The 70,225-nt window shown below is 36.1% G+C and overlaps 6 protein-coding genes across 23 annotated transcripts; 2 read left to right on the top strand and 4 right to left on the bottom strand.

The window, feature by feature from the left end:
* Positions 1-894: 894 nt before the first annotated feature.
* LOC101890357 (histone-lysine N-methyltransferase trr) lies at positions 895-10,023 on the bottom strand. The gene is made up of 7 exons (XM_005177903.4): positions 6,222-10,023; positions 4,775-6,160; positions 3,297-4,617; positions 2,626-3,227; positions 2,438-2,567; positions 1,560-1,742; positions 895-1,490 (listed from the first exon to the last, which is right to left on the bottom strand). The coding sequence occupies exons 1-7, from the start codon at positions 9,878-9,880 to the stop codon at positions 1,398-1,400; spliced, it is 7,374 nt and encodes a 2,457-aa protein (XP_005177960.2). The 5' UTR covers positions 9,881-10,023; the 3' UTR covers positions 895-1,397.
* Positions 10,024-13,686: 3,663 nt separating this feature from the next.
* On the bottom strand, positions 13,687-38,774 carry LOC101889911 (cAMP-dependent protein kinase type II regulatory subunit). Of its 13 annotated transcripts, none has more exons than XM_005177900.4 (10): positions 38,656-38,773; positions 37,431-37,730; positions 26,757-26,995; positions 22,133-22,317; positions 21,962-22,062; positions 20,838-20,933; positions 20,615-20,762; positions 20,475-20,550; positions 20,186-20,371; positions 13,687-17,266 (listed from the first exon to the last, which is right to left on the bottom strand). In XM_005177900.4, exons 3-10 carry the CDS (start codon positions 26,977-26,979, stop codon positions 17,136-17,138), a joined length of 1,146 nt encoding a protein of 381 aa, XP_005177957.1. In that variant the 5' UTR covers positions 26,980-26,995; positions 37,431-37,730; positions 38,656-38,773; the 3' UTR covers positions 13,687-17,135. The 13 variants fall into 13 exon arrangements, with proteins under 13 accessions (XP_005177957.1, XP_019890413.1, XP_019890415.1 ...); XM_020034854.2 differs by lacking the exon at positions 13,687-17,266 and adding an exon at positions 19,418-19,620 and having other exon boundaries at positions 38,656-38,774; XM_020034848.2 differs by lacking the exon at positions 13,687-17,266 and adding an exon at positions 19,681-19,891 and having other exon boundaries at positions 38,656-38,774.
* Positions 38,775-39,995: 1,221 nt separating this feature from the next.
* On the top strand, positions 39,996-44,485 carry LOC101889742 (palmitoyltransferase ZDHHC15). 2 transcript variants are annotated; one of them, XM_011291928.3, is made up of 7 exons: positions 39,996-40,555; positions 41,166-41,287; positions 41,353-41,459; positions 41,530-41,767; positions 41,826-41,961; positions 42,028-42,157; positions 43,250-44,485. In XM_011291928.3, exons 1-7 carry the CDS (start codon positions 40,423-40,425, stop codon positions 43,386-43,388), a joined length of 1,005 nt encoding a protein of 334 aa, XP_011290230.1. In that variant the 5' UTR covers positions 39,996-40,422; the 3' UTR covers positions 43,389-44,485. The 2 variants fall into 2 exon arrangements, with proteins under 2 accessions (XP_011290230.1, XP_011290229.1); XM_011291927.3 differs by lacking the exon at positions 43,250-44,485 and adding an exon at positions 42,539-43,161 and having other exon boundaries at positions 39,999-40,555.
* A 3,009-nt stretch (positions 44,486-47,494) lies between these two features.
* Positions 47,495-57,141, bottom strand: LOC101889224 (lysophospholipid acyltransferase 6). Of its 5 annotated transcripts, none has more exons than XM_011291926.3 (9): positions 56,988-57,141; positions 56,479-56,701; positions 50,284-50,507; positions 50,052-50,220; positions 49,827-49,991; positions 49,410-49,757; positions 49,135-49,335; positions 48,739-48,870; positions 47,495-48,673 (listed from the first exon to the last, which is right to left on the bottom strand). In XM_011291926.3, exons 2-9 carry the CDS (start codon positions 56,560-56,562, stop codon positions 47,996-47,998), a joined length of 2,001 nt encoding a protein of 666 aa, XP_011290228.1. In that variant the 5' UTR covers positions 56,563-56,701; positions 56,988-57,141; the 3' UTR covers positions 47,495-47,995. The 5 variants fall into 5 exon arrangements, with proteins under 5 accessions (XP_011290228.1, XP_019890406.1, XP_005177953.1 ...); XM_020034847.2 differs by having other exon boundaries at positions 56,992-57,112; XM_005177896.4 differs by having other exon boundaries at positions 56,941-57,095.
* A 2,486-nt stretch (positions 57,142-59,627) lies between these two features.
* On the top strand, positions 59,628-61,598 carry LOC101888871 (PIN2/TERF1-interacting telomerase inhibitor 1). Its single transcript, XM_005177893.4, has 2 exons — positions 59,628-59,816; positions 59,875-61,598. Exons 1-2 carry the CDS (start codon positions 59,744-59,746, stop codon positions 61,554-61,556), a joined length of 1,755 nt encoding a protein of 584 aa, XP_005177950.1. The 5' UTR covers positions 59,628-59,743; the 3' UTR covers positions 61,557-61,598.
* On the bottom strand, positions 61,578-63,979 carry LOC101889046 (DDB1- and CUL4-associated factor 11). Its single transcript, XM_005177894.4, has 6 exons — positions 63,635-63,979; positions 63,147-63,567; positions 62,533-63,078; positions 62,319-62,474; positions 62,097-62,203; positions 61,578-62,034 (listed from the first exon to the last, which is right to left on the bottom strand). The coding sequence occupies exons 1-6, from the start codon at positions 63,824-63,826 to the stop codon at positions 61,873-61,875; spliced, it is 1,584 nt and encodes a 527-aa protein (XP_005177951.1). The 5' UTR covers positions 63,827-63,979; the 3' UTR covers positions 61,578-61,872.
* Between the last annotated feature and the right edge of the window lie 6,246 nt (positions 63,980-70,225).

Here is a 70,225-nt window from a genome sequence, read left to right as displayed (position 1 = left end):
CACCTCATGTTAGGGTCATACAATTATACATAACATTTATTAGGCATGTGTTTTGGCGCTTCAAGCTATATTTAAACTAAGAAGTACCGGTGTACTGGGATATGCTACTTTGTACTACGTACTAGCGTTTTTTATGCATGAAAAAGGATTTTAAGCTTATGAAAATATGCTATAAAAGTGTCAAATGTAAAATATGAAAAAGTCTCTTTACACATGATGCTAACATGATCTGTAAACTGACATCAAATCTGAATAAACATCGAACATCCTTAGTACTTTTTGAGTTTTACTTTTTGAAATTGTTTAGCATTTCTGTTTTTATTACAAATATTTTCTGGTTAAAGCATTAAGTTGAGAAAACATAGAACAAGTTTTTTACTTTTTTACCGAACTTGAACTGAGTCAACCAAAAATGCCTTGTTTTTTACGATGAAGCCAGTTGATGACTAAGACTTGTAAAAACCGCTCTCTATGTACCTGCACCTTTAAGCCAGTAAAAAAGACTTCTTGTGTCCATATCACAAAGTAATTGAAATTTGGTTTGTGACCAGTTTGTTCATCAGTTGTTTTGATTGATTGTTTGTCCGTTTTTAAGGTCCGACAACTCTAATTCTATCTCCAAGCTCCCCATGAATATTCTTGCGATTCCGGTTCAACTTGGACACGAAATTTGTCAAAAACGTCAGACTTTCATACGAGCCTTAGGTCCTATAATACATAAACAACTCAATAAAACTTTCGTCCAAAAATCGGACCTAATATGTATCCAAAATCAGGAGTTTCGGCTCGCTGGGTCGCTGTGTATACATATACAAATTTTATAATGCATTCAGCGTAAAAGTAGGATTCGTTTTGGACAACTGAATTCAAAAGACATGTCATAATGAAAACAAATTTTGTTTGTACACGAATTTATTCTATATATTTATCAAATATAATAAAATATTCTTATTTTCTTCACTTAGCGTACATCAAATACCGGGATGAATCATTTAACAATAATAGTAATAATAAGGGCAATAATTAATTTATAGACGACGTTTTTTACATAATGTTACATTACTGCTATCATCTATAACACCAATGCATATTAGAATGCACTTCAACATAATCAATGGGGGAAACTGGTACCTATCGCAATTGTGCCACAAATACATACTTAGCACAATCAATGAGAAAACTTAAAGTTAAAAAAGTAAGATTAACGATAAAAGACTTAAAAACTACAATATGTTTGTCAATAATGCAGCAGTGAATGCTAACCTAAAGAAAAGTGAGTATACAATTTATTATCATACACTACCTCAAGTGAATTACCTTAAAACAAAAAATATTATCTAAGAATAAGAGCTCTTTTGCTACTCTGCGCTCTTTTGCGAGTGGCAGATTTTTCCCACTTAGTTCATCCATTTCCGACAATTGGGTGCCCCACACATACATGGTATTTTACTGCCATCGTCCTCAATGTCGAATTTGTAGTCGTACGAAAGCTAAATGGAAGAAGAATCAAAACTGAGTACATGTTACGAGTTTCTAAGCAGTCTCAATCAATAAATTACCTCTTCACTGCGATTTATTCTGCGCTTCGCGAAAATAATAATGCGTAACTCACGATCAACTTCCACAATTTCTGTAACGCAGTTTGGATTGCACGAATGGTTTATATAACGGGCCAGACCACCACACAGGGTCGCATCAACAACGCGATCTTCGTCCAAGCGAAACATGTATATGCCGCGGTTCTAAATAAATTAAATAAAATAAAATGGAAAAATTTAAAAGAAAAACATTCAGTTTTATTGGGGTTGGTTTTGTCCGGCTCAAAATGGCATGCTGTTAAATTATGGGATGAGGGTGTAAGGATGAAATATATGAATCAAAAACACTCTTTTAGGAGAATCGTCCCCATTCCAACAACTATTATGTTCTTTACTCAAAAACGACCCAACCAATTTATTTCTTCTATTAATTTACTTAGTTAGATATTTGGATATACTTTCTGCACAATTTTTCTACTTTTTACAAAAGTAGCGACAAATATAGTGAAATATGCCTTATCCAGAAACTACAAGAACGAAAAATTGGCAAAAATCAGCCAACAAAAAGCCGGTGATCATGCTACTACTTTCGTGTAGAAAAAGTAAGCGACAAAATTATGTGTGGTCTATTTTGGGCATCGACACGGAGTTTAAGTAAAAAACTGTACAAGTACTACAATATAGTACTATATTGCAGGTCTGAAACACAATTTTGTATACTCTCCAGAGTATTTATACATACATGAGCAGCTAACAACAACAACAACAATTCAAACTGCAAAATAATATAGCAAAGGAAGCAGCTCGAATATGAACACTGCCTTCAAGAGTGTAGAACTAGACTGACAGCGTCATAGCCTTTACAATATTTTTTGGGTGGTCCCTAGATGACAACTTACCCTTGCTTCGTATTGTTTTTCACGAATTTCCGATACTTCTGATCGTATAACCTCACCAATGTATTCGATTATCATTGTATGTTTTTCCATATCACGGGCAGCGTACAGACCCAATCCTGCTATTTTAGACCTGCAAGGGGCATGTTGAAATTTGACTCAATTTAAAGCGTTTGGTGTATTAGTCATACCTGGCCAAGTACACGTTATTGCGCCACTCCTGCTTCATCTTCTTGTACTGAGAACTTTTCGAATGGACAAATTGCTTGCTGTATGGACATGTAACCTCGCCCGCGGCAGTGGTTGATGGCAGGGCTGCCTGGTGACCTCCCAATGAACTGATAGAACTACATGTTCTCTGGGGATGATGTTTCTTCCAGCCCATTAATTGTCTAAGCTTTGGTTCTGTGCGAGCTGCTCCCGAGGGATTCAAGGCAAGTGGCAGGTCCAGCAAAGGATTGCGGCCATATTTGAAGCGATAGTTAGTTAAAGTCTCAACTCCGGGAAGACTTTCAATGATACGGACTATCGCTGGTTCTGTTAGACCAAACAGATCTTCCCCACTTACAAATTCCGGATAAAGCTTGACTAAGTTGTGAGATCTGCGCATCTCGGCAATCGAATGTAGAACATGTTGCCACACTGCTTTAGGCGAAACATCGCGCAATTCGACGTCAGATTCGGCCTGTTCTTGCACAAGAATTCGGAATTCGGGCTTTCCCTCAACTTCTGCAATGGAGCATATGTAGCGGCATCGTTTGTTCGGCCGGCGCATTGACCAATAGAAACGGATCTGTAAAGCGGGATATGTGCCATTTAAATAATATTACAAGGACAAAAACAAGCAACAATGTACACTTACAATCTTATAACCAATGGGGTAGATGCAGTTCTGGGTATGGAACGCTTCCAACTGATGCGGCAATAGTTGACCCACGTTCAAGAAAATTAGACTTCCTACACGCAGCAAGTTTACCATTTCGGAATGGTGCATTATGGCGGCGACCTGCCGATTTTCGTCGCGCTCAACAAATACTCGCCGGGGCACAGATAACGTTGGCAATTCCTTATCCTTGTCATTGCGCGAAGCATGTGCTTGACAATGGATCGTTTTGTTCTGATAGAATACACACTGATCGCGTATGGCACAAGGTAAATGGAACATGGCACCACATCGTGTCTTGTAGCACTTCACGGTGGCGCCTAATTGCTGGCAAGTGTTACAAGCTTGATTCAGTCCGATCTGTAGTGCCGTATTAAAGTTCATTAGGCCGCCACTGATGGTCTCGTACACATCTGTGGACCATAAAGCACAGTTTAAATGGACCCATTTGTCAACATCATAATTTAAGAGGCGTGATGGTCCATCAGCAACCCCATCGCCAATTTGCGAACACAACACACAGGAACGACGATCTTCAATGGGCTGCTGAATACCACCAGAGTCGGTTGTTGTTGTTACTTGAGATCCTGTTATCGACATTGTAATGTTCATTTTGAAAAGCATGTCACGAATATCTTTCTCAGACATACGTTTGACGGGTGTGGCAGGTTGAAAGCATTTCGCACTGTAGTAGCAATACGATATTTTGTTGACTTTTGCCTCCGATTCGGTGGTCGGTTTTGCGGCCTCCGCGACTTTATCCTTTTTCTCATCCAACATCTGTGAAACATCCGGCTTGATGTCCAGCAAATCTTCCATTAAATCGGCGTCGAAAGCTGGCCCCTCTTGAGACACTAAATCCGTTCCCAATGATGTGGTATTTAAATGCTTTTTTTGACTACTGAGCCGGAACTGTACGAAGCAAACCTTATTGCAGAAATATCTTGGCTGAGTTGGGTGCAATAACTTAGCATGTAGCGAGCTTTTTGTGTTATCGTTAGTGTTTTTCAGACACCGTCCCTTAATAGCACTGCCACATTGCCTACACATCTTTGAGCGACCATTTAATATGTCCTCGATGTGAAGGTTTCTTAGAGCCACTTCGCGATCACTGGACAACTGAGATAGAGGTGATTTGTCCTCGAACTCGGCATCACCACCATCGTCGACCACTTTATATGGTATCGGCGTGTTAATTTGCAAAAGATTTGCCAAATTCTTCAGCACGTCTAAGAGTCGTTCTGCCGATGAAGTCGGTAAGGACAAAATTACGTTTTGACTGTTTTCGTTATTTTTAAAACTAAAAGGAGAAAAAATAAAATGCAATATTCTGATTGGTAATTTTGCGAAATTTCAATGTTCCATCCATGGGTGCTCCCCTATGCATATGGAATGTATAATTAATACTAGCTGCTCTCTCATGCAATCAAGTTATATGTTCTAATACACATACTTACCCCATTCCTTTGTGGTCCATCTCTTCGGCAAAGTCTTTCATAAACATACCACCATCGGCATCATTCTCAAGTGGTTTCAATGGCGTCTTCTTCCGTTTGGTAATTAGGGCCATTGAGTTGACCAAAGGAATAACTGGAGACATGCGTCCCAGTCTCTGCTGGGAACTGCTCATTAGAATCAAGCCCGGAAAGGTTTCCTGAGGAAACTTGTTATTATTGCTAACGATTTCGGGCGTGTCTACAGCTCGTTCGCGATAGGCTTTCATCCAACTATTTAGTTTCTCCGGCTCCGACTTGTACGTAAAGGAAGAAAACTCCTGGTCATAATAATTATTTTGTATGGATGAAGAAGCGCTGGTGTCCTCGTTTGTTTTACGTCCACGGAATTTTTTCATATCATAAAAAGGCACTTTGTTAGGTATGTAAGCCGCACCAAATTCACCCTCCAATTCCTGCTCAAATAGATTACCGCGCTCACTTTGTCGACTTTCTTTTTGGGGTGAATTACTAGAACTGGAGCAATTCCGCCAACCGAACATATTGCACACCCCATAGTTTACATTTAGTTGGGGTTCCAAGACTTGCATTGGCGGCATCTGTCGTAAATGCATCATCAAATTTTCAATAAAGGAGTCATAGTCCTCCTCCAATTTGAGCGATTTTCGCGATCGCTTTTGTTTAGCAGCACTGGCACCAGTGGCTCCTGCTGAAGCATTAACTGTGGAGGAGGTGGAGCTGCCGCCGGCACTCGTTTCTTTGGCATTAGAGTTGGACAACTGTTTACGTTGTTTTTGTTGTTCACGTTTTCTCTTCTTACGGTTATCGCTGTCTTTTGTGACTGGACTCGAGCTTGTTGCCACCGATGTAGGACTATGAGATTGTGATTGCTGCTGAAGTAGTAATTGTTGTTTATTAATAACGTTTACAGGTGGTTGATATTCCCCTGTCGGAGTTGATGCTACTGAATTAGTGGGCGTCGTCGATATGGGACTTGGGGTGGTGTTTTGCTGATGGTTTGTATGATGCGGCTGTTGGGGCATTTGACTTGTGTGTTGATGATGTATTGTATACTGTTGTATAATTGAATTTGGATCCTCTTTTTCCACATTCGATGTCGAGGTGCCTACCTTTGTGCCGTCCTGATGCTGCACATTTTGAGTTTGGGCAAGAAATTGATTGCTAACTTGCTGTACTTGTTGTTGTTGCGCTTGTTGAGTTGGTCGATCCATAGGTTTTTGCTGTAGGCTACAATCTTCTTGATTCGGAGCCGATTTACTGTTTGGCTGCATCCCAGACAATAGTTGATGTGGTAGATTTGAACTTAGGCCCAATGGGTTTGCACTGGAAACTGTCGGCTGTGGGCATAAATTTGCACCAGCGCTGTGTCTGAAAATGCATTGGAAATTTAATTACATTATTTCTTTGTATTAGATATCGCTTTACTCACTTTTCCTTGTTGTCGGGTCCGCTTGTAAAAGTCCTAGATACCGATACGGATTGTTGCTGTTGTTGTTGATGATGATGCTGCTGCGGCATATCGCCTATCTTCTTTATGTCTGGCATATATTTTGTAATTTTCGTCGTTGTTGAACTCTGCGGTGCACTATGACTTGTTTTGAACGTAGTCTGATCAAACGATTGCTGGTGTCGTTGCGCTGGCTCACCACTGCCCTTACCTGTACTTTCGCCAGTTGATTGCAAAGAAAATATTTCTATGCTTTGCTCATTTGACGACTCTGGCAATGTGGGCTTCGACACAAACGAAGTCTCTTTCGAAATTAACGGTGACGATGTGAATTTAGACTTTTCTGGAGGGGTCTGAGACAAGGTCTTCGAAGTTGATATGATTAATGACGGGTTCGGAGCAGAGTTTGTGCTTGAGGAAGATGATTGTGATATTGTTGATACTGAAGATAGAACGACATGTGTCGACGAAACCTTTGTGTGATCATTTACAGATTTCTGAATGGGAGACTGGGCAGTTGATGTTGTCGTCATGGGCGATGATACGACTGTTGAATGCGTACTCGATTCACTAGCAGGAACCGGTGGTATTACAGGCCTCGCCAGCTGCGCCTCTAACGAACTGACAAGTCCCAAACTCGGGGCCCTAACATTTATAACTTTACGTCCTGGCAAGACCGTTGTTGGGGTTGCAGCCGAGTTAGATCGAGCATGTTGACTGTTGTTTTGGCAGTTTATGGGAGTGCTGTTGGTGTTTTGCAGCAATTGCTTCAACAGGACATTATTGCTTTCCTCACTTTTGGGCGCTTGTGGTGCCGAAATGATATGTGATTTTTGCTCGTGTTGGGATGCTGAAATTTTATGAGATTGTTGTTCGGATGATGTTGATGAAGTCGATGGTGTTGGTGGATGTTGCTGTTCACTCGTCGATAATGCATACGATGTTTGGGTTGCAGAGGGTTCGTTCGGCGGATCTTGTGTTGGGTTTTGTTGTTGCGTCTGATGTTGAATTTGTTGTTGTTGTTGTTGGTGTTGAATTTGTTGTTGCTGCTGCTTTTGGATTTGTTGCTGCATTTGATGCTTGTGCAGTAACTGATGTCTTGGCAACAGTTGTTGCCTCTGTTGTAGGTGTTGTTGCGACTGTGCAATCTGCTGGGTCTGAATCTGTTGTATTTGGACCTGCTGTTGTGTTTGATGCTGCTGTTGTATCTGAAGATGGATTTGATGTTGTTGTTGCGAAGTCTGTTGCTGCTGCTGCTGTTGTTGTGCTGACAATAGTTGGTGCTGAACAGAATGTTGATTGGTGGTAGTTTGATGGTGTTCCATCTCTACGGTCTTTTTCTTGTCGTCCTCGTGATCAGTTTTGGTTTTGGAAATCTGAACAAAACTGCCCCCGCTACTGCTGTACAAACCACCAGGTAGCACCTGGATAATTTTGCGGTTTTGGACAACATTTGTGTGAAGTTGTGTGGCCTGTACCTGTGTAGTATGTTGAGTATTTGTGCATTCCTGAGCACTAGTTACAGCATCACCATGTCCCACTGCATCTGCATCGCTTTTTGGGACGGCAGAAGAGTTTACGCTAATCGTTGGTGTCGATGAGCTGGAGACAGAGGCTGTCAAGCTTGGATTGATATTCAAGTTCATCCTTGTTGTTGCATTAGACTTGCTTGGATTATTTGCGGATGTAGTCACACAGAGAGTTGTTTTGGACCCAGCATTTGTGAATACCTGCTGGCCGCTTGAAGTTTTTGTCAGCATAAATGATATGTTTCGGGGAATACTGGTTGAAACCGTATTGCCCCCACCCGTTGTCGACGTGGAGTTAATACTTGAAGAGTTCACGTTTGCAAATTGCGACTTTGTTAGTATTAATTTCTGTTGGCCACTTGCTGCGTCAGCCATACTTAAGGACATGGTTGACAAATTTCCGGATGTTGTTACAAGCTGTGGTGAGTTCTGTCTAACTATGCTTATTGTAGGTCCAATATTTATTCTTTGTGTTGTTTGAGACGACTGCGTTTGAAGTTGATCCACTGTATCCACGTGACCGCCAGTAGTAGAGGATCTAAGGCCGCTAGATGTATGAACCACTTTTACTCCCACTGGCAGGAAATCGGCTGAAACAAAGGACGGGCCGCAGTTATCAGATCCGGCTGCAGAACTCTTCATAACTTGGGTTTTTTCCGTAACTAAAGTGGGTTGCTCTGTCGTGTTACCTGTTGCAGACAGCGTAGAAGATTGTGTGGGCAGAACTTCCTCAGAGTTCGAATTTGATGGTGAGGATTTCAAAATCGATCCCGGTGTCATCTCCTTTACAAGTGCGTGCTGTTGCTTTTTGTGTGGTGATGAAGATTGGCTCTGTAATACTGACGTTGATTGTTGTGGAATCTGCTGTAAATCAGTTTTATTGGATGTTATTGTGACAACACCTGACGACTGTTGCAACAATGTAGGCTTGTTCTGCTGTACTGTTTGAAATTGTAGGGGAATCTTTTTGCTTACCACCTTAGCTTGGACAATTTTCGCCGAGGAAACAGGCTTAATTTGAAGTTGTGATAATGACACGTAGGTGGTTTGACTTCCTTTTTGGCCCCGCTTAATATTCAAAAATTTGCTCAACTGTGCTTGAGGCGATTGCCCGGCACTAGTCTGTATGGTATGGATAACACTTTTAGAACTTTCTGATGAACTTTGAGGTGAGCTGAGTGGCTTAAGTAAAGGCACAGATATTGTTGTATTTCCAATGGATACTTTGGCTTCAGGCAATAATTTTTTCGAAGACACCACCAACGATTGGTTTTTTATGGTTGCACCCTGAAGACTTTTTATGTTCATGCTTTCCCCAGTGGGACCACCAACATTACTCACGGAGCATACCCGACTATATGTAAATGTGTTTTGGGGGCTATTAGATGTGCTTGAAACAGCTAGTAAAAGCTGTTCCGGCTTCTTATCCGTCCCTGAAAGCATTTGTATCTTGCCCGATGCCGATAGGTCGCAATTGGTAGTGATTAATTTCAAGTCAATGCCATCCCCAAAACTCTTTTTGGCTGCCTCTGCAATACCGATTTGCAACCGTTTTGGTGTCTGCTTGCCACTAATACCAGTTATATATGAGGAACTTGCTGTTCCTCCTGGGTCACCTTCTATATGTACAACCCGTTCCTCCACGCCCACATCATTATTTTCACTAAGTTTATTCGAGACTGGAGTTTGTTTGCGGATAAGTAACATTTCCTCACCACCGCCGCCAGACGTAGAGTACAATTTCGCACTGTTTTCCGCACCTCCACAACTCTCTTCACTGAAAGCACCAGCACTTGCGCTATCTTCGACTATTAATTGGTATTGCTGGTGCTGCGCGGTGACACTGTTGTCGCCGCTGATTATTTTCCTGGTTTTTAATTTCTTTGTTGTTGAATCTGGTCCAGATCCAATAGCTATAACACCGCCCGATGCCTGCTGTGGTACATTCGCAGATGTCGCCAGGATATTACTACTCCCACTCTTTTCCAATCGCATTTTCTTACTTTCATCATCGTGGCTTTCGTTAGAAGATCTCTTGATTGTATTCGATGCTGTTACCTTAAACGTTCCGCCATATTTATCAAAATCTGTCGTCGTGGGTTGATGCGACATTTTAATGTGAGGCTAAGCTTCAATTGTTCTATCTTTTATTTTATTTATTGTTTTAATTATTTTTTAACTATTTGTTTCTTTTTTCACTCTTAGCCAGAGATCAGAGCTAATACTCGCCACATCGCCGGCGATGTAACACCGTCTGTTGTCATTGGAGACGGCGGTGAACGCTATACTTATGACGGCGTTCTACAACAAACAGTAGATGCGTTCCGTTCTCTCTTCAACAATACAACAATCGTAACAACAACCACATACAAATTTGTTTTTGTACGTAGTACAAGTGTCAGAGTTAAGTGTCCAAAAATGTAAACAAAATAATTAATTTTCAATAAATTATTTTAATTTCAAAAATATAAATTTTGGGAATTTGGATTATTAAATTGAAATGCAGAAGAATAGTTCTTAAAATATTTAATTTTAATGCTTTCACATCATTCCCCTGAATGTATAGTTGTTAGCTATTGGTCCTAATCTCTCAACACTTCAAGCAATCGCTAGAAAATTGGGAAAAGGCAACATCCCTTTCAAGTTGAAACCAAACAGCACATATACATAAAGTATTCTACATTTTGCAATTTTAGGAAATATGAAATATGCGAATATATTATCTAACGTAGTGTCGATGTTTCTTAGCCATAAAAAAGTTTCCGAACCATCGCCTTTGCCGTTATCTTAAGTACAACGGCGTTTTTTTTTTCTATTATTAGGAAAAAAATATGTCCACATTGCGCTGCAGTGAAATTTTATATCAAAAAAGGGTATACCTATTGTATATCAACAAATGGAATTAAATCACAAAACATCATATCGAGTTTGACGCTAGTATTACTACAGAGTCAAGTCAGCAGGGACTTGCTGTTACCTGTAATAATTATACCATGCGTAGAGGCATGAAATCTACAGCTTAAATCCACAGGATTTTCAAACATCTAACTAAAAGGATTTTTATTTTAATTTATTCACAAGAGTATAAAAAGAGAGTCACATCTTAAAAAAATAGTTTGAAAAATAACTCATTTTAGGTTATCGATTCAAATATGACTTCCCCAATTAAACACTTTGCTAGGAGAAAAAGTGATTTTCAAGAAAAAAATGGCGTGGCAGCACTTTGTTAATAATTCGTTTTGTCAATTGAGAAACAATTAAAAGTTACGATTTATTTTAAATAAAAATATATAAAATGTGTATTTGGTAATGTTTTGAAATTTCCATAGAGGACCGTAAGTACGGAATTATTTCCACTTTCGGTCGGAATTTGATATTGTGACATGCCCAATAGCAAAATCAGAGCTGCTGATCTAGAAAAAATTAAAGTTGTCGTTTTTTGCCTCAGAAATGACAAAATGTCACACATTTCACTAAAGTAAAGGCATTGTCAGTCAGAAGGAGTTTTAAGTAAGTGCTGTTACTTTTATTATCCATGTAAATTTCTGTGTGTATATAAAAAATTGCCATTTCACATATGACTCATAATTGTTGCCATCACACACTTGCATATGTTTTTTTTTATTTTCTTTGTTTACGTAGCGATCATATTGTATTTTATAAAAACTTGAAATACTTTATGGACAAAATATTAGCGCAAACATTTTCGATTAAATTTAATTTTCCGATGAAAAGTGCTCTCTGTGATCGAATGAAATAATGAATACAAGAATTTGCATCAACGTTTGGGAACATTGATTTCTTGTACGTTTTCTTATACAGCACCAATCAGATGTTGCAATGATATGCATTATTCAGCAAATTTTAATAATTTTTCATTAAATTTCTTCCATTTCAAAATTGGTTTGACAATTCGGTGTCCCAGCAACTGTGTTGCTGCTACTACCAGTATTATTCTAAAATGTTATGTACCATACTCGATACTCGATATGTGCTACTTTTTACATATAGAAAATTACATATCTAAAAACATCTCGTGTGATGGAACCTTAATATAAGGAACAATACCGCGTAAACTCACAAATATGACACAATAACAAGGTGTTCTGCTATTTATAAAAAATAGATTTAATGTCAAATTTGGTTTACATTGTTTGTTCTGCGATTTCAATTACAATAATGCCTTTTTACATTAAACTGATTAAAATTGATAATAATGATTAATACAATAGTAGATTAGATTTACGAAATCCACCCGATCTCAAATGTCAATTCAATAGCGTATAAGTCAAATAATATCCATTGGATTTATGAATACGACTTGTGTGACGTATATGCAGAGAATTGACAATTTAAATCGAGTGGATTTAGTAATCTAAAGGTTCTCTAAGTTCGTCTGTTGAAATTAATATTCATACCATGCATAATAGACTGCAGGATACCAAAATTGTTTGCGTTTCGGGATGAAACCAAACAAAACCACTTGTTAGGGTTTGTCATCAGTCAATTTGAAGTTACAAGACCGTAAGTTCCGAGTTGTGTTTTTCTTCTTCTAATCATTGTACCATGGGCCTAGTATTATGTCCACCTGCCAAACCTGCTAACTACCAAATGTAATGTCAAAATGCATTATTGTGATTGAAATCACAGTACAAAATACGAACAAATATATTTACCATGCATATATACAATAATGGTGGCAATCAAACGATCAATCATGGTAGAAGAAAATAGGTAGACGCATCGACGCAGCTGCTGAGACAATGAAATGTCAAACCAATTTTGGAATTGAAAATGTTGAATGAAATTTTTTTTAAATTTGTAAAAAATGTTGAAAAAGGCAATTTATAATAACCTCCGAATGATGTCGTATAAGAAAACATATAAAAAGCTACTTATATTTGAAAATAAATTAAAAAAAATTTGACATATCAATGCTCCCAAGCGTTGATGCATCTACCTGTATTTTTCTACCATGCGATCAATGCTATGTGCATGTACGTTTACATGCAAAATCTCTCCGCGGTTAATCCTGATACTTGACCAGTCACAAACATTTTAAAGTACGTTTGGTTTCAGATTTTTTGCGCTTGGTCAATTACCAGGGTCATCCCGGGTAACGATTTTGTAGGCAAACGTACTTTTATTTTGATCATGCTTTATATATTGCTGCCTTATTTCCTTACCAAGGATCTGCCTTTTTCTTTCTTTTGATAATCAATATATTGAAGAAATATCTAGTTTTATACTAGGAATGAATACGAATTCCAATCCAAAATTAAGAAGGTAAATTCATTTCAAATAAGCATACCCATCTCGGCATTTCCTGTAATTTACCTCGTCAAATTTCACTGCATAAAAACTAGGTTTCCATCTCTGATTTATGTATTTACAATGGATTTATAAATACATATTTTGACAATGAAATGTTGTCAAACAAATAATTTTGAAAAAATTGTAAAAATATGACTGCATAACTTTACCCTTTTGATTCCACAATGGCGAATTCCTTCACCAAAAAAAGAAAATACATATATCTCAATTAATTTTGCCTTAATACACTTGTATATGGCCCCTCCTAATGCTCGACGTGCCATACAAAAATACTCACCTTCCATACTATGGTAGCATGTTCTGTATGCCAGTACACTCAAGTTCATATCTTCACGCTAACCAAATAAAATCAATATATGCTCTGTTCCAGAACCTGTAAGAATCTTATAGTTTTGCAATTTTTCTCGATATCATAAAGGAAAACTCGGTTATCATAGTAAAAAGATTAACATTCTTGCAGTTTTGGAAAAGACCAATAAATGTTTAAATATTATTGCAAACGCAACATGGCGTGCTCACCCCGATATGTCTTAGAAAATTTAGAACATTTACTACACCCCTTCTCAAAATGAAATCAGATCATGTTTTTTTTTTTTTTTTGTAAATTTTTATTCGTAATGAGAATCTACTTTTTCCACAATATTTCATTTTTCTTTTGCAGAGCCGATTATCTCACGATTTGTAGGTATTTAGGCGTTTCATTTCGAACTTGAACCCTTATATTTGAATTAAGTTGCATTGATGCATAGCTAGCTCTTACAAATCTAGTATTTTCTTTAATTTTATTTTTGAATTTCACATACAAGACAACAATTAAATTAACATTGTAATTTTAATCTTATGTAAAGGTATTGGTTAGTTGTTTTCTTTTATTTTTTGCTTACTCAATGTCACGAATTATGCATTTCCAAGACCTGTGATGACATAAAAACACATCAGCGAACAATTATGGGTGAAATTTGTGATCCGATCCAATATAATGTGTAGTTCTTCACAAACATTGCACGATCAGTATGCGGACACTTTTTCGAAACATGAAGTCTAGTTCGAAATTTAAACGTGGAAAAGTTCCCGCAAACTGGAATACATACATTGTTTACGTCCGAACTTCCTTAAATACATGGCATAGGTATATGTTTGTATTGTGTGTATCTTTCTGCTAGCTGCAATTTAAGAGTGTTTTGCGTGTGTGTGTATGTGTTAATGCTTTGTGTTTATTCCCACATAATATGTATGTATGAATGTAGTATGTATGTGTAGTATAATGAATTTATTTTTGATGGAGAAAATGTCCAGCACTTTCATGTTTTTGGTTGTTGTTTTAATTGATTTAAAATAGCTGCTTTCTTTTTCAGATATTTTATCTATTATGTGGAAGAAAGCGACTGAGACTTTCTTTTACACAATTTACAATTAATAAATTCCATTTATAGTTTTTCTCATACTTAAATTAAAAAAAAAATAACATGCACAAGTGTCAATGAATTTAGTTATTACACATTTTCTGTGTTCTGCCGTATAACACAAAGATTGGCTGGCTACAGCATGATTTCATGTAAGGTTGGTTAATGCAGGGATTGTACGTTATACCTATATGAAAGTGTGTTCAAATTATATTATAAAAGGTATATCGAAAAATTGCACCTCCGATCTCCGATCAAGTGATTGTTCTTCGAAGAACCACATCAGTTGGACTTCAGAAGTTGTACAATTTTATAATTATAGGTATATCACTATCTTTTCTAAGGGTAGGTATATTTAATAAGCTCGTGTCAGTGGAGTTAGGAATTTAAAAAAATAAAATAAAAAGAAAATATGTTTACATAAAAATGTTAGAATTTTCTACTAAAAGAACATCGTAAAACCTTCCAACCCCTGTTTTGATTTAGAAATTAAATGTATTGCTTTTATAGAGGGATTATTTAGATAATCATTTTCAATTATACTACTAATGATATATGCATGTATATAAATAGCTATTTTTAATGTTTTCCTTGAATTGATTGTGCTAACGTGTTTTTGGGTATATTTTTTTTTTTTTCTTTTAAAGATTTATGTTGTGTTCCCGTAATTATTTTTAAAGAAGATTAAATATGTATGTTTCACAATTGGTTTCGAAGTTTGTTTTTTACAAACATTTCCTTTTAATATTAACACAAAAATTGTTGTGTTTTATTAGTATAATAACTATTATTTTTGATTTTTTTGTTTGTTTTGTAATGGGGTTTATTCAATTTTTTAAAGTGAGCTTTTATGAATTTTTCATTGGTTTAAGTTTAAAGGGCCTATTAACATCTAACTACAATTTTCACAATGTCTTAAAACATTTATACATGACGTAGCTTCTTACTCGTTACTAAACAATTGCCAAAATTATTGTATTTTAAATCGACGAAACTGTTTCGAATTAACGCGGTTTTCGTAAAAACCAACTTAAATGAACTTCAACATATAAATGTTGGCTTCTTTGTGATTCTAAATGACAAAAGGTGATTATAAACGTATATGGCCTTGTTTTTACTGTTTTACTGCTTAGACAAACTAATGAATTTCTCTCCGGAAAGATATGGTAATTTGTGCCTAGATAAGGACAATGCGAAATTGTACTTATAAAAATAAGCTCAGTGTGTTGTTCCATTGTTCTATCATATTGAAAAAGGCTTTTCATATTCAATTTAAACGGGGCAAACACACCATAATTTGAAAATCATATTTTGTTGACCGCAATTGTAAATCGCATTTCTTAAGGACTGAAATAATAATAATAATATATACAGGATTGTTTCAATTCAAATTTAAAGGGTATATACAAGCTTTATTAGGTATTCCATTTAACGGTTAATACTTTGGAATCCAGACATACGTCGTGTTGTTGCTTCGACAAAGATATTTCATATGAACATTTTGCTATTATCTTTAAAAATGCCTGTCTAGTCGTTCCTATCTATATTTTTTTATTAATATTAGCAACTAGTTGTCACCCTTTTGCTTAGAAAAATTCTAAAGGATCAAAGCGAACGCAAACATTAATATTTGATTTGAAAGCACCTGACACCTGGTAGAAGTCGTACCATTAATTGGGGGCCTTTTTCATCGCTTGATCTATGAATTGTGGTTGTGTGTGTGTGTGTTTTTTTTTTTAATTTATGAACATTTAACTAAATATGACCTAAAAGGAAGTTTTTAAAACAAGTTCATGCCAATATTGGCATATTTGCTACGGCAGCAAACAGATAATAATACAATTATACAGATGAATAAATAGTTGGTGTCGAATTTCTCGAAGTATGATCTTAATGTATGTATAAGTATATCAGAATTCACCTAATCGATCCCTAATTAAGTTGACATTAAAAGTCGTACATATTCATGGGAATATGAAAAAGTTTTTGAAACTTGACTTGATCCAAAAGTCAAGGAACTATTCTATTATATAGATTTCATTTGAGCTTGGGACTTTTGGGATTTCGGGGTTTTTGATGGATTTGTGTTCAGAAAATCGTCCAAGGCGAATATGTTTATACTATGCAATAATTTTCCAAAATGTACTTCTTAAAATTACGTTGTTGTAGCCTTTAAATTCTTCTTATGCAGTATATTGCTAAAAAGGAGTTGCTTTTAATTGTGTTGCTTCGCCGCTCACGTTGTACATGTGTGTACGTTTGCCTCATCAATCGATTGGATATACGCTACTTCTTATTAAAGTATAATTATCATGAATTGTGCTTACAGTTACTGTTCGTCAGTTTTTGCTTTCCGCTTAAAGTTTTGTTTCTGTTTCTATTTCTGATTTTGTTTTTTTTTTTTTTTCTTCGTCTCTTTCACTTTTAATATATGGGCCTGTAGCGTATGTAGATAGTAGTTGGATGTTTTGGTGTGAATTTGCCTCTTTGTTATTTTGTTGTTGGTCTTAACACTGGACTTAAAAGGAATTTCTTTGGATACTTCCCAGGACTATCCAATGTTTGTGCAGTGTATTTGTGTTAAGTGTATGTTCTTGAACTGGGTTTGTAACTTTGCAGCATCAGACTTTTTATCGTGTGTCGGTAATGTTATTTTTACTGCCGAAGATTTTAATTAGCTGGGTCTCGTAATCGTCAATGTTTCGCTTCATCAATTCCATACATGGACCGAGCAAACGTTCGAACGCTTCAACTTCGAGGACTGTGGAGATATAAAAAAAAAACGAATTTAGGTCATTTAACATGTCCCAAAATGTCATACACACATAATATACGAGAATACATGCCGTCTAGTTAAAAATAAAGTTATGTACATGCAAACACATTCACACACATTTATTTACCACATAATCATGCAAAATGAGGCATACGTGTAAACGCTATGCTGTTTATCCTTAAAATAAATCAAAAACCAAAAAAAAAAACATGATATGATATATATAATCTATAAAAAGGTTGCGCCAGTACCATTTGTGTCTCGGTTTAACTATGAGTACCTTATTATTTAGGTTTAGACATAATTTTTGAACTTGTCTCTAAACTGGGCACAATCAACAACTTTGCAAAAAATATGCGTTGTAACAGATATATTTTCTAGAACGAACAAAGTGTTCTCCTTTTTTTGTTTTGTTCATGCAAGCAGTAACCTATTTTTTGTATAATTTCAACACGATGTACAATTTAGTAATTTTATACCTGACACCTCACTGTGTTCCTTTTAATGATCTTCACAGAATCACTTTCTGAATCAATTTATGCATATTCTTCCGTCTGTCTGTCCATGTATTTTTGTATACAAAGTACAGGTCGCAGTTATTGTCTGATTGAGATGAATTTTTTCACAAATCATTTGTTTGGCCCAAGGACGCCCCCTATTTGCTATTATTTGATATAGCTAGTGTCGTCCGACTTTATAAGTACTGTGCACCAAATGCGTAATATCGGTCCGAATAAAATAAATTTTAGCACGGCAAGGCTCAGTCCTGAAGTAGCTCCCATATATATTTTCGTTCAATTTAAATTTTATTGTGCGCCATATTTCCGATCGAGTTTAGCCCAAGCAAGCATTTAAAAATTGGTTAAAATCGGTTCAGATATAGCTATAGCTCTCATATATATGTTTTCATCAGATTTATTCGTACTATGCCCTCCCAAGCAGTGATATTTGGTGCCAGACATCAGGTACAGCTCCGTAATACTCCGCCAAATTGGATCGCGATCGGTTTAAATTTGGATATAGCTCTCATATATATCTCTACCCGATTTGACATTAATTGTGCACCATATGATTAATATTAGCGTAAATAGAAGGTTTTTCGTTCGATTTCAAGCATACTGTTAGGTATAGTATTAGCCCAAATCAAAAATCAAGTGTGTTACATTCCGGTTCAAATATAGCTATAGCTCAATTCCGATTTTATAACAAAGACACCCAAATCCGTATAATACACTCCATAACAAGGATTTCCAGTACAAGAGATCAGTTCAGATTTGAATATGTGTACCATATATATTTCCCTATAATTCGATGTTAATAATATATCAATTTGATTTTATATTTAAGTATTCTCAAAGTCATAACCTGCACTCCATGGCAACGATATTTGGTACGAGGGGTCGTATACAACATAAATTTACCTCAGACAAGTTTAGTGGAAATCGATTAAGATATAGTTTTTGTAGTTTGGTTTTAAACTATTTCAAATATATACACCGCTCTAAGGCGCAATTAATATTTTATATTGATTTTAATTTCATTTTCAGGAGTTTTCTATGTAACGAACCGTTTTGTGAAGAGCTCGTATTAACATTTTTCATATGTTTATGATCCCGCTTTGTACGTGTTTCTGTCGGATGTGTAAGTAGGTTAGTTGTCTATTCCAAATCCTAATGTACACAATTTTTATGATGACCATCGGGCACGGAACGTTATGGCGAACCACGCACAATTGCAGTGTTAACAATATTTGGCTCGTGTAATAGCTAGTAGACAACAATTGCTCATATTTACAATGATTGGAAAAATACACATGGCTTCCAAATATATGAAATAAAAAATTATGTAAAATAAACCTTCACCGACCGGTGGGACTTGTTAACACACAACTATTAGTTCTTCCACTATTCGTTTATCCAAGTCAGCCATACATCAAATATAAGACAGATGAAGTTTTTGTCACGATACACATTACCGGAGCAGCGCATGCTCTGATTCCGGGTTTAAGCGTGTTTTTTTTTTTTTTGTACAGAATGGGGGAAAGTCGTTGAATTTCATCTTACCATACCTTTAATTTTCGAGGTTCTCCTCTTTAGACCAGTTTTCGTATTCAAACCTAGTGTTTGTGTGTTGGTTTTTTTCTTTTCTTCCAAATTTATTGAGCAATTTCAAAAATAAACATGATCGTTTAGGAAATTTAGATATTCTTTAACTAGATACTCGATTTCAAAGTGTTTGTCTTGCCAGTTGCATTAATTGGCGTTCATATTCTCCCACCCGGGTTTTCAGTACATCCTTTAGAAACCCTAAAATTCGTTGGAACGCATCGGTTTCCAAAACTTTAATGGTAAAAGGCAACGATCGAAATATTATTTTTTCACTTTTTTTTTTAATTTGCTATCATAAAAACAAAAGGACAGATCTACTAAAAATTCTTGAAATACGAAACTACACAGAATGCAAGCGTTTATAAATGTAATTCTTCTAAGCCATTCAATTCCGTGAAATATGAACGCAAATCGTCGTCTAAATAACGGTATTCACTAATGGCGCGTTTAAGCAATTTCGTACATGGTCCCAAAAGACGTTCAAAACATTCAGTATCTAAAACTACGTAATGAACCAATGTTTTGGAAAAAAAAAATAAACAAACAAACATTTCGCGAAACGAGAAACAATGTATGAGTGGCAGTAATGTTGTTTCATGGAGAAAAGAAAAACGGTGTGTTAAAATCAAACAATGGGAACGAAACAAAAGAAAAAATAAAAATTATTAAAACAAGACATAATGTAAATAAGAACGAAATCAACAAAATCTATCAACTAAGGAAACGGGAGGCTATATGTTGCCATTCTCTCAGATCTACGGTAAATTGAAAGGCCCCAAATGACGACTGTACTTACATGCAACCTTAACATCATCGCTTGCAGCGTACACGGATGCTGCTCGTGGACGGTGCGTCACCAAGGCCAGCTCTCCAAAGTATGCACCCTTTCCCAATTTGGAAATTTCAATCTCAGAACCATCTTGATCCATTTTAATAACAACTGTTCCTTCTTCTATGAAATACATTCCATCGGCAACATCTCCTGGAAATCACAATGTATAAAGAAAAAATAATTGAGAAAGTTTTCTTGACACCCATCGAAATTGTACCACGGCATTGAGTTTGATTGATATCCTTATACATACCCTGCTTTATGATTCTGTCGTTTGTATTGAAGCGTTTGGTTACCAAAGCATCAGCTAAATTCATACGTTCATAGCTCTGTAAAAAACGCACCACAACAGATTACATGAAAGCGCACATCTTATTCAAAATATTAACAAACCTGCAGCGTCTTCAGCATTGGTACACTGTCCAGTAACGATTCATACATTTTTCTTTTCTTGAAGGCAGATTTAAGCAATATACGTCGGAAGGTTTGACGATCCATAGCCCACAGCAAACCTTCAGATTCGGCTTGTATAGTGGCAGCTCTGCACAAACACATAAAGGTATTCAAATATTTCATTATTAACAACGGTCAAACGATCAAGTTCTTTCCAACTCACCTGGGCATATTGTACAGGAGAGCCAATTCACCGAATATACCACTGTTAGTGTATGTGTGAACGTGATTGTCATTTACGATTACTTTGTAAACGCCCCTGCAAGGAAAGAAAATCTTAGAAAAATCTTCGACTAAGGCCCCATAATGATTGGACCAGCTTTTAAGTTTAGAATGGCCATTGATATGAATGCATGGAGCTATATGGTGTCAGTGAACAATGACCGCGCACATTTTTTATTTAAGAATATGCATGGATCTATATGGTGTCAGTGAACAATGACCGCGCACATTTTTTATTTAAGAATAAGAAGAACAAATGTTTCACAATGTTCTCATTGGCACTTGAAATTAACTTACAAGAATTAACGCGATCTTACGACACGAATCGTAATCCGTATTTAGTCACTTTATCCATTTTCTAGATTTTTAATTTTGTTTCTCGACGTTTGTGCGAATTGGAATCCGTAGATAAGAAGTATACTATGAATTGAAGTATTAGCACATTCGAATTCTTTTGGAATGTTCATAAAACGTCTATTTGAGTTTAAACCAAGTACGAACATGGCCTACTTTTGACAACATTTTGATTATACACTTAGTAATAGTTGACAGTAAACTTAATTGTCAGATGGTCTTACTGGCCGACCTTATATAGGCCATGTTTGTATTTATATGAATTCGACGCTATATAAGTTGGACCAGTAAGCCCATCAGACAACTGAGTTTACTGGATAGATTTTAAAAATTACCCTTGTAAATGTTGAAATTGTTAAACTTTGAAATTTTGTACGTTCGTTTCAATAGTGCGGTGAAAAAAGTAGACTGAGTAAGATCTTAAAAATATTAAAATTTGAAATTTTGGACGTTCCACGTATTCATATACATACATGCGTCGTGCATGCGTAATATATCCATTTTTAGGAATTCGTTGTTCAGAAGGGCTTTTAAAAATGTTTTTTTTTTTTCGATCAGAAAATGTTGTGTGTGGAATTATATAATTTAGGATCGAACAAGGAATAGATAGCGAATATCGTGCAATGTGAACTTAGCATTGCAGTGCATACTAGAAATTCCATTGTGCACATTTTATTTAAAAAGTAAACATTCATTCATTTATATACGTACGATTCAATAACGTAGAAATTGTCACCGTCATCTCCTTGACGAATGATATTTTCGCCAGGCGAAACCCTTCTCTCAAACATGGCATCTAAAACTTGGTTCATCTAAATTGGAAACAAATGACAAGCAATGTGAAATAATGGAACTTTGTAGTGGAAAGACATTATATCATACCTGTTCCTTTTCCAGGGAACGGAATAGCAAAACATTCTTGACGGACTCGATTAGGCGCGAACGCTGTTCATCTGATTTCGGGAACACAGCGGTTGCCCCCTCATCATCATCGGCGTCGTTTTCAGGATCATATGCCTCAGCAAAAACAGATTTGCGTCTGTTGGAAAAGCGTGGAACAACAGGTTCTGAAACCAAGCAAAGTAAAAAAGAAATTAAACCACAAAAAGTATTCAATAGTATATTGGGAAGTAGACTTTCGACGTGACTATATGTTCCTTACATACTTCCAATATTGCAAACAAATCTTCATAGTAATCAACCAAATGCATTTATATGCTAATTATTTCTGCTACACTGTGCTTTCATCAAATGTTACCGTATATATTTAAATCAAATCAATTTTACTTCAAGCCTTATCTCCTATTTCCATATAATTTATATAACATTGTGGAACATGGCTGCTTTATTATTTGCAACTTCATTTCATAAATTTGATTTTATACTGCAGTATGCAGCCCTTTAAGACCGAAGGCTGACTAGTATTGGGAATAAAATAAAGAAGGGCAAAACTGGGGAGAGGCCGACTGTATAATACCTTACACCACAATGTATATATTAACTAGTCCAAACTGTGACAACAACATGTTTAAATTGCAAATAAGTATAAAGTAAATAATACAAATTACGATCCTTATTGATGGTTTTACCGATTTCTACTAAATTTAATGAAAGTACCAGTTCTATGTTACCGCTCATAACAAATAGACCTATATAGTGAATAAAAAGGCTTAAATTCAAAAATCGGTTGAAACATTGGAATCGATTGGTCCAAATTTGTCAGACTTTATTTTACTTCTATATGCTGACAACTGTATGTCAATCATATGGTAAAGCCCGACATCATATCATTCTCCTTACAGTTTTCCCGACAAGCTTTAAACTATGAAATGTATTCTTCATTCATTCATGGAATTTGAGCGTACGACGTGCCACATTTCACATTCTGTGCGTAGACGTCAATTTAAATTGCTTGAATATTTCTCGTATACATCAACTTAAAAATTTACAGTTCATAGTTCAACCGTTACGAAGTTGTTTTCTTGCTTACCAGCTAAAAGTGATGCTGCAACTTGTGACGTCATGGTCCTTATTTGAATTTGGTTCTATTTGATTTTCACTGGAGACTTCATTGAATAGAAATATAATTTGGGACGAAGAGTTTTGAGGGCATCTTAAACAGCTATATACGAGGCGGTCTTTAGAAACCCCAGATAGTAATTTCATTTATTTTTTCTATATGTTTTGTTGGAACCAATAAGTATCACAACTAGCGGAAAAACTACAAATGTGTACTCCACAATAAATATATAAAAAACAAAACTATATAACACTTTCAAAGTTTTATTTATTGCCTATGGATACACAGCCGTTTACCCTCTACACATAGTACAACATTGGAAAACATTAGTAAACAAATGGCAATCAATTTTATTCTGAACGAATGAGGAGGAATACGACTACCAAGCAAGTTAACGATGTTGAATGATAACTGGTATCTGGTATGGAATACAATTTTGAATACATGTCATTTCATAATGGCCTTTTTACCCCTTCTTTTAATGACACTGTCCCATCCACGTGTGACACGAAATGCTTTTTCTTTTCCTAGGCAGATAGGGACATTGTATTATTGGAATGAAAATCTTATATTTAGACAAATTTGACAAAAACATTGTCTTATTTGGTCTGACGTAAGATATGGACTTTGTGTATTTGGGTAATATGGCACACGCTAAACACATTGACGAAACATTAATTGAAATGCCTAATTTTAAATGTTGAGTGCAAATAAAATGGCATGTTGAATGTAATGGGTTAGTTAGTAAACAATCGCTTTAAAATTTTTTGTAGGTTTTAAACATTAGGATTAACTTGTCACATCAATTTTTATATTCCAATGCCATAGATAGGTTTTTGAAGACCGTTAAAAATATCAAATTTTTGTTATGACAACGTCGATTAAGGGCGACGAATAAGTAATTGAATTATGGACAAACCAACTCAAGTCCTCAATTTAACATGCATCGAAATCGCCAAGTGATTGTGGGCCAATATTTATTTTTTTTTTGGAAAAAGTGGACGTTCGACGCAAAAATGGCAACCGTTCGTCGTTCTTATTTTACTGAAGCGGAACTTGAAAAGTGTAATAATTATTTCTCTATGCACTATGCATTACAGTAATTGCTGTGTTAAATACGCGAGTTGGTAATCATTTTTGTTCACTGAGTAGCCGCCTTAGCGTGCAACGGTCACATATAACACTAGACTAGATCACACCTCAATGTCAGACCATTCTGGTTTTGTCTTAAACTCAAATATTTTCACAATTTCTGTTGCCTGTGTAATAACGAACACACGAAAGTATGTCTTGTTCGTTGACCGAAGGCTTTTTTTCACAACCAATACAGCGCACTTTTGTCGGAGAAATGATCTCTCGGTCAGGAATGGCAAATGCTGACTAACGGAATTATTTGGTTTCTCTGCCATAGACCAACCAAATTTTGAAAAGAAAGGAAAAGTATAAATACCCACCTATGCTAAAAAAGGCAACCCCATTCTTCGTCAAGGGGCACACAACCTGTATAGTCATACTCACTCACACACATACACACAACACACATGTCATAGTGTTCATATTTATACTCGTAGATTCAACAAGTCACCATCAACTGCTTGTCGCATACACAAAAAATCAACTCAAACATCTCAAGCAATGCCACACATAATGGCTTCCGTTGGTATCTCATGGCAGGAACACACAGACACTACGCCAAGGACATTAGAGTGGCAACCTGTTACACAAAACATGAGCGTCCGGCATAGGGGTATTCCCAATCCCTCTACATACCAGCATCTAATTGGTGGATGTTCGTATCCCAAAGAGCATAAGGTCTGATACCACCCCCACGTACAGTCTGTCTGCAAATGTATTCCCGTGGAATCTATTAACAAATATTTAATACAAAATGACACGAGTGAACATCGACATCAATATAGTGTCTCAATAGACACCAGTTGTTTAGTTCTACATGCGTACATATATAGAACGTTTATGATTTGAACCCTTACAGCTGTGGGTTTCTAACATTTACAAAAGAGTTTCATTAAAAACATCTGACAAAAGCAAAATCAGAAAAGACTGTCACAGCAAAGGGTGTCACGAGGTATAGCCTAAATCAACGGGGATAACCGTTAGATCTGGTTACCGATTTATGAAAGACAACCAAAGGCCATAGAACAATGAGTTTCTAAAAAAATATTTCAAATAAAAGCATTTTTAATTGTCCAATACGTATTTACACATAAAACTATATTCTGTTCATTTTTGTGGTAAAGAATGGTTGTTAAACTATAAAATAGATTTTTTTCAATCTTTCAAACACTAATGTACACATTGTTGGTTGAAAGAAATCTCATATTAATCTGAACTCAAACACTCAGTGGGGGTCGAGAGAACAGTTCAAAGACTACTACTATTTCTACTCTTCCTCGGGATTGAAAAGGTTCGTTAATTAATGTACTATAAAATTTTTACTCTCGATAAATAGAGCTATTTCAAATCATTCAAAGCCGCCACTCGACTCTACGAAATATGAAACAGCCGTGTTCTCATCAAGCACATCAATCCTTACCTCTCCTCCCCTTCTATTCAACTAATTGGGTTATTTTTTTATCCATGATTTTTCTGTTATTATTTTTTTATTTATTTATTTATTTTTTTTTTTTTTGAAGTTATCTGTCCACACTTGGATGCACAGACGATTCATTGCATTCGAGAAAATTAAAAGAAATGTCTGTGTAGTCGATTTAAAGGTGTTTATGTGCTACCTGGTCCACCCTAACCAATGGCAAATCAGTTGAGGCGTGAAGCTCTGCCCACACAGCAGCATCATTTTATAGGCCACATAGGAGAACCCTGTAAGGTGCTGCAGAAAATTATGAGATGTGTCAGTGGTTTGTTTGCTTGCCTGCCTGTTCACAGGTCAAGCGGTGCACAGTTCGATGTTATCGTCATTGCCATTGTGATGTGTCCTACTAAAGTGTTTTTTATTATTAAATTATTTAGAGTGTGTGTGTGTGTGCGTGAGTTTGTGTATATGAGCGGTATATAAATAGCTGTGATATATAAAGCCTTTTGTGAAGTGTGCAGAGGGCAGCAGAGGTGGCGCGTGCCAGCCACCTCTGTGTTTCTTCATTAAAATCGTGTTTCGGGTGAAATGAAAAAGAATTTACTTCCGACTGGTGAGTATCACTGTCGGTAACGAGGACGGTGGGAGTGCGGTGCTTTTGTTTTAATATGTTTTCGTTGCACTTAAAAGCTAACGTTAATAAGGTGACCGTTATAAATAGAATCGGGTGGAATGGAGTGGTATGACGGTGTGGGGGCGGGGCAATCATTTCATAGTGTGCGCGAACTATGTATGTTTGTGAGCTAGCCAGCCAGCCAACCAACCCCAAATGTCGGTCGAATATTCCTTTCAAGGCTAACAAGCCAAGCTGACCCATTCGAGAAGAGAATTCAAGTAATCAATAATTGATTTATAAGGCAAATTATGATACTCACCGTCATCATCCTCCTGAGACATGACACTATCATCGACAGATCCACGGTCGTTATCTCGATTGAAAGCCGATTGTCGGCGTGTTTCCTGCAGTTTTGTGAAGTACTCGACGGCAAAGTCGACCACATCGCCAGGCTGTTCCAACAGATAGGCTATGGAGAATTCCAATAGAACTTCACGCAGTGCATCTGGTACCTGGATGCGTTGCTTTTGCTCGTTTGACATTTTTAAAGTCCGTTGTCTGAAATGAGAATTTAGTAAAAGAGAACAACGATAGTTGTAATATAAATTACATTTTTCTTCAAAATCTGTAGGATAAGAAGTAAGCTGTTAGTTGCTACTAATGGCTGCTAATTCCCCCGTCAATTTCCGGAATCAGTTTTTCGCACAGTTAATAGTTAATTATGTTTGCCGGAGGTCCTTGGATATTACGACTAAACATTTTGACTCTTTTTGGATTTTTTTCAAAACAATATATATCATTATCCTTTTGTACAATCTGGACAGTTAAGTACCATAATCGATGACTCTGTTTCAGATTCTGCAAGAATCTACTTGTTTAGGAATTTTTGTTTAGGAAGTTTTTAAAGTTTTTTTCCTACGGTTACTTAAAAATGTTATTTACTTTCTATTCGTATTTTACGTTTATGTATTGCATACGAGGATGTAGTCGAGTTCTGGGTACCACCCAATTTCTAAAGGACATTTTTAATCCGACTATATATAGAAACTGGAATTTCAGTATTTACCTAGAAAATTCCCAAACATTGTGACTTGTTATCCACAGGGACCCAAAATATCAAAGGGTTTGTACTTATTAAGGTGCTTCAGGTGAAATGAAACTATGGAACAAGCAAAACGGAACATTAGGTACAATGCATTTCCATTATAAATCCATTTAAAAGGTTCTGACTTTGTTTGGACAGACGAACACAATTTCTTTTGTTCAACAGAATTCAACACTATCGACGTCATGATATGTTAAGGTATGACCCTGATCCTGACAATGTGTTTCCACACAAAAAGATTTGTTTGAAAATAAAACTATTGAATCTTGGCAGTTGATGTGACACAAGCTTATGTACTCCGTCCAAGCCAGACCACCTTGGCCCATACAAATGCACCAATGAGGTTGTTGATACCTGTGTTAGTTAAAATGTTTACATTTTTGGTTCGTAGCTATTTTTGTTTTAATTTCAATGAGCCAAAAGTGAATTGAACGATTGATTCACATAGTTTTCTATTAATGTTTGTCCGTTTTGTTACATATTCTTCAAAATGCGACCAATAGGCACTCGCTCGAACAATTCCGATAAACCATTGGGACATTCGGTCAGGAAAATGTTTTTGCGATGACAGTCTTTAATGACTTTATTACTAAACTTCAGACTAAACCAAGGACAGACTCCAGACAAAAAAAAATGGTTTATGATTTGCCACCACTGTCCGAGAAACTCCAAATAACTTTCCGGAATCTATACAAGCCATTGGCTAGTAGAATTCCATGACAATTTTGCTGCTATCCATATTGGGAAGGATAATTCGGTTTTCTGTTCGCGCCAAAATGCCATTATTTTCGTAGTCGGAAAATCAGATTAAAACCTTTCAGACCTCATAATACTTTCAGACTTGGGCAGCTCCATTTAACTCAGCAGTCACATCGACAAAACATAATAAATCTCCAAATACTGAGCAAACACGATCACACAAACACACACCGACAACTGTAAGCAATAGCAGATGTTGGTCATGAAAAGTGACCTTCAATGTTTGGACGCAGTTCTCGTTGTTGCTGTTTTTTGTTGTTGTTACTTGAGAAGGTCTGTTACGTTTGTGACAGACTGTGCATACAGTCAGGGGCCAACTTGCCGATACGAAATATAAAGCCCAATCATAAATATGTGTGTCTGTGTTACCCCATATTTTGTAACAATTGTCTGAAATTTTTACTAGAAGTTGTCTTTTTTACCCAGAAGTAGAGGAATATTGACAGCTCCGAGCTGAGACTGTACTAAATGTTTCATGGTGAGCTGCTTCTCCTTGTGGTTACTCTTTTACAGCATACTAAATGTTTTTCGCATTAAATCTGGCATTACATACCAGGGAGAATAACAATAACTAAACGAAATATATTTATATATTAATAGGTACCACTTCTTATTTGGCGTAATCGTACATTTGTTCCTGACTGTATTTTCTCAGGGACACGTCCAAGCATACATGCACACATGTACATATGCATGTGCTTTCGGAGCAGCAGTTGGGGGCATATAAAGCGTAGCAAAAATAACGTCAACAACGCAACACGAAGCAAAGCAGAAAAAAACATTTATTGAAGCAACATCCATTCATCACTCCAAACCCCCTTCAATCGCCCCTAATGTGATGTAACTTGTTTTCGTCGGCATACTGATTACCAGCAAAGCAAAACAAGTGGAGTTTTTTGTTCGCAGAACTACGGCGATCATCGTTATTGGAGACATTTCTTTTTGGTGACGTCTTATAAGGTTGCAGTGCTTTTAAGTGGAAAGCGATAAAGTAGATCACAAAATGTCCATAGACACTTAATTCAAATTCGACATTGCGATATGCGACATACATTTTGATTGATTCTACTAATATTTTCGGTTTAAAATGGAACACGAGGCTGATATTTTTAAAGGTTGAAAACTTCATTATTGTGGGAAGTATCAAAACTTAGCCCGGCCTGACTTGACGCCTGTTTTGCTTGTATTGCTAGCTTAATTTACCCACTACGGCAAAAGATGTGACCAAACACCAAATTTAATGTATCCAACCAGTGCAAAGTCTTAGAGCACTCATCATTCAGCTACTTTTAAATGAACTTGTTTCAAAATAGGCTATACTTTTAAATGAAAATAGACTGATATAAAGTGAATTGCATATTGCTATAAATAGTACAAATCCCTTTTAACTAAGTACGTACGTACAATTCGCCGATAAAGAATACTTGCTCTTTCAAAATGAATGTTTGATATTATTTTATAATGATATTGTATTTTCAACACTTGTGCGCATACAGTTTCATACTAAAGAAAAAAATAATTCTAGATATTTGCACAAGTGCTAAATTAAGTTCGCTAAAATTACTGCAATAGATCTAAAATGTCTGAATGCTAATGGCCGACACATATTTGCGGCATTGGTAATCTAATGGGGTTTCCAATATACGTCACGTGCTTTGGCAATTCAATCGCCGATGTCACCTGAGAAACCTGCAAAACTTAGCTTTAGCTCTCTACACAAACCCAGAAAGGTAATAAATTCTGCACCATCATCAAATAGAATCGTAACCAATTCGTTTCTCAATTTTTGAAATAAGTCTAAAATAGTTGTAAAAAAAATAATCGCCTCCTTTTGCAAATAAAAATGCAATGTGCTATTAAAATGTATACTCATTGTAAATATTGGCATTACCCCACACGTACCATTTGGTTCGGTCTAAAAATGCAAGTCGTACAAGTGTCGATGCTGCTCAATTGAAAACAAAACCATTTTACATTTGCTTAGCTTATGAAACAAAATGTTTAATTTTAATACATTCATTGGAGTTAAGAAAATCTAAGAAACAAAAACTTTCCGAAACGATGAGTCAAATAAGAAAGCTTAGAACAATCTAGGAATTTGGCTGTCTACCGATTTCTGTATCTTTTCTTGAGCTTAAACACAAAAAGGTGAGATTTTTTGAGCGCCGTTTAAACAGAAAAAATGGATCCAGAATATTCACAATATTTGCTACATGCATGGAACTTTCTACTAGGTTAAAGCGAAAAAAGTAATATTTAACACGTTAGTGACCGTCCAAGCTGCATCGAAATTATAAATTTAAGTCTAATCTAATCTCACCCATTTGGCTGATGACGAGTTCCAAACATACTTTCGTTCATCCATATCTAAGGAAGTACCACAAAATATATATTTGGCAATAAAAGAACATAAAAATAAAAATTGTATTCGTGTGATTTACAACTGAAAATCCAGCGTCGCTGAAAATATCTTTCCCCTTCATTGTCTGGTTTGACACACCATGAACCTAGACACTGTAACGTACGTTTTTACTTTATACCATGTCCGTGTTTTCTTATTTTTTATTTATTAGCCAACGCGGCGATCAGGGAGTTTAGGCTTTGAAACTGTGCTGCCCTTACACATTACGTGGTAAGGTGAACGTATTTTTTTAAATTTTATAGAAATAACTCATAATTTTTTGGGGATATATACCCACCAACATATTTTTTTAATGACAAATGATCTCCCCATTATTATTTTTTACCTTTGACGGTCATATATGTATATTTGTTTTTTTATTCATAACGGGATAAAATGTCTTGAAACGGAGATTTCAATTGTCAAGTTAAAAGTAGTAGTAGATACCTTTTGTTGCATACATGTGAAAATATACGATTACATGCAACCCGGATACAACCCTGAATTTTTAAAATGTAACGAAGTTGAAGATACGAAGCCAACCTGACAAGGCGTACTAGTTTAAGCTCGTATAATTGATTTTAATAAACGTTTGTGAATTCTTAATTTAATATAAAAACGGTCGTTGTATTTCATTTGAGTATACGGAAACCAACAGACTTCAATCGATCACTTGACATTTTTCTCAGAAGTGGGATACGACAAGTCTTATTGGAAGAAGCGTCTACCAACAAGAAATATGGAGAATTTGCACAAATGCACGGTTAAGCAGTTGCAAGCGAAATGCAGAGAAATTGGTGTTTCTCAAAGTGGTAACAAAAAGCAATTGATCGAACGACTTGAAGTCAACAACGAAAGCGAGCTGCACGGATTCGCATCTCCTCATGATATGCAGGAGCGAATTTCGCATTTGGAAGATATGGTAACTGAATTGCGTTCATCTATGGAGCAACGTGGACAATCAGAATTTGAGCCGAACAACGCATCATCCCCTTTGAACACGTTTTCGACACCGGATGGTAATATGTCCCTGCAAGGCACACGGCCTAGCTTGCCAAACGTGGCAAACGTTGTGACAATATTACCGGAATCACGTTCGATTCCATCGTATGTTCAAACGAATACTTCTTTTGGTGCATTTCAGACTACGTCAACAATTCCAACGGTCCACACGTGTGCTTCTGCTGGTTTACCAACGTTTACACCTTCATTGCACGGACATGCTCAACTTCCACGAAATACAACGCAAAATGTAGCGACGTCATGCTACAACGTACCAACACATATAACGACACATTCGAATTTTACAACAGCAACACCGACAGGAGTGTTCACGCAGCCGAACAATGGATATGTTCAATCAACGCAGCCCTACAACGCATATCTACAACCGCCGATATTTGCAACAAGTGTCTATTCAGCGCCGCCGCAGTCAGAAATAGTTATGCAGCCTTCACAACGTTATGTTCAGCACAACCCCTTTGGGAACGTTAAGGAAATAATTCAACTTTTGCCAGAGTTTAATCCGTCATCTGAAGAATCGATTAATCCTTCACAATTCGTGCGACGTGTGGAATTATTGAAGACAGCTTATAACTGGGACGACGCATCAGTTATATTTGCAGTGCAACAGAAAATGGCTGGCCCAGCCAAGTATTGGGTTGACTCACTGCAAGAGGTATTTCTGTCTTGGCCTCAGTTTGTTAACAAATTTCTTTTAGATTTCCCTCAAAATGTAAATGCAGCCGATGTACACATTAGAATGGCACAGACAAAACGGCAGTTCGACGAAACGCCGCAGGAATATTATTACAGAATGTATGCTATTGGAAAACGGGGCAATATAAATGAATCATCCATAGCACGGCATATAGTCAACGGAATTAATGATCAAGGATTGAAGCAGAAAATATCTAACGAGTATATTACCTGTAATCAACTTTTGAGTGACATCAACGCATACTGTAGTTATAACGAGGTAAGAAGAGTGCTGAACCCGATATCGAATAAGACGAAACGTAGCAATGAAAATAGAACTGCCCCAGAAAGGAAAAGCGATGAAAGAGTGAATAAATTCAAATGTTTTAATTGTGGTAATACTGGTCACAAAGCCGTAGACTGCCCAGATCCACAGAAGAAGAATAGATGTACGATATGCAAACGGACTTCACACGGTGCAAGTGAATGTCCAACAAAAACCCTGAACACAAATGTCAACAATATAAGGGACAGCGTAAAGTCCAACGAAATACTATGTAAACGTGTCAAAGTAAAGGACAAGGAGTTTGAGGCATTTATTGATTCGGGAAGTGATCGGAGTCTGATCAGACGAAGTTTTGCAATGATAATTGGCGAAACGGAAAATTGCAGTATGGTTTTAAATGGCTTTGCTGGTGGCAAATACGAGTGCACAAAGGTGGTTAAAGTGCCAATTGACATTGATGAGACGAGTTACGACGTGAACCTTTATGTTGTGGAAAATTCTATGATCCCGAATGATGTTCTTTTAGGTCGAGATGTTTTATGCCAAAAAGGTCGACGCACCATTATTGAAGGAGATGAGTGTTGGATGCAAAACGTAAATGCGATTAGTATCAACGAAGGCTTAACATCTGAAGAGCATAAGAAGTTGCAGTTGAACATTCAAGAAAACCGACAATGTTTTTCAGAAAAGTCAAGCGAATTGGGTAAGTGTAACTTAGTGAAGATGGAAATCGAAGTTACTACTCCAGAACCAATACGATGCAAGCCATATCGACTAGCATTTGCCAAACGTCCTATTGTGGCAAATATTGTGAAAGACTTACTGGATAACGAAATCATAAGGAAATCGAATTCTCCGTATGCATCGGGAATTGTTTTGGTCGAGAAGAGAAATGGTGAACACCGTTTATGTATAGATTATAGACAGTTGAATCGAATAACCGTACGTATAGCGCATCCTATGCCTGTACTGGATGAACAGATTGCACAACTCGCCGGAAATCGTTATTTCACCACACTCGACTTACGTATGGGTTACCACCAAATTGAAGTAGAGGAAGAATCGAAAAAGTTCACAGCTTTCGTGACTTCAGATGGTCATTATGAATTCAACCGGATGCCATTTGGTTTGGTAAACGCACCTGCAGTTTTTCAGGCAACGATGAACCGAGTTATAAGCTTTATGAAACCAGGAGAAGTTTTAGCGTATCTGGATGACGTCATAATTCCCAGTAAAACAGTCGATGAAGGTCTGGACCGAATAAAAAGATTTTTGGATATCCTTAAGAAATGTGGTCTCACGTTACGATTGGCGAAATGTTCGTTCCTAGCCGAAAAGATTTCTTATTTGGGACACATAGTTACACGTGACGGAATTTTACCTGGAGAAGAAAAAGTAAAAGCGATTAGAAATTTTAAGGTACCAACGAATGTAACAGAAGTACGACGATTCCTTGGCCTAACTAACTTCTTCCGAAAATTTGTAAAGGATTATGCAGCCATTACGAAACCTCTTGCGATGTTGACACGAAAGAGCGAAGAGAATAAATTTCGTTGGGACGTACACCATGAAAACGCATTCAGAAGTTTAATCCAAATTTTGTGTAGTGAACCAGTTTTAGCAATCTACGATATGAAAGCAGATCACGAGGTGCACACGGACGCTAGCAGTCTCGGATTAGCAGGAGTGTTATTACAGTCCGATGGTAATGGTAATTGGCAACCAGTGTTTTATTTTAGCCGCCACTGTTCTGAAACGGAATCGAAATATCACAGTTACGAGCTGGAAGTTTTAGCTGTGGTTGAAACGGTGCAGCGTTTCCGTATATATTTACTTGGAAAGCCATTCCGAATCGTCACTGATTGTGCCGCAATTACTAATGTGAAGACAACGAAGGAATTACAACCTCGAGTAGCACGATGGCTGATGAAATTACTTGAATTTGATTGTGAGTATGTACACCGACAAGGGTCACGTATGGCTCACGTTGATGCTCTCAGCCGTTCACCGGATCAGCCACAGACGGAGATTGAACCAGCAGGGTTCATAATGAATATTGATAGCGATGATTGGATTCTCATGATGCAGCTAAACGACGACCACATAAAGAATATTATGAGAGTACTGCGAAATGAATTGAAATCTGAGCAAGAGAAACAGATAAAATCTGAATACTTATTGGAAAAACATCGACTATACCGGAAAACGAAAAATGGACTACGATTGGTCATACCGAAGGCTATACGATGGCGCATAGCTAAATACTGTCATGATGATATTGGCCATTACGGGTTGGAGAAAAGCCTCTCACGAGTCGAACAAACGTTTTGGTTCCCCCGCATGAGGAAATATATGAAGGAGTACATTGCAGCGTGTGTAGAGTGTTGCTACAACAAGGCAAAAGGTGGTAAACACGAAGGAGCTCTACATTTTAGTAATGTCGAACCGCTACCATTTAGGCAAGTACATATTGATCACTTGGGACCGTTTATAAGAAGCAAGCATGGTCATACACATATAGTGGCAATCGCCGATTCCTTTACGAAATTTGTGGTTATTAAAGCTGTAAGGAATACGAAGACATTGCCCGTCATCAACGTTTTAAATGAGGTTAGTGGATACTTTGGTTTACCTCGAAGAATAATTTCGGACCGTGGGACAGCTTTTACGTCAAAAATGTTTGAGGAATATTGCGATCGAAACAATATTCAACACATTAAGAATGCCGTTCGTACACCAAGAGCCAATGGACAAGTTGAGAGGGTCAATCAACTTATCCTGTCTTATTTACGAACTACCACTGAAGAACCGAAGGATTGGGACTCGGCACTTCACGTTTTACAATGGTCAATCAATTCAACCAAAAATTCGACAACAGGTTACAGTCCGAATGAGTTGATTTTCGATTACAAGCCCACCGACTTAATACAAAACCGATTGTTGGCAGCTGTACAAGATGATGTACAAAACGAAGAAATTTCCATCAACGAAAAACGTATCATGGCCGCAGAAAACATCAAAAGCGAACGAGAACGATGGAAGAAAAGATTTGACAGCAAGCATTCGAATCCGAAATTGTATGTGGAAGGTGACTTGATCCTTATACAGAATGAACCACCAGCGACAGGTGAATCCCGGAAGTTAGAACCTAAATACAAAGGTCCATACATAATAGCACGAGTATTGGGCAACGACAGGTACCTGATAGAGGACATTCCTGGAATAAACATCACGAATAGGAAATTCTGTTCCGTATTCAGTTCCGACAAGTTGAAGAAATGGTGTGAATGTTCCCCCGAATTGGATGTTTCAAGCGAAGATGAAGCCGAGGACGACTTCAGGTCAGGAAAGGCCGAGTTGTCAAGTTAAAAGTAGTAGTAGATACCTTTTGTTGCATACATGTGAAAATATACGATTACATGCAACCCGGATACAACCCTGAATTTTTAAAATGTAACGAAGTTGAAGATACGAAGCCAACCTGACAAGGCGTACTAGTTTAAGCTCGTATAATTGATTTTAATAAACGTTTGTGAATTCTTAATTTAATATAAAAACGGTCGTTGTATTTCATTTGAGTATACGGAAACCAACAGACTTCAATCGATCACTTGACACAATTTACAAAAAATCCCTTTTGAGCCATTAAAATTTGATCCCAACGAGCTATGCATTTTAAATAGTTAAATAGTATCTGCTTAAGGTTATCAACGATTTTTTTATAAAGCACATAGCCGGCTGAATACTAAACAAAAATGACAGAAGAACGACGACCCTCTAGAAATTCCCACATGGATTCCATGGCCGACAGTAGCGAGGGAGCAACAAAAAGCAACTCAAAATTAACTGAATTTTAACTCTACACCTCAGCTGTTGATTTGGGTCAGCCCGATGGCCAATTTACCAACTGTTTTATTTGGTTGATCGATTAGGAATATGTTTTATACGTGAGCGCAAACCGGCAGATCAACAGCATAGCAATAAGTGGCGCCCAACCAAATGTTCAATGTCGCACCATGTCATTTCGACATACAATCCATATTTATCCAGCAAAATTAAATCGAAGTTGTTCTAAAAAGAGTAGTGATTTCATTTGAATGCATTGACCGTTGATGCACTCCCTACAATTCTCACACAGTGGACCCTATAGTAAAAGAAGTATTTTAAACAAAGGTTACCTTTGGGTTCTAACATACAGAGGGCAACAAATGAAATCATACAACAACTTCCTATGTAAGCCCTTCCCAATGGTATTTATTTTTATACCCTCCAACTTTGAAAGCAGGGTATATTAAATTTGCCATTCCAGCAGAAATATAAAAATGGGTTAACACACTGGACTTGGAATAAAATAGTCATATCCGAATAACGGATATGACTTAAAGTAGAGAATTGAAATTTGGGATATTAGTTTGCTTTGTCTATGTTAGTCCATTGATTCCTATAGCACCCACATATTTTTGGGATCCCGGGTCCGCCCCCAAGAAAAAAATAGTTTCCCGGGATCAGGGTAAAAATACCTAGCTTTGGAAAAAATTTCGAAAAAATCGAAGAGTTTTTACTAAATTAGAGTTTAGCCTAGTTCTTTATTGAAAATGCGCTATTGGTGAAAACTTACTTCCGTCATGAGGAACATTTCCCAATTATCCCCTCACTACCACTTGTACGTTCAAGATACTAAACTCCTACCACCCACCCACACGTCCTAACAATCTAAGTAGACAACTTGAATGTGTAAACTCACCTGTTTAGATTGTATTTCTTCTAGTTATGCGCGAGTCTCGAAAAATAGCACCAACGAAGACCACTTTGTTGCCTTATTTTTTTTTCGTTTTCTTTTTAGGAATTCGTCAAGTTTGAAATATTATGTGTTTTATGTTTCTTCAATATCTGACGTTTCGCTGTTCCTTTTATTGAGAAGTAATTTTCTATCAATACATGCCCGGAGGAAAGAAACGCACAAACGTAACCACTATTCTTTTTACAAATTTGTCTTATTGCACCATCGATCAACGATTTAGGATTTATCACTTATCTGTGCCTGCTAAAGAGAAAAAGAATGAGAGAGTGAAAACAATAAACAAGGGAACATCGAGTTGCGGCGGGTGGTCAAATTGTCGTTCCTTTATCTATTTGTTTTCAGTTAGATAACGATGACGACGATGATGATGGCTAAAAAAAGATTGTGGTATGTATATGGAAAATTGTTGCTTTTTATTGGCGGCTTTCTTGTGAGTGGGGACGGGGTGGCAGAGTTTTGGAACGTTCTTCGTATACACACTTTTCATTATGTTATAATTTAATTAACTTAACAGTGAGATTTGGCAAGCACACCCTTTCTGCATTTGTTTTTGATTTTCTTTATTCACGCCGACGGTCTATCGTTCTGCTATTGCACAATAAGTAACTGTGTTAACTGTTAAATACAAGTTTTATTTCAGTAGTGATATCCGTTCGCACAAACATATGTATGTCAATATTGGAAAAGCAAAAGAACACACACGCACAACACACGTAGTCGTCGTCGACCACCTCTTCATATCATATTCACCACAACCACCCACATATTTTTTTAGTTGGAACACAATTAAAAATAATGAAACGAACGCAGTCTTAAAATTGGAATTGTAAAAATTGAAATTATTAGCTACGGTCTCCGTGACCAAAAACAAGGGGAAGCAACGGCAAAAAGCAAACACACACAACGCTGGTCAGTCGGCCTTATATGTTCATCAATTTTCAATTACAGTTGGTCGATATTGCGATATTGATTGTTACAGCTTTTTTCCTTATTTTTGGTAGAGACAAGCGTTTCACTAGCTGTAGGTACACACTTTTTTCCTCTACACGCCGAGCGATTTTTCAATTAAAACGAATTAAACAGCCTTTCTATGGCATTCATAAAAAATGGTCAGATATTTTTAACGACTACTTAGTACAATCCTATTAAATTATATTTAAAAAATTACTTTTCTCGTGAAGTATAGGCCGAAAGTCCTCGACAACTTAAATGTTACTTCTCACACAAGGGATCTATAAGCGATTTTCATTTTATCGAATTTTAATCAGCGAATAGGGTTCTCTAAATCATTTGTTTAGAAATTTACTCCATCTTATGCTATGTTCTCATTGCACTTTTAATCACGTTGCTCGCTCTGAAAATTAGGCACACGAATTAACCCGTTCATACGGCACGATTCGTAATTCATAGTAACACAATACCTTTTTTCAAATTTTTTGATTGTTTAATTTTATAAGAATTTGTACGAAAGTACATGAAATTAGCATTAATAATAATAGAATAAATAATTGTTTTTCCTCTAAAAATTTATTTTATCTTTCATTTAACAATTTTCATGCATGTTTTGAATTTTTTGTATAAATGTTGACATTTGACAAATATTTTTGTATTTTTCTGTTTTTAAATTCGGTTGAAGAGTCACTAGTCAAAAAACTTTTTGTCGGTACAAAAATGTTGAAAATATTGCCTCCTTTGTTTCTAATTTTCTGTCGGAATTCCATCTCGTGGTAAAAAAGCGTACCTCGGATGAGAGAGAAAACAAAATGTACTTTCGTTGGAATGCACATATGCAATTCTATATTATATATTTCATTCATAATATTCAGTCTTCCTGAAAATTTTTAAAACCAATAAATTTTTTGTTTTGAATTTTGAAATATCATAATCTATTTTTTCGATATATGTTCTCATTTGTTAGGAATGGTACAAATTTCATGTTAGTTCTGTAAGTGATTGAATGGAATAAAGAACAAATATCTTTGTACGCTGGGTACACTCTGGCATTCCGACGACGTTGCTATTTGTAATTTGGATTCAACGAAGCAGGATATTTGAATCTATTGCACCCTTTTCGCTTTTATATTCTTTTTCTCAATGTGTTGTTTGTTGCATTTTTATCAAGAAACATCAAAATATAATTATAATTTTTTCAAATCAGTTGATTGGTTGACATAAAAACACAACAAAAATTGTGTATTTCATAAAAATTAAAGAAGAAAATATGTTACGATTTTGCAACATTGTTCTCCACTAATCAATTACAATTCAAAAAAAAATTCACCGTAACCTCGTTTTCAGATTAAATTTTGTATGTTCTGGAACAGAGCATATGTAATTTTGGTTAAAGTTTAAATATAAAAAAGGAAACAAGAAGCAGGAACCTGCTATTACAGTCGATGTTTGCTTTTTGATTCTTTTTCCGATCTCTTTCTTTTCGATACTATTTCCTTACGATATAACATATAATCGATTTTGATAACAGTAACTATCGTCCGTTTTCCATATCTAATAAAAAAATTAATGTAAATATATCTCTAAAAGTTAGAAGGCACGGGGAAGATATTTTTGTGAAATTCCCAACTTCAAATCACCAAACTTGAAAGTTGGAATAGCAGATCAAGAGAAAATCACTTCTTCCGTCTCGGTGTATTCATATTTACACATTGAACAGGCTATTGAAAGGGAAAGTCCAAATGCTGAAGAGTTGAAGAGAGACCATCATCATCTTGCAATAGTCGTATAGTAAAATTCCATATTGGCTCATGCATACATGTATATTGTATCTGAAATCTACTTAAAAAAGTACAAACATCGTTAATAAACTGCCGCCATTAACATCGAGAGGTCGGTCGGCGGAGGAGTTGTCGGGGCCACACAAGAAGTAAACAAATAGAACTCGCTAGGATTCCAGGATTTCGGCGTCCAAGGATCGGACATGAGCAACTATGAAAGGAAGAAGGCCACGCCCTGTGCTGGTTGCATGAAAGCCATTAAGTGGATTCCTGTTATCTTCATAGCGTCTGTTATAGCGTGGTCTTATTATGCCTATGTCGTTGAGCTATGTGTTCGTAAGTGTTACTCACTCAAGAAATACTTGATTCCTCTACAATGTCCCTTTACTATTACTAATGATATGACCTAACTTCCCTCCAAATCATAAACTAGAACACTTCCAAATGCGTACAGTAGAATGTAAATAAATCGATGACCCAACTGTCCATTGCACAACGCACATCTCATTCAAAATCAACACAAATTATCCATGCGCTATGACTAATAGCAGGGTTAAATACTTTTTTAAAGATAACACAATTTCATTCTCTCACACCGCCAAAAGTTCAATTGTTACCTTCAGAACGTTTATTTTAATATTCCAATACGTATGTTTAACACATTTCCTAATGTGGAGCAACAATAATTTTTATTAGATACGCATTAAGTATTGGTATTGAAACTTATACCATTATATAGTACAGACAAAACTAGTATGGCAAGTCTAACATACCATAATGTGAGGACTGCCAATTCATATTGACAAATTTCATTATCAACAAAAAAATCGTCCAGGATAGCTCCAACGACTTCAATAGAAAGTTCTTGTACTTTAACTTAATGTCATGCAAGTACCTTTTTCACGTGCATACATTAATGCTGTTCTACTTTACATTCTCGTTTCAGTGTCCATAGAGAGTATTTTTGAAAAAGTTATATTTTTATTATTCTATCACATTATATCGCTGCTTTTCTTTTGGTCTTATTGGAATACTGTGTTCACACCAGTTGGCACTGTGCCCTCAAATGTAAGTATATATTCTCCAAGTCGTGTCTAATATTTCTTTGAAATAATGATTCTTGGTTGTCATAGTGGCGAATACCAGAAGCGGAAATTGAAAGACTTTTTAGAGCAGAAAATCAAGAACAACAAAAACGAGTATTGGAGTACTGTGCACGAGATTTGCCCGTAACAAATCGGTAAATATTTCCTTTGCCACTTGATGTTTGCAGCACTAAATGCACGAAACTTTCTCTTTTTTTCCAATAGCACTCTAAATGGATCTGTCCGATTTTGTGACAAATGCCGGATAATCAAGCCCGATCGATGCCATCATTGCAGTGTTTGCGGGACTTGTGTTCTGAAGATGGACCACCACTGTCCATGGGTTAATAATTGCGTCAATTTCACTAATTATAAATTCTTTGTCCTCTTTCTGGGCTATGCATTATTATACTGCCTATACGTAGCCCTAACATCATTGGAATATTTTATACGTTTTTGGAAGGTAAGCTGGAATTAATTGGCATACCATGTAATAAGAGCAAGTCGAATCTATTTCACAGGGTGAACTGTCCTCTGGTGGTATGGGTCGTTTTCACATCCTTTTCCTGTTCTTTGTATCTGTGATGTTTGCCATTAGTTTGGTTAGCCTGTTCGGTTACCATATTTACCTTGTTCTAATGAACAGAACTACACTCGGTGAGTATGGCAATTAACGAAAGTTTATTGGATACTAACTTGACAAATGCTCCTTGACCATAACAGAGGCATTTCGCGCACCTATATTTCGGGTTGGTGGTGCTGACAAGAATGGCTTCAATTTGGGCAAACTCGCCAACTTTCAGGAAGTTTTTGGTGACAATTGGAAGCTTTGGTTCATTCCCGTCTATTCGAGGTGAGTGCTTATCATATTTATTTGTGTGCGTGTGTATATGTATGTATTTGTTCCTTTGGATGGCTTAGTTTTTTTTTTTTTGATTTTCTGTAACTATTAACACTGGGTTTTGGCAAATTAAAAACATTTACGAAATTTTTGCAAAACTCAAATAATTGAAATATTCCGCTAGCAATTAACCCGAATGTGTACTGCTAAAAAAATCGAAGCAAAAACTTAACCACTGAGAAGGTATTAACAATCAGGAAACAAATATTTGGTTGACTGTGAACTAATAAAACCTGTACATAATGTTATATGCAACGCGCTATTCATTAATAACAGCGCCGACACCTATCCGAATGAATATTTATCTACATTTTTCTCATCTGTTCCTCATAGTGATGGTGATGGTCTACAGTACCCGACTGCAGCAAATCACCATCATCATCAACAGCCTGAACTGTCACCAAATCCGGTCTCGTACCATTCAATGGATGAAACACGAGTCAGAGAAGTGCAACCGGCAGATGCCTCAGATAAACTGATCCATTACGAGATAAATCCTCAAACCGAGGGGCAAAATTGTGCAGGGCACCGTCCAGACCATGTCCATGAAAACGACACAGCGATACCCGTTGCAAACGGCAGTATCATTATCGATATGGAAAACAATCAAACGGCAATGTTCAAGTCTGAAGGGAATGAGGTTGATGTCCATAAAATGGCATGATAGAGAGTACCCAGTATCTTTGGTTTTTTTACTTTTATAACTATTAATACTACTAATTAGAGTATTCATTTCTACTATAGAATAAAATGCATATTTATCTCTAAGCTCAAACGTTAGATGTAATAATTTTTATTTCTAGTTGTGATTCTCGAGAAATCTTTAGTTTTGTTTTGCATTTAAAGTCTAGTACATAAGTCATTGTAATTTTATTTTCGATGCAAACAATGTAGTCCGCACTTAATGGTTGCAGGGCTTTCGTTAACCTAAATAAATGATTTTTCTTTCCTACTAAGGAGTTGGAATGTTTTTAATTTGCCAACAAAAACACAACTGTTTGCATGTCCCGCGCGTGATCCGTAAATTATTTCTTATATTTCCAGTTTCGGCGATGGCTTCAGCTACCCAATGCGAAACTTGGAGGAGGATGCCGAATCACTTCTTGGCCATTCGGACACTCGCATCGAAATGGAGGAGGATGTGTTTCCGGAAACACGTTTCCACGATAGCATAATACCATAGTTAATACTAACGGAAGATAACGTGGCCACTTACTACATTTAGTCGAAATTGTTGTGGTATCAAGATCCCATTTTGGAATATGTGTATGGGAGCAGTTATTATTGAACTTTCTGTAAGATACATCTTCTGAAAAATAGCGTTAAAACAGTTCCTCCCATCCACAAAACATAAAAATGACAATTTTTTTCCATGACTACCCATGACTGCCCGTTTGCGTCGTTTCATTCCCACACGCTCACTTCTAGGATGGAATTCAATGTACCGGTTTTTCTTATAGAAAAACTTTTACGATTCGTTTGTTGTAGTAATTGTGTAAATGTATAAGCAGATCAAACTACTAGATGGCATTCGAAGAGAAACAAATAGGCTTAATTAAAGACAAACCATCTTTGTATGTATTAATTAGATTTGTTATATGTTGTGTAGTGGAGAACTTTGTGTGGTATGCCAGTGTTGTTTTTTGGCAAAAGCTGTTCAAAAGGATAAACTGCGCACTAACTTAATGCGGATATTTGCAGAAACTCCAGCTTTTCCAAAATTTAACCGCAGCTGGGAAGATGGCGAATAGACGTAAGTTTCGACTATGTATGTACATATAATTTGGTATAAGGCAATTTAAGTATTCAATATTGTAATAAGTGTAAATAAAGAACAATTGTAGAATGTTACTTTTTTGATAGGAACGAAGCGATTATTCGTACGCATTTATGCCATAGGTTTAAGAAAACTTGGTTCGTAATCCATGAAATCTTTGTTATTTGTTATTGGTGATCAAAGATATGGGCATGAAATCGTGTTAATTAGAACAATTGTCATTTGAGTAAATTTAAGAAAAAAAATATATATATATATATCGAAAAATACACGAAAAACGTATAATTCATACATTAACAACTATTCCATTTCCTGAATGATTTCGCACCTCAAACCACAAAAAGGCTTTCAAACACTAAAGGTCACAAACCGAAGGACGATTACTTTACTGTACTTTGACTGTCTACCGATGGCTATACCTAAATATTATTTTATTTATTCAGAACAAGCCATATTATTTTATACTAATAAAAACCAATAAAAATTCAATGGAATAATTTAAATGCATTTTGCGTCTATTTGCGTCTATATGTTGTACAGTTTTGCCTTTTTTGTTACGATTTGATAAAAACTCAAATTAAATCATTCTGAGGATTTGTTTCATCAGCAGATATCACAGCGCCATAGAAGCATTACCATATTTGATAGATTAATTTAGAAAATATCGGTTTACACTTGGTAAACAAATCGACGGAATCAGTGTTGGACCTTATTTGGTTTTTAGTATATCTCAATGATGTGATTTTGAGTCTGGAGAATAGCTTTTGTCAACCCTATATCTAAGCCCATGATATTTGTTTATGTTTAAATTCGATGACACTCAAAATGTTATTAATTATTCCCAGAGTTTTGTTGGTAAGTTGATGGCCGCTAATAATTTTACTATAAAGCCATCTAAACAAAGCAAGCTATACGAATTTGACAATAGGATTGCTTTAGAGTCAAATCAGCTGGGGTTTGCTGCTACCTGTAAGAATTATACCATGGGGTGCGTATAATTATACCTTCAGCCATATGGCTAGAGAGGGTATATATAATTTGATATGGTCAAAACCTGTCCGTCTGTCTGGCTGGCTGGCTGCAGCGCACTATTACTCTCGAAGGGTATCCTATTTGGTCCAAACTTGATACATCGCAATATTTTTGTCCAACTTAGATCGAGTACGGTTATGGGCAATATCGGTCCACTCCTTCCGGTATCTCCCCCACAATAGGTCGAAATTTTCAAAAAAAAATATATTTTCTCCACAGAAAGAGAAACGATAATCCGATTTTGCTCTAACTTTGCAAATCCTAATATTGTCGTCAGTGCTAGGACAGGTACGAAAATGGACAATATCGGTTCAGTCCATCAAGTACCTCCCCCACAAAGGGTCAAAATTTTGAATAATTACAACTCTTATAAAATTTGATGTAAGAGTCCGATTGTCTTCAAATTTCACACTTCCCAATCATTTTATTAACCCAAGGTCTGGAACCAAGATGGAATACATCGGTCCACTTCTTCTGGTACCTCCCCCACAAAAGATCGAAATTTACAAAAAAAAAGATATTTTCTGTACACAATGCGTCAAAGTTTTGAATAACCAAAACGTTTATAAAATCCGAAATAAGCATCTGGTTCTCTTTATATTTCACACATCCCATTATTTCCACTAACGAAAGATATGTTGTGAAGATGGAATATATCGGTCCACTCCTTCTGGTACCTCCCCCCACAAAAGCTCAAAATTTTGAATATCCATGAAGCTCATAAAAAGTGAAATTAACATCTGATTCCATTCAAGACTTGGTACATCTCATTATTTCGATCAACACAAGAGATGTTATAAAGATGGTAGAGATCGGACCATTTCTTTTGCTAAGCATTCAACGAAATGGCCAATATTGATCCATTCCTTCGGAACTAACTCCATAAGGGGTTAAACACTTGAATAAACATAACAGAAGTTAAAATATTTTTAAATAATCGTGTATTGACTGAGGGTATACATCTATCGGCAAAATCGACAGATACTTTTTAACTTGTTTTTAATTGTTTTCAAAATATTCAAATTCGGATTCGCATTTTGTGGCGATATAAATCTTTCTTTTAACAAAAAAAAAACTTCCTTTCCTTTAGTTTTTGCGTTTTTTGTTTGTTTATTCAAAAAATCAAATAAACAAAACAAGATTAGTTTCGATAGTAGTTCTGACATTACATTATGGTATAATAAGAAGATAGAACAGCTTAGTATAAAATTATAGTGACGCTACGCTCACTTCCTGTCAGAATTATTCAAAATAAAATTAAAACAAGCTGTTTTAATTTTTTTTCATTGTTCAAAACATTAAATGCACGCACAAACTTGGCAGAAGTCTGGTATACTTAGGAAATAAATTAATCAGCTGGTAGCTCTTACTCACATTGTTTTGTTTTGTTGTTCTGTTTCGTTAATATTTTTAATTATGCTATCTAAAGTTTGTGTCGCACAGAATGAAAAGTCAAGATTTCTTCATGTTCTATACGTCCAAATAAATATATGGGTGTTTGTCTCTCTTCCGCTTGCAAGTGAAAACGACAATTCTCTTTTTCCATTCATCGTAGTTCTTTATTAACACATTACACACTTACTTTATGTGTTCCGTAATAGGATTTTGTTTCAATTTCTTTATAATGTAAATGTAAAAGATATTTATTCAAACGATGCACTGTAGTCCTTTGTCCACTTTGGTTCTAGCCTAGCGAACTGTTCTGTGCTTACATCAAATATTAAATGTTTGCTGGTTTGGTGCAAATTTGAGTGACTACACACACAATCACTGATCATTTGGTGGGCATTAATGCAACAAATGGCAAATACTTTTATGCCATTATATCAACAGAAATGTTAGGAAGTACATATGTATGTTGTTAATGTAAAAAAACACAACAATAAATAAATTACAATCAGATTAGAAGACTTGGAGTGATGATAAAAAGCATCTAACATATGTATGTATGTATGTATATAGTTTGGTGGAAGACCTAAAATAAGAAAAATAAGTTCTTACGTACACTAGTTTTGTATCAATAATTTGGAACAAAATAAATACCTCATACATACTACTCAATCTTGTTGTCAGATTTTTTTTTAGAAATGTGCATTCTCTTATTACCTGCCTTGGCTCAAGTAGTTATGGCAAGTTGTTAAATATATATATTTCTCTCTATGTACAATCAATTAATATCATTTTCTGTGTGTATGTGTGTGTGTGTGCATTGTGTGTACAAAGTATAAGGTGAGAGATTTCATGTTAATCCATATTTTCACAGTTTAAACATTCAAATGTAAACATAAATAGAAACAGTCCTAACGCTTTCGTAATTTATTCTTTGGATATCATTCAAAACAAATCAGAAAATCGGTTTTCACTTTCGCCTTCACTCACAAGTCCTTATTCACACGTTGAAAGTTACCTACAAAACATTACTTTTCTTTCCGGCAAACTTTGCACGTCTTAATATCGACATTCATAAACAGTTGTCCCCGTTTGTTGATATCTGCTTATTTTGAATGATTTATTTTTTTGAACATCTCTGGTTTTTGGATATAATAATAATTTCAAAAAATAATAATAATTAGGGGAAAAAGGATGGTTTCTTTTTTAGGATGACAAGTGAATGAGGGATTAATGTATGTATGGTTTATGGACAATTATAGTTAGTGATGCAGTGTAGAATGGGTATTTTATTAAATAGGAACAGTTTAACCTTTTGGGTATGCCTGTGCGCCTTGTTGGAAAACATGTGCCAATGTGCATAGGTGTATTCAGAACATATATGTAAGAGACGGAAGATGATGATGATGATGACAATAACAATGATACAATTTGAGCGTGTTGAGTGCTTTACATTTTACGCATATATTGGATATTGAGTCGAATGAGCATCGAACTGTGTTAAATGTATATTTTAGATATATGTTCGCATCTGTTGCCAAAGCTTTCGTTAGGTCGTTGATCCTTGTGGCCAGAGATCATTTCTATAGCTACTATTTTGCATGTCCATTGCTGAGGACTGCAGGCAACACATTGGCCTGTTGTACGACGGCGTTGATGACTTCAATTTCTTTCTTTAAGAACGCAGAACCCTCCTCTGTTTGGGGCTTGCACGTGGCTCCGGCCACAACATCACTCATTGTAGAAGCCAGAGATGTACGTTTTCGAAGACCGCTGGGAATCGAGTCCCGCATTAGGTCCTTCTTGAACTCAACGATGCCCGTTACTGTTTCGGTAACTGTTTTGTCTATGAATTCTTCGATATTCTTTGTCTCTGCTTCAATCTTTTCCATTAACTTGCTCGAAAGCTGATCCATTTCGCACTGATCGTGTGGAACGGAAATGGCTTCCCTGGCTGGGGCAACAATGGGTAGCTGTGGTGGTTTAATAATCTCGTCGCGTTGAGGTAAAGCATTTGTTTCATCTGGCATGAGCTGGATAGGTTTCAACAGTTGACGCGCCTCTTCCAACTGATTGGATTTACATTCCTGATCGTTTCTTGCCTCTCTGAGAGCATCCTCGACCTTGGAAGGAGCAACGATCTTGGAGACATTATGTGTCGGATGTGTAGATCTTCTCTCGCCGCGTATGAACTTCGGCAGGACGTAAATAGTGGTGAGTGCAACTATGTGAAGGCACAAATAAAACTTCAGGTACAATTGAATACTGCCCTGTTGGTGGTAAAATGTAAAATAGATCACTCGACTTTCTCGTCAGGCAAGAAGCAAGAACTTACCATGAATTCAAGCAGAACGAATGGGAATGTTGTATAGCCCATAACTATACGCGTCGTTAGGCAAGTGAGAATGTCGTAGAACATGCGTGTCATTCGCGTTTGCTGGAAACGGTGGCGGAACATGCGGCGAGCCTGCAACGAAGGTAGAAGCTTGTCATTTAAATGTCTCCGGATAAAATTTAGCGAGTGAAATAGACCAAAAATGTTGTGTGAAAAATGCAAAATTTCCGATTCAACCATAAATATTTTTAAGACGGAGAGCCACTTCCCGCCGGAATCATAAATACATGTAAAGGACATCTCCGACCTTTACATTAAGGCTGATTCCGTTGGTAAATATAGTCAGTAATTGGAGATATATCAAAATATTTAGAGAAATTAAGAGGACGAACTTACCATTCGTGCAGAAGTCACCATTAAAGCACCAGTCGCAAATGTCAGGTAATATCCTGGATAGAAACCATGCCACACCGCACTCAAGGCAAACGTCAAAATGGTTCCGTATTTCTTTGGCACGCGTTCATAAACGATGGTGCGCAGCCATCGGTTCGTGCCGCAATTCCAATTGTTGATTGCATCGCGGATATTCGTTGCAAACTGAAAGCCACACGTGAACAGATGTTTCCAAGTTATACGACAGTTAAGCCACAAATAGCCCATAATGTACTCACTTCAAAGCCAAACACATTTATATTAGAAATGAGATCCCAGTTGGCGTTGCCATCTTTGTCGTAGCCCGTAAAACCTAATCCTGAGTTATTTGCTATTGCATCGGCCAACAACCATGCATGATAATACTTAAAACGAGTAGTTGTGGTAGCCATCATGGCATACCAGATCTTGTATAGAACCGTAGTGTTATCAACAAAGTCGTCGTCCTTAAGGTTTTTGATGGGATACAATTGGACAAACTTCATGAAAATGAAAGCGCATATGAAGCTGCCGATAACTTTCTTGACTACCGTTTTCACTGGCGACGGCTCCAGGACCACCTGTGACTTTCCCTTATCAGCTGACGTCTGAAATAAATAATATTTGACATTTTAGTACCGTCATTTGTTGGGGCTGTCGTCAAAAATCGCACTCACATTCACAGCCGGCCGTAGATTGTAGCCTTCGATAAAATCGATATAGTCCTTGTAGAAAACCAATGGCCCAGCCATTAATCCTTGGAAGTTCAAGACATATGAGAAATACTCCAAAGCAGAGGGTAATTTATTAACGGCATGGTATTGTTGTGCCTTGGTCAAATCCTATGGATAACAGATGGGTCAAACAAACTTTAAAGCTAATCGAATCGTGAAATGTTGTACCTTGGTTTGTCGTACAAAGCCATCGTGTATGCTAAATGCCAAACTAGTAACTTTTTGTGTAATGATCATCAGGGGACCGGTTATATCCAGGGAGCATGAGCCGTCGTCATAAATTTGTCGTAACACATGTATGGTTAGTAAATACGCCATGGCCACGACCATGACGGTCCTGCAAACACAAATCCATGTTCAATTGCGAGCGTACTACAAGGATGTTCAGTGGTCATCTTACCTTTGGACAACTTTTGGGCTCTGTGTTCGAATGGCAACGTAACATGCTGACGGAAGACCAGCGATGTGTATGGCTTGTGGTCCGAAACAAAAATATCCAAACACCAAGCCAATGCTAAGTGCAACGATGTGTCGGACGTTGGAAGATACCTTGGAGGGATGAAGCACCGATCGATAGAGGGATGCCAAAAAGATTGCAGATATTTGGCATATTAAGAAGTTGACCTGCAAAAGGGAAACAAAAAGATGTTGAGCAAAGTATTAAGTCAAGATGCTCGTTATTTTCGACTGGAAACAATTTTATATAGAGCTGCGAGGAACTCTGATCTGTAATAAAATAAATCAAATTCGTTTTTGTGTTTGAACTGGATTGAGTTTAATGTTTATACTAATACAATATCAGAAAAAAATAAGACAACAGAAAACAATATCATTCAAATAGTTATTCATGTATATGGACATTATAAGATGGACCACTTCATTGTTGCTTTGATTCAATAGATGGCGTTGTTAGTAGAAAAATATGTTTTGTCACCATATCGTGATATAGCATTATGTTGCAATTTAATAGAGCTGACACTTTTATGGGGTTTTCGCTGATTGCTATCGATTCAATGTAAAAGGAAATGCTGTGGAAAAGACTGTTGAGACCATGTTTACCATATCTGATGCTTATCGTCGCGGTTTTCCCCCATAACAGATTTCTGTAATATTTCCAATGCATTTTTTGCATTTTGTCCAATCCTTACAATTGTATATGTGTGAAAATACTTATTTATGATGCACAAATTTTTCTAGCCAAGGCAAGACTAAATTCAGTGAAACTTGTATGGAATACAAATTAGAGCTCATTTTTTGGTTTTTCTGCACATTTTGTCATGTGTATAAGACAGCGCTAGGGCAGCGCCTCTAGACATTTTCCAATCAACCATTTTTATACCCTACACCACAAGGTGGTCAGGGTATTATGTCTTTGTGAATTTGTTTGTAACATGGAGAAGGAAGCGAGATAGACCCATAGTTGCTTTTGAAGATCTCCATAGAATCACTTTCTGAGTTGATTTATGCATGTCAGTCCGTCTGCCCATGTATTCTTGTGAACAAAATGCAGGTAGCATTTATTATTCGATTGACATGAAATTTTCTAAATAACATTTGTTTGGCCCAAGGACGAATCCTATTGGAATTGGAGATAATCGGTCAAAATTTAGATATAGCTCCCATATATATCTTCGTACGATTTGCCTTTTATTGTGCACCAAACGTGCAATATCAGCCCAAATAGTAGGGAATTTTGCACATAAACCAAATCAGACCTGAAAATAAGTATGCCAAATTTTATCGAAATCGCTTCAGATATAGCTATAGCTCCCATACATACTTTTCATCCGATTTGTTATTTTTGTCCTCCGCAGCCGTAATATACACTCTGTAACAACAATATTTGGGGAAACATATCAAATACAGCTCAGAAATACATTTTCTAAATTTTATCGAGATCGGTTCAGATTTGGATATAGCTCCCATATATAACTTTGTCCGATTTACATTTTATTGTGCACCAAACGTCTAATATTTGCCCAAATGGGATGGAATTTGGCACATACGACCGAATTAGTCTAGAAGCTAATATGCCAAATTTGGTGAAGATCGGTTCAGATATAGCTATAGCTCCCATATATATTGTTCATCCGATTTGTTGTATTTGTTACCCACAGCCCTAATATGCACTCCATAACAACGATATTCAGGGAAATATATCAAGTACAGCTCAAAAATATTTTTGCCAAATTTTATCGAGATCGGTTCAGATTTGAATATAGCTTCCATATATATATATTTTGCCGATTTCAAATTAATTTTGCACCAAATGGGCAATACAAGTCCGAATTAAAAAGATACAAATGATACTGCATATTTAGTCCTTTGAACTTTAAATTATAATAATAATCATAACGTGTATGATTGAATTCTCCCATAAGAACTTTTAATTGTTATGTGGAGCTCTACTAAATTAGCAAAGTGGTGTAGGGTATCACACCACTCGACTTTAGGACTTTCTTTACTGGTTTTATAATGCATTATATCAAAATCTTTACACTTTTATGTCTCTGTTAAACCGCCCGCCCTCAGAAGTGTAAGGTTGGTCGGCGAATGTAATTATTTGCTTTAAATGTATATTATTTAAAGCAGATAATTACATTCGTTCAAATGTTTATCACCGCCGCTCCAATGTTGACAAGTGACCCTGGCAGATTTTTCCAATTTAGAAAAAGAAAACAAAGCAAAAATTCCAAGATAACGACCAAAATGATAATTTCTTCTGTTATGTCGTATAGCGAATTGATAATGCAGAAACGCTTTCTTAATACATTTGTGTGCGTGTGATTACAGGGAACAAAACGAAGATCCAATATACGCAGTATTGAAAAACGTTTCGAAATAGATTTTCAACAACTTTTATTTTAATTGAGATCACATCCGTAAAATACGAAACAAGTCCAAAAAGTTATCTTTAGATCGATTGGTAAATCAACCAAATCATAGCGTAACAATCGAATGATTTCTATGTAGGCTGTGTAAAGCAATAGCTAGATCATAAGAGCAATGTGCAGGTTGACGATTATAACGCCAGCGAAGCGAGAAATTATAGATAAAAAACGTATGATCGGTCGAAAAGTGCTTGTTTTTCTATATCTATAGATAATGAAAACATTTCACAACAATGACTAAACATTGTCAAATTTATATGAATACAAAAATAATATTGACTCACACCCCACACCCTCTGCATAGGGGTGGTGACTATTAATTCTTTTTTAATGCTCATTTTAATGATCTATTGAAAATCGAAGCAAAAACGGAAGGTTTCCAGTAAAATGCTCGATAACTTTTCTTTTCTTTCAAATGTGTTTTATTTGTTTCCGGGGAAAAAATTACTATTAATATGACGGCGTTGTCATTTTTTAGTATTGATATTTGTTTGTATCAGCGTTACCTAAAATTCGACATACTCGGTCGACGTTTTTCACCACACAAGTAAAACACATATATTTATATGAGAGCTACCCATATAAATATACGTTGGGCGTACAAAATTTCAAGCTTCAACATTTTTAACTTTGACAATTGAAACAATTCAATTCTGTAGATTTAATTAAATCTGCTGCTCCAAATAGTGGATTTTTCAAATCATTTAGACCTTAAAATTATTATTTTTGAAATGTTTATCTCAAAGTTTTTAAGGATACGTACATCAATAAAAGTCCATGCCGAATATTACACAGGTTCTTTCTATCTTAAATTTGTTTGTATGAGTGTAAAAATGATACGTTTGCTTTTTTAAGTTATGAATAATTTTGAATAGGGAACAGAATTTCAAAACTATTCTCCTCCATCTTAGAACCCTTTGAAAAGATCTGAAGAATAATATCACAATTTGTAAGAATAATGATTATGACTGAGTCGACACCTACAAATGTTATCTAATGTTGTCAAATACGATCTGATAAAGATCTTAAACGATTATCTGGGTGATACATTTACACTTAACAGGATAGAGAAGAAATCTTAAAATTGGTGAATGGTTGCAAGAAAACATTTACATGAACTAGATTTGTACTAACTGCCTGTTGCTGCTTTTGATAAAGAGAATCAATGCGGTTATTTGTATATATGTTACTCATGACTGCACTCTTGAATGCATTACTGCAGATTTTTAGTAGTAAGTTAAGGAAGGTATTGACCTTTGCTTGCCGTTTACAAACTATACAACACCTAAAATTTGGTTTGATTTTTATAACTTTTTCCAAAAATTTCCATTTTAATAAATATTTTAATTTTTTTTTTTTTTTTTCGAACTACAACATTTTATTTGACATATCAAGTTGCCTACAGCTAACCTCATAGGTCTACCTTGTAATACAAACACGGTTTCATTCAATATTTACTTTATGCTTATCTCTACTCCTTCTCTTCTTTGCTGTTTTTTTTTTCGTGGACTTGCGACATTCGTTGAGGATCGGTTTTGTAAGTGGGACATGTCATATTTTATTTGGGTTTCTTTTATAATATTTATTTGGGCGTAATGAATGCTGTTAGCTAATATAAGATATTGACCATAGTTGCAGTTTGTATTACTTCGTATAAATAAACGAAAATGAATGACATATTTTTAATGCAGTACAAGTAGCTACCGTGCCATGTAATTCCTTCCGCCGGCATGATAAGCTGGTCATCAAGATAATTCTTGGCGAACATATCAGTAGAAGGTGTCTAGATTTCAACTCCTTCAAAGCTATCGTGGATTTTGATATAATCATGTCCATATTGAATGTTTTTAAATTAATTGTAGGCGAGAAAGGCTGCAGAGGGAAACGTTCGTCTTAAAAAGTGGTGTAGATATCTGTTCTATACGCCTGGGGGTTTTAATACTTCATTAACATAGTATTTCAGAACAATTTTTGATGAAATACGTAGAGACGGAAATATTTCCATTTAGTCCCACTGGTAATTTTGTGCAATTTTTTTGTTAATAGTTTTTGTTTAATAATAATGCCATTGTGAATGATCTACCAGCTATCAAACTTATCCTTCTAACATTATACCTTATTACATTCATTTAGCTTGTTGTTGGTCAGCAAGTACTGTTGTTAACTTTCCTCGGCTAGCCATCGTTATCTCTACAAATATTTGATGGACATTTCATCTCTTAAATATAAAAACGCAATTTCACAGAGAATATCGTCAATCTCTTTGGTGCATGCACCCGTTGCATGTTACCTATTGTAATTGCTTTTCTTAGAACGCACACATTTCTCGTGTTAATTTTATTTTGGCAATGAATAACGACACCGTGGGCATAGAAAGACATCAGTAGTCACGTGAAAGGCAACTATGCAATATTTTACATATCGCATGAATAAACCTTTGCCAAGGCCACTGCCAGAGTATTGATATTAGGATGTGCCCTAATTATTTTTCAGGGTTTTGTAGGCAAACACCGCACACCCAACTGAAACCCAGCTAGAATCTTCAAACCAAGTCTTCCACTCAAATCTGAAGAAAAGCAGAGAAGAGAGAATTCTGCAGTTGGTTCAACAAGGGATCACGTTTAGGTAGTGAAAAATTTAAAATGATATTTCAACTTGCCAAAGAAAAGTTAAACTAACCACCAAATAAGGATATTCAAGCTCCTCCAAATTAATCAGTATAAATCAAATTTTTTTCACAACAACTTCAATATAACGGAGTCCGTTATTTAAAGAAGAAGTTTTCTTCAATGACACCAAATAATATCCTCAATATAATATAATAAACCTCGGCAGAATTTACCACTACGAGTCTTTTTTTTTTTTTTTTTGATATAGACAGTTGGAATATTGTCGTTGAAAATACTAAAAGTTTTTCAATACTAGGGATTTTCAAGAACAGTTTAGACATATTGCATACAAATAAGAAGCCTATCATTTTTGTGGCTCGATAAATCCTAATTTATTCAGACAACTTATGCTCTCTTCCAGTACCTGCAAGAATCTATTAGTTTTGTAATTTTCTTCGATATCAAAAAGGGAAAATCGGTTATCGTAGTAAAAACTTTTACATTATTGCAGTTCTGGAATAACACATTAGTTTAAAAAAGTGTAAGTGACACACCGTGAACTGATTCACCTCTGTTACAGATCAACGTTCAAACCACACACACGTATCAAGCATGTCAACGAATTACAAATTATACAAGCCCAAATCCAAAATCAGGTCAATGTAGCGGCGACATTATATTGATATTAGCTGAGCTTCACAATTATTTACCAACAACTCATCCGAATGACGCAATTCAAATTTCATAAATAATACACATACCTGTGTGTTGAACGAATACAACAACAACAACAACCATAACAACTAAACAATACAATTATTTGTTTATTTTCAATTAAAATACTAAGGCAACATTTTTGCATATGTATTACCAATGTATACAAGTCAAGATCGTGGAACACTACATGGTCACGCCGGATTGTATATATACATTGTTACATCAGATTTTGACCTTTTAAAATCCCAAAACAGGAATTCTAAACGTCGCAAAATTCTTTTTATTGCCCGTATCGAAATCGAAAGCGATGTTAGATTTTTTGGAACTACCTATTAGATAACAAAACCGCGACCAGTAACTCAATAGTTAGATACTCACCAAATCAACTGATAGACCGCTTAGATCAGCCAACCAGTTGAATGTTCGACTGCCGCTGTAATTCATATTGTCTGGATCCAACATGTCCGTATTCCGCTTAATTTCGATTACAGTTTTTTTTTCTTTTTTCTTGTGTTTACGATGTTGTGGTCATCTGTGAGATTGTTTTCCCGAACATTGAACACAAGACAGCCTGCGAATGAAGTTATTTTCTATTTGTTATCTGCAAAACAAAGAAGACATATGTAGACGTCGGAAGTGGTTGACAGGGAGCATATACAGATAATGCAAAAAAAAGATGTGACCGAACGAACAAAAGCAGAACAATAATCAGTCCTCAAATTGTTGTAATTTATATTGCGCGTTATTAAGCCGAACGACTACTCAACACTATGTATACAATTTTTTAATTTGTTTTTATTATTTATTTTTTGGAAGGAGACGTAAAATGATCACACTAACAACAAGAGCACTATTGATTGTATAATTAAATCTTCATATATTTTTACCGACGAAATTATTAATCATTATCGTAGGCTTTATAGTCTTTCTCTCCTCCCCTCTATCCTTGTTTTGTTTTTTATTTAGAATAAAAAAATTGTGTGTCTAATCGATTCTCTTTCAAATGTCAAATTATAATGAAATACCAGAGCCACCATTAAATTCTGACGTCGTTATCGTAGTGTGTGGCTCAGTTATTTATGTCAATTTGACATTTTAAGAAGAAGAAAAAGAAGAAATTTTAACTGGCTTTAAAGGTCTAAGTACATAAGAAGATTGAAGTCATGGCTAGGCATTACAATGTTGAAAATATTGAATGAAATATTATTTAAATTTGTACAAATTGTTGAAAAACGCAAATTATAATAACCTCCGAATGACGTCGTATAAAAAACATATAAAAATCTACTTATTTTTGAAAAACATTTAAATATTTTTGACATATCAATGCTCCCAAGTGTTGATGCATCTACCTGTATTCTTCTGCCATGTTACAGAGCCGTGTACTTGCACCTTATGTCATAGGCTGGTTTGTTCGTAAAAGAAAAAAAGGAGTTTTTAATGACATGTTCTCATTGCACTTTCAATTACGTTGTTCGCTCTCAGAATTAGGTACACGAATTAACCCGTTCATACGGCACGATTCGTAATTCATAGAAACATAATTCCTTTTTTCAATTTTTTTCTTTCATTTTTATAGAAATTTGTACGAAAGAACATAAAATTAGCATTAATAATAATAGAAGAAATTATTGTTTTTCCTCCAAAGATTTATTTTGTCTTTCATTAAACAATTTTCATTCATGTTTTGAACTTTTTGTATAAATGTTGACATTTTACATACATTTTTATATTTTTCTTTTTTTAAATCGGTTGAGAGTCATTTGTCAAAAAAAACTTTTTGTCGTTAATTTTTTTTGATTCTTTTGTGGACAAAAAGCATACTTCGGATGAGAGAGAAAACAAACTTTCGTTTAAATGCACATACATACGTATCTTTCATTTCATATATTTTATTTTTTCATTCATTATTTTCAGTTTTCCTGAAAAAATTAAAATTTCAAAAAAATTTTCTATTTTGAATTTTGAAATGTCATAATTTAATTCAATTTCATCGTAGTTCTGAGAGTGATTTGAATAGAAAAAGGAACAAAAATCTTTGTTCGTTCAGAAAAAATGTGTGGGGAATCAAGTAGATAGTTCATAATTAATGGTCGAACGACGAACAGAGAGCGAATCACGTGCCATGTGAACTTAGCATAATTTGGCTTAGTTCAATTTCGGCCTTTTACGAAGAATCAAGCCCATTCCAGTAAAAAATAAGCTGCTTCATAATTCCTGCAGGACACCTAATATCAACCTTTTTATTTTTTTAGCATGTCGCAATAAAAGGGGTAGAATAAAGTTGCAAATTAAATGCATTTCTCCTTCTATTGGTGCCATGTGAACTTAGCATAATTTGGTTTAGTTTAATTTCGGCCATTTACGAAGAATCAAGCCCATTCCAGTAAAAAATAAGCTGCTACATAATTCCTGCAGGACACATAATATCAACCTTATTATTTTTATTTTTAGCATGTCACAATAAAAGGGGTAGAATAAAGCTGCAACTTAAATGCATTTCTCCTTCTATTGGTGCCCCTATTCTGTCAATTCATATAAGTATACAGTGTGTGAATTTTTAATAATTTTTTAATAATTTAAAATAAATTAACCATATGATTGCATGACTTAACCTTCTTAATTCTACCATGGTTAATTCGTAAAATATAAATATTTGTTATAAAATGTAAAAATATCAATGTAATCAAAGGAATAAATAAATAAACATATGCAAGTGTGTGATAACAAAAATTATAAGTCGCATGTAAAATGTTATATCCACGGAATTAAGTATACAGCATTTCATATTGAATTATGTTTTTTATAATGTTGATTTTATTTGTTGATTATCTTTCGTATAGTGCATGGTAGAAAAATACAGGTAGATGCATCAACGCTTGGGAACATTAATATGTGGAAAATTTTTAAATATAAGTAGATTTTTACTTGTTTTCTTATACGACGTCATTTGGAGGTTATTATAATACGCGATTTTCAAACAATTTTTACAAATTTAATTAATTTTTAATTCAGCATTTTCAATCCCAATTTTGGTTTGACAGTTCATTGTCCCAGCAGCTTTGTCGATGCGTCTACCTCATGGTAGAAAAATACAGGTAGATGCATCAACGCTTGGGAGCATTGATATGTCAAAAATTTTTAAATTTCTTTTCAAATATAAGTAGATTTTTATACGTTTTCTAATACCACGTCATTCGGAGGTTATTATAATATGGCTTTTTCAACAATTTTTACAAATTTAAATAATTTTTCATTCAACATTTTCAATTCCAAAATTGGTTTGACAGTTCATTGTCTCAGCAGCTGTGTCGATGCGTCTACCTATATTCTTCTACCATGGTCTACCTATATTCTTCTACCATGGTACAGTGCATAAAATAATATTCTTCTATTTTGCTACCATGGTACAGTGAATGAATAAGAACAGTAGAGTTTTCTGACAGCTAATCTAATAAACAGCTGTGCTAAATATATGTTCTCAAACAGCAATAACAAATTGACACTGGCATTTTTAAATCGTTTAATCTAAAGTCGGTTTATGTATCCCTAAACACGTGGATATTTTTGTTATTACTTAAAAGACCTAAAAGCTGAAAGTAGAATTAATTTGATTTATTTAAATCATTAATTTATTCTAAAAATGGCAATGCTGGCAGAACCCCGTCAGCGAAAACGCTATAACCTGGTACCGAAGGGCAAAGCTTTATATGAAGGTGGGTTGATATCTTTAACCACGGTCTCAGATGAAACAATAAGACTTTTATTTCTTAGATGATTCGCGATTCGGCACTAAGATGTTGGAGAAGATGGGTTGGTCGAAAGGTAAGGGATTGGGAGCTAAGGAAGATGGTTCACAAGATTTTGTAAGAGTACGTTATAAAAATGACAGCCAGGGATTGGGATATGAACAACGTGACGATCAATGGACGCAGCATGAAAGCAGTTTCAATGTTCTATTGAAAAACCTTAATGGCGATGAGACCGTAGACGATATTCCAGTGACTGGTGGAGGCAGTGGAAATAAGTCGTCGTCGGAGGAGGATGAAATAAGCCACGTGGGTTTTGGATTTCAAGCTGACGAAAAACCGAAGCCTAAAAAATCTAAACTGAAAGAAAAAATTAGTGGAATTTCACTGGAAGAAAGGTCGAAACAAAGCAAAGCTCGTGTCCACTACAAAAAGTTCACAAAAGGAAAAGATCTCTCACAATACAGTGAAAAAGATTTGGCTAATATTTTTGGCAAAAAAGCGGACGATGAGCAGCAGGCTTTGTATGCTCAGATGAATGATCAATTCAATGGAGCAGATCAAAATGAAGGAAAAGCTGCAAATGAAATGGAAAGTTTTGCTGGAGTGCAAACTATTAGTACAGGATTATCAGTTTCGGATTATTTTAAAATGAAAATGGCTTCATTAAAAAATAAGTCCGGTCGTACAAACGGTCATCGAAATGAAGATAAGGAAGACGAAGAAATAGCTAACAATACTATGAACGATCATGATACTTCGACGAAAAAGAAGAAGACGAAAAAAAGGGACAAAACTGTGGAATGCGAGCAAAGCGAACTTCAGGTTGAAATGGAAAAGCTGATACCAGCATCGGACCCAGACACGGAAAATAAATGCGAAAGTAAAAAGCACAAAGAAAATAGTAAACAATTGAATGAAGACAAAACTGAAGTTGCGAAGAACGAAATAAGCAACAGCACATCAATGAGGAAAATTAATAAGAAAAAGGATGAAACATTGGAAAATAAGGAGAAAACTCCAGTAACAAGCGCAAAATATTCGGAGATCGAAGATAACCAGTCCCATGTAAAGATAGCTTCAAAGAAAAGAAAACATGAAGACACCACTACCGATGTTTTAGAATCGACACAAAAAAGTAAAACTGTTAACGGAGAGGTGAAGCGAAAAAAAGATATCAGTGAAGATAAAACATCTTCCGATGTAAACGCTTCAAATCCAGAATCAAAGTCATTGTCTGAAATCGGGAGAGATGTTGAAGAAAAGCGAGAAGACAAACGTACCTCAGGTAAAAGAACTCGTGATTTTTGTGAACAAAATCTTAATCTGGAAACCATTGCTCTATTATCGTTGACCGAACTGGAGGAGAAACTGAAAAGCTTCAATGTCTTTAAGATGTCCACATTTGCGGCTGAAAAGTTTAGAAACGTTGATCTGAACTATTTCCCAAACTCAACTCTACCACAGGTCGAGGGCTACGGTTTCAACCAAAACATTGAATTGATTGTAGAAAACAACAAAAAAGACGCGCGGCGCATCAATAACCTATGGAGTGACACCCTGTGTAAATATGCAAATTTGGAGAAACCTATAAAAACATACCGCAGTTACGTCAAGGATTGCATAAAAGCCCGCAAATTTAAACAACCTAAACCCAAATTAAAAGTTAAGAAGTGGAAAAGAAAAGATGCCTTCTCCCTTGTATGAAATAAGCGTCACAATAAATAATCTAGGTACATTTTTTATGAAGTGTATTGGAATTTTAATTCATTTGTAAAACAATATCCGTTAACTAAGCCATTTCAGAATATATATGTTAAATATGACTAAGAATTACAAACTAATACATGAACTCGAGCAATGTCATCATAGCCGATAGAGATTGTAAGATAATTCAATGTTACATTTTGAAGCGATTTCAATTAAGAGTGAACATTATCGCATAAAATAGATGCAATTACAAAACTATCTTAAGAGCAATATTTACACAGTGTATATTAACATATACATATAGTGGCGTTCCTTAGAAGTCAACTTCATCATCATCATCTTCGCCTTCATCATCCATTTCCCCTTTGCGGTGGGCTATCCGACGGGACCTTCGCAAAGGCCGTTGTACATTATCGGTTGTTTGTCTAATATTGGGGTTATTTTTGTACATGATCAGATTTACGTGCGCATCAAACTGTAAGAGACGAGAGCATATGTTACCAGCATAAAATGTTACCTCCTCCTTAGCTTCCTTACCGATGATGAAACAATTTCTCCGCGTGTCGGATGCCAGTCCAAGTCACGTATAACGTTTCTGTGGCTCTCGACTGCCTCCTTTATTTGTCCGGTGAGGACGTCATAGACTGAAAATGAAGAAATGTGTGATTGTGAGTAACATACTGACTACTATATATGCTATATGACGTAGGGTACCTCTGATTTGATCAAGAAAATGCTGGCAACATTACATTTACTTACTTATAATCCTTCCTGTGCTGCATCCTGTGTAAATATACCGTTGGCCCGTTTGCACTGCCGGGGAGAATTTTGCCCTTAGCAAGGTTTTCGTTACTTTATGTCCACGATAAGTCATCACACTTACATCGCCATCCAGTGGCTTTGTTGGATTGTAGTCTGCGAACAATTGAATTTTGTGAATGTGTCGATTCTGCAGGCACAATGCAATACTTACATTCCCGGGGCACTTGGCTAAAGCGATAGTCCCACTCTACTAATGGGGTACTAGGATGTTTCCGTATTTTATTCGATGGTGTTGGTTGGCGCAGATCCCATATTTTTATGCTTTGGTCCCTCGAATTGCTCATAACATAGTTTCCATCGTTTCTGGGATCTATGTATGTTATGCCATCAAAATGACCTAAGAATATGCTTTGGCACTTTGCTGGCCGGTGGTCGTAACCACCGCAACATCGTAGGTCCCATAACTTTATAATGCCATTATGACAACCACTGACGATTAGATTTGGATCCTGGTCGCAAACATAGCTTACGGCGTTAATGTCCACAGGGAAGGATGGTTGTGTGCGCAGAGCTCGAATTTGGCTAGACTCGCGGTCGCATATGTAAATATTCGAGTCATTGCAGCCACCAATTAGGGTTCGGCCGTTATCGCAAGGTGAAAACCGAACTGAGAACATTCCGGCACCATTTCTTTCCACACCTAGGGCATAGTTTTGACAATCGTTACCTCCATCACTGTCGATAGGAACAACAAGAACTAGAATCGGAGAAACGCCTTATTAAACACGTCATTTGAATAAAATATAAAAATACCCAGCTACTTACATGAATCCGTCCACGTTGAATAGGCGAAGAACCTACCACACGGACTGAAGTCCACGTCCAAAATATCCCAATTAACGTCCCGTACTTTAAGACGCTTTATGCGGTGATACGTCCCCCTAGAGGAGTCAAAAATGCGCACTGTGGCATCTTGGGAGGCAGTGATCAAACGGCTTCCATCCGCATTAAACTTACAAACGTATATTTTTGAATCCAGCGACATTAGTCGATCCACTTTCTTATTGGGTACAAAAAAGTTCGCTATGCGACGATGCTGGCTGGGTGTAAACGAGCCGCTTGGAAATCCGGTCAGCCCATTCTCACGTTTCATCAAACCACGCGTCAGACTCCATCTTCCATTGGGTCTTTTGCTGTTTGCCGGAAGGCCACTCAACGCCTTTATTTCCTTGTACATCATGGTGTGCTAAATATAATGAAGGGACTGGTTAAAGCTCTACACACATACCACAGTTCTCCATCATGTTACGTACTCGGAATACTCTCAAGTCTGGTTTTTTCCTAATTACTGGAGGCATTGTGTTTGTTTCTTGATTGACAATTTCTTGAAGCATCGACTCCAAGGCCAAATTTAGATATTCTCCTTCGCCCCTGCCGCTGATTGTGCTGTCATCGCTTAGATATTCATCTTCGTCCTCAATTTCGTATGTTATATTATTACCCATCGAGCTTCTCCTTATCTTGCTCCTATCCCAAGCTCCAAATTGGATTCCGAATTAATAAGTCCGTTCATAAAACCTTTTGTCTGGTGTCATGTATTTACGAAATTCCTTGTTTTTATTGTTTGATCTGCTTCTTACCCCAAAGCTATCCACCTGGGTGTAATAGCAAGTTCTACTAAATCGATCTTTAAATCCCTATTTACATACCTGAAAGTGCTACGGCCCGTTTGCACATCAAAGGCCAGTTTACACATGATGTTATAGGACATCTATCATGGTAGAAGAATACAGGTAGTCGCATCGACACATCTGCTGGGACAATGAACTGTCAAACCGATTTTGGAATTGAAAATTTTGATTGAAAAATTATTAAAATTTGTAAAAATAGTTGAAAAATTCATATTATAAGAACCTCTGATTTGCGTCGTATAAAAAAATCCACTTATTTTTCATAAAACACTTTAGAAATTTTGACATATCAATGTTCCCAAGCGTTGATGCATCTACCTATATTCTTCTACCATGGCATCTATGCTACTGAACATGGTAGAAGAATATAGGTAGACGCGTCGAACCAGCTGTTGGGATAATGAACTGTCAACCAATTTTGGAATTGAAAATGTTGAACGAAAAATTATTATTATTTTTGAAAAACGCGAATTTTAATAGCCTACGACTGACGTATTATAAGGAAACATATAAAAATCTGCTTATATTTGAAAAAAAAAAACATATAATTTTTTGACATATCAATGCTCTTAAGCGTTGATGCATCTACCTGTATTCTTCTGCCATGCTACTGAAGATTAACCAACTGGGTTTATTAGATCCGGTGAGCTAATTCTGGTGTTTAGATATACCGTTAGATGATATAAGTGCTGATCGACTGTTGTTTACGTAAATATAAACAAATGAAAGAGAGTCCAACAAAAATGATGTATCAAAAACCTGAGTCAATTGATGTTGAAAAAATAAGTGTTTATCTACATGGGGGACCTTCTGCAAGGAAAATAATGCATCTTCCAATGCATTATTGTGGGCAAATAAAAATGTTTATGTTTGAATTCAAAATTAAACAAACGCCTTGGCGGAAACATTTGCGACTTTGGAGTGTACCGCAGTACCAATGGATGTACACAGTGATGTTTTACGACAGTATGTAGATTCTGCACCGGATTTAAATAAATCTGGATTGTGCAATAAGCCTGATATTGTCGGTTACTCCATCTAAAATTTTGTATCTCAACGTGCTGTTGAGCCATGTATATACATAACAGTTTTGTAGTACACTTTTAAACGCTTACAAACATTTTCTTGTACAACAAACGCAACAACCAAAGACCTAAAATAGTAAAGACTAGACAAATTGCATTCTGAGCAAATGGTGTCCGTCCGTTTGTCCGTCTCTCGTCACTCTAGCTTCCGAACGAAATGAAGTAGATTGATAAAATTATACTCAAATGTATATTATGTCTGCAGGACTTTTGATATTGAAAATGGGCCATGTAGGTCCACGTTTTGGTATAGCCCCCATATAACGGTACCACATGATATTCGGTACTTTGTTGATTTTAGCGACATTATCAACCGGAATTGTTTCAAATTTGGTATTTGAAGTTCGTAATGAATACTACAGCCTGTTACTGAAAATTGTCTGTGCAGGTCCACGTCTTCTTATAGCCTCCATATAACGGTACCACCCTATATTTGGTATTTTGATGATTTTAGCGGCATTATTAATCGGAATTGTTTATAATTTGGTATAAAAAAGTTTTAATGCTTTAGAAAATTGTCTGTGCAGTTCCACATTTTGGTATAGCCCCCATATAATAGTTCCTAGTTGTTTTGTGTGTTTGTTTGTGCAATGCCACCAGATTACTTAATTTACGGATTGTGAATACTTTTTTCATACCCTCAGCAGTATGGCTTTTTGGGCCAAATCTGTTTCAGGGCATTTGGATTCTGTCCGTCCATCTATCTGTCTGTCTGTGTGGCAGGAGCGCAGGATAACGCTCAAATGGAGTATCTGATTCGGTCCAAACTTGGAACATCGCAATATAATTGTCGAGTTCGGAAATGGGCAATATTGGCTAACATATTCTGGTACCTTCTCTACAATGGGTCAACATTTTGAATAGCCCTTAAGTTCATAAAACGCGAGTTGAGCACCCGATTCCTTTCAAATTCGCCAAACCCACAAATTTCTGTGAACACAAGAAGGTAGATATTGGCCCACTCATTCTTGTATCTCCCCCACAGAGGGCCAACCTTTTGAATAATCAAAACGATCGTAAGATGCGAATTTAGCATCAATTTCACACATCCCAATATTTCCACTAACACAAGATCTGATGTGAATATTGAATATATCGGTTCTCTCCTTCTGTTACCGTCCGACAAAAGGTCAAAATTTTGAATAATTATAATTTTCATAACATTGTGTATCTCAATCAAACATCTTGTATCTCAATATTTCTGTTCACCATAGTCTGTTAGTCGAATGTTTAACAATTATTTCTATAGAATTGAAAATAAGCCTTGGATTTTTTCTAAATCTTCCACATCCCAATATTTTTATCAGTATTAGATGAAGTGGAATACTTCGATCAACTGTATCTGGTACAAGGGAGCACAATTGAATATTTTCCAAAAATCGTCGTATATCTCATAAAAAGTACAGGGTGTAGCCGATGTAGGCCATATCTGGCACCTTGTGATATTTTTAAATACGAAATGGACAATATTGGCCCTCAACGTCCCCTATAAAGCATTAAAAGCTTCAACAAAAATAATGCAAGTCAATATAATGGCAGAGAGTATAAATCTGTCGGCAAATCCGAGTGATACAACTTAACTTGATTTTGTCTTAACATGGAAAGATGACTTCCTGGTTATCTCCTCCGTCTACGTTGTATTCTTCTCAAACGCCACTTTCGTTATATTCGATCTGGAACGGATACGGAAATTATGATGATATGAGAATCGTATAAAATTAAATTTAGCAACTATGAAACATTCGCAGCGAAAGATTGGGGCAAGTACAAGCTGTTCATTGCTCGCCTCCGGAAAAAGAAATTGAATTGTGGGTGTTAACCAAAGCTGTGGGATGCTACTGATGACGGCCCACAATGTGGACGATGGTGTTGTTATTCCACCACAAGGATAACGTTTTTTTCGTCGCAATGTCCTGCCTGAGGAAACCAATAAAATATGGTGTCTGTTTTTTATTTGGGCCGTGTTTTGTGAATGCGTACAAGTCGTGGTAGTTGTTCTTTTTTTTTTGCAATGTCACCAGATTACGGATTTTGGATGTTCGTTTATTTTATGACATTATTATGTTGCACTCAAGTGTGCGTTTGCGTTTTTTGTGTGGGTGGACTACGTTAAATCGTCAGGGTTCAGGGTTGCCACAAATGTCGCAAGCTTCTAAAGGCCGAGAAGACGTGATATGTCCATGCATGGTACAAAAATCAAGATAGGGCTATGAGACCATATGTTTTATTTTTTTTCTTGGCTTAATATGTCAACTTTATTTGTTTCTGTCTTCTTTTCAAAAAAAAATTGTTCAGAAAATATTCAAATTCGGGTGCTTTTTTGCTTTTTGCAACATATGCATCGACAAAATCTACAGTTTTTGTAGCGAAATAAACCTTTAGAGACACATAGAATATGATTTTGAAAAGAAATTTGGACATTTCATAAAGTTTTCGCGGTTTTCAATTATTTATTGAAAATATTGTTTGGTTTTTGATTGTTTTGAAAGTATTTCTGACATTACAAGCCAAAGAGGTAGACCTCTATACTTTCCATTTTTTCAAAGTTAGCCTAACTTTCCTAAATTGTACCATGGATTTATGGGTACTTAAGATCACTTCCCGTCTTGATTTTCTGAACATAAACCCAAGTGAAATTAGGGTTTGACCTAAAACCCAAATGTCTTGCACAATGAGCATACACCTTTTATGCGCACCCGATGTCACTATCAACCTTTTTTAATTATTTATTTATTTCTTCCTGCACAACAAGATTAATATCTTATAAATTACAGTACAGGCGACAAATATTATCAACATTTCCAACTTAGACTGAAGCAATAAAATACATAATTTGATCAGGAAAATTACAAATATTGTTTAGTTAATATTAACAATTTGGCCAATGTATGCAAAAGGAGAAAATTTAATATTTATGTTAAGTGCTTGTTTCCATATTTTGAAAAAAGAATTTAAGCCTATTTTTAAAGATATACACGTTGCTGATGCTTTGTATGTCAGATGGAAGAGTATTCCAGAGACGAACTTTCCCAATAAAGAACTGGCATTCGGAAACCCAGATTTTCCTTCTAAAAGGCATAATCTTTTTACCTCTATTGGATCTGTTAAATGTTATTCTATTGAAGAGATATGCTGGATTTTGTTTAACAATAATCTGGTGTAGAAGTGTTAAAGCTTTTGTTTGAAGGAGGTTTCTAAAACTAATGCCATATAAAGAGCAAGAGCAACCTTCTGAAAAAAACATCCATTTATAACAACACAATAAAAAAACACACAAAATACCATAATTATAAATTGTAATATAATCTAATAAATCGCGAGAGAAATAGGGATATTTCTAACACGGCGACTTGAGACAACATTTTAGAGTATTTATGTTAATTTCAATGAAGACCAATTTGAAAAGCTAAATTACAAAAATGCAAAAAATACAAATTATTAATTGTACCACGATGCCACCCGTCTTGAGTAAACATTAAATATGGGTTTCAAATGTAGAAACTATTGTCATTTCCGCTATTTGCTAATGAGACTTATAGTAGGTTTACGTTATAAAGGACTTAGAAAACCAAGTTCAAGTTGGCAATTCCATTACATACACGGTGAGATGAAAGCAAAAAAATGTCGGAGATAGCATCAAATTTTAGAATAAGTTTAGATTTGTTCGAATTGGTCACGAATTATGGCCTTCAAACGGTCAATGAAACCGTCACACGTTGCTCGAATGTTGCTCTGCGGTATTTTGGTTTTTTTCCGGCGAAGCGCTTGCTTGAGGTTATCGACACTTTGGTATTTTTAGTGCCAACCTTGCTTTTCAAAATACTCCAAACACAATAGTCCAACGGATTCGTATACGAAGATTTTGGTGGCCATTGTTACCATTCTTGGGTGCTGAGTCCTGTTGGAATGTCCAAGGTCTGCGGCCAAAATGTTTGTGTGCCCAAGGTTTTAGCACACCCTCCAGAATGTTTTCCCGACAACTTTCGGCATTTATCCTGATGCCACGGTCGATTAATACGAGCGGGGAGCGACCATCGGCTATTATGGCGACCCACACCGGCGCTTGAGTTCTGCTGGTCAACCGAAGGTGCACATTTTCAGCTGACCTCTTTGGCAGGTAAACACGATTATATTATTTGTTTACAAACTGCTGGACAACGAATGTTTTCTTATCGGAGAAAACCAAATTCGGCAGTTCTCCACTTTCGGCCAAGCTGAGTAACTCTTTAGCTCTTTTGAGTCTATTTTCTTTCTGTTGCGGTGTAAGTTCTTGCACTTGCGAAATGTTCAGCTCACGAGCCATTTATCGGCCACTGCGACTCGGGTTTCGATCAAGTCGCTTCTTTATTTTTCGAACCATTTCTGCTGATGTTGTTGTTTTCTTCTGTCCACTTCCTTGACGTCGGGCTACGCTACCAGTATCACAGTAACGAGCGATGGTATGAGACACAAAAGATTTATTCACATTTAAATGCTGGAGTGCTCTAACGATAGCCACTTGTGGTTTCCCACGAAAATGCTTTTGTACGCTTGTAAACAATATAATGAGCTTTTGGACGAGTGGCTTCAGACAGCAGTCTGAAATTGGTTGCAGTTTTTTTATCTCACCCTGTATACCTCAAATAAATCTTTATAAAGAAGCTTAACACGGAAAAAGCTCAAAAGTACACATGCCTTAAGTCTTTAAAAATTTGATTGTTAGCTATTTTCTAACGTCCCGGTCATAGCTTCCACGCAAATTTGATTTGATAGTCTGAATTTTATCCGTAGTCGTTATGTGACCGACCAACTTCAGTATGTGTAAACCCGCCGCCTAAAACTTATTTGTGTCTTCCATGGCAACAATGACTCAGAACTTTGCCCGCTCCTGAATTGATCCCACATTAATTGTGTCATCCAGCCGATGCTGAATTATGTTTGTTAGGCACAAACATGGGTAATATGGTGTGTCCTTGCCATTCTAGCATTTAAGACAGTCACATGCCACCGTTCACCGCACAGCGGGTGTTTTGACATTCCAATCGATGTTAGTTTTTTTTTTTTTTTCATTAAACCGCAAAATATTTCCGCTTTCACTTCCTATTCCCGAAAACAAATTGCAACGCCCACCCGCACCGGCACACTCATA

The sequence above is a fragment of the Musca domestica genome, unplaced genomic scaffold (genome assembly GCF_030504385.1).
Source record: "Musca domestica strain aabys unplaced genomic scaffold, Musca_domestica.polishedcontigs.V.1.1 8, whole genome shotgun sequence".
In the NCBI taxonomy this organism is placed as follows: domain Eukaryota; kingdom Metazoa; phylum Arthropoda; class Insecta; order Diptera; family Muscidae; genus Musca; species Musca domestica.
The sequence above is the reverse complement of the archived record's forward strand: the minus strand, read 5'-3'. Positions and strand labels throughout refer to the sequence as shown.

Coding starts and splice junctions, on each gene's coding strand:
- LOC101890357 (XM_005177903.4), bottom strand. CDS start 9,880: ATGTCGCATCAACCCACGACGACAGATTTTGATAAATATGGCGGAACG. Junction 4,618..4,774: donor ATGGACCACAAAGGAATGGG/GTAAGTATGTGT, acceptor TTCTCCTTTTAG/TTTTAAAAATAACGAAAACA. Junction 1,491..1,559: donor GAATAAATCGCAGTGAAGAG/GTAATTTATTGA, acceptor TCTTCCATTTAG/CTTTCGTACGACTACAAATT.
- LOC101889911 (XM_020034848.2), bottom strand. CDS start 26,979: ATGTCAAACGAGCAAAAGCAACGCATCCAGGTACCAGATGCACTGCGT. Junction 20,551..20,614: donor CAATGCTGAAGACGCTGCAG/GTTTGTTAATAT, acceptor CGTTTTTTACAG/AGCTATGAACGTATGAATTT. Junction 19,892..20,185: donor CGATGATGTTAAGGTTGCAT/GTAAGTACAGTC, acceptor TTCATTACGTAG/TTTTAGATACTGAATGTTTT.
- LOC101889742 (XM_011291927.3), top strand. CDS start 40,423: ATGAGCAACTATGAAAGGAAGAAGGCCACGCCCTGTGCTGGTTGCATG. Junction 41,768..41,825: donor ATTTTATACGTTTTTGGAAG/GTAAGCTGGAAT, acceptor TCTATTTCACAG/GGTGAACTGTCCTCTGGTGG. Junction 42,158..42,538: donor TTCATTCCCGTCTATTCGAG/GTGAGTGCTTAT, acceptor TGTTCCTCATAG/TGATGGTGATGGTCTACAGT.
- LOC101889224 (XM_011291926.3), bottom strand. CDS start 56,562: ATGTTGGATCCAGACAATATGAATTACAGCGGCAGTCGAACATTCAAC. Junction 50,221..50,283: donor AGCCCAAAAGTTGTCCAAAG/GTAAGATGACCA, acceptor TTGTGTTTGCAG/GACCGTCATGGTCGTGGCCA. Junction 49,336..49,409: donor TAAATGTGTTTGGCTTTGAA/GTGAGTACATTA, acceptor TGTGGCTTTCAG/TTTGCAACGAATATCCGCGA.
- LOC101888871 (XM_005177893.4), top strand. CDS start 59,744: ATGGCAATGCTGGCAGAACCCCGTCAGCGAAAACGCTATAACCTGGTA. Junction 59,817..59,874: donor GGGCAAAGCTTTATATGAAG/GTGGGTTGATAT, acceptor TTTATTTCTTAG/ATGATTCGCGATTCGGCACT.
- LOC101889046 (XM_005177894.4), bottom strand. CDS start 63,826: ATGGGTAATAATATAACATACGAAATTGAGGACGAAGATGAATATCTA. Junction 62,204..62,318: donor CAGCACAGGAAGGATTATAA/GTAAGTAAATGT, acceptor CTTCATTTTCAG/TCTATGACGTCCTCACCGGA. Junction 62,035..62,096: donor GAGAAATTGTTTCATCATCG/GTAAGGAAGCTA, acceptor CGTCTCTTACAG/TTTGATGCGCACGTAAATCT.